The following is a 72,089-nucleotide window of genomic DNA, read 5'->3' on the forward strand; positions in this document are numbered from 1 at the left end:
TGGCAGGCAGAGGCAGTTAGGGGTGATCAGGCAGGCAGGCAGGCAGGCGTGTGGTTAGGAGCCAGCAGTCCCGGATTGCGAGAGGGATGTCCAACTGCCAGGTTAGGCACGATCCTGCAGGAATCAGGCCTAAACCAGCAGTCTGACATCCCCCAAGGTGTCCTGGATTGGAGAGGATGCAGGCCGGGCTGAGGGAAACCCCCCCAATGCACAAATTTTGTGCACCGGGCATCTAGTTTATAAATAATTGCCTAAAAAAGATTTCATGACGCATGGAAGTTATATGAAATTCAAATTTCACTGTCCACAATAATGTTTTATTGGAACCCAGCCATCCTCATTTGTTTACGTATTGTCTATGTGCTTTCAAGCTGTAATGGGCAAAATTGAGTAGTTGTGATAGACTCTTTATGACACTCTCATCACTTTGCACTGACATTTGGCACACTGCAAGTTGTAGCGATGCAGTTGTAATTCAACATTATTTCAAATGTCATATGATGACATCCCTTCCTTTCTCACTTTCTTCCTTTCTCCCTCCCCTATTTACTTACTTTAATTTACAATAAATGCCCATCAAGTCCAAAGAAGAAAGGAAAAGTGGACTTTTAATATCATGCTTTAAAGAGTGTGGATGATTTGTTATAGAATTTAATGGCAAAGCAATATTACTGCCTGTACAATGGCATTACAGTTGTACTAAAAAAATACAATATATGTCAATATCACCAACTAAACAATTGTCAAAATATTCCCAGCTCCCAGGAAAGCAATGGTTAGAAATTAGAAAAATTAAAACAATTTCTTCACAAAACGAAGGTTCTAGGTGGCTCATTTGTTAGTCAAGCAAGGAAAGTTGTTTACCAGTGGTGAAGGAACTAAATTGTGACTGATTGCAGCAGCCAAAAAATATGACCAGAGAAAGAAACTTGTTTGAGACTTTCAATCTTCCAATGAGAAAATTTGCTCAGTGAATTGAAGATACTGGAAGCATCACTAGTCAATTAACAATTAAGACAACTAATTTGGAGTGGTTTTTCTTGTTTCTTGATCAGCCCATAGATATTACTGATACTGCACTGATGATGTTATTTATTCAAGGAGTCATGCTGAGCTTGAAGTGACTGAAGAATTAAACTTGATAAATTATCTGCAGGTGAGAATATTTTCAATAAATCTAAGAAAACTATTCCAGTACAATTTGAGATAGAATCTGCTAAAATGTGTTGCAGTTGATAGCAGTAAAAGTAGATGTGGAGCAGTAAAGTCTCATTTAGACAAATTTACAAAGCTTGAGAACATGTAAGCTGTTTATAGCCTGTGGTTATAAGTCATATTATTCATTAGCAGGTACTTTGCATAGAATATTTGCATCTATCGTGTGTCACTGGTCCAGTAGTTCCATTGGTGAACTCCTTTGCTATTGTGGACATAACCATAGTTAGTTGCATGAATTTTTGTCACAAAAAGAAGCTGAATATCCTGATTTGTGGCACACAGCAGTTCAAAGAAGTAGTAAAGTTTTATTGCAATTTTTTGAGATTGGGTCTACGATTGAAATTTTTTTAAATGAGAACTGTCTTCAGCCACTACTGTTGAATACTGAATGGCCTTGGAAATAAGTTTCTGCTGATGTTTCTTAATGAATTCAACCTAAAATTAAAGGCCAAACAGTGCTCATATGAGAAGCTTACACTGTTATAAAGTCATTTTGACAACTAACATCATTTAAATGTCAAGCTGCCTTATACACTTCCAGTGGTATTAAAAGGTAAAATAAGAAGGGAGATCTCTATTTCCCTGCAGATTTTCAATGGACATATTTTCTGAGTTCAAACTTCAGTTCCAGCAGCATTTTTTAGACCTCAATGCAAATCTAAAGAAAATTTCCATATTTTCAAATCCACTTAACTGAGCAATTGGGGAGTTTCCACCTAGCCTTCAATGGGAAGTGATTAATCTGCAGTGTAATAATATGCTAAAAGACAAATATCAATAGAAAAATGTAATAGAGCTATAAATGCCTTGCAAGCAATCAATATGCTCAATTAAAATCATATGCTCATGAGTTGGTATCAGTCTTTGGCAGCACTTTTTCAAAGATGTAATATTTGTCTTTGAATTGAAATACTCAGTGAGGTAATATCTTATTACAGGCCAGGATTTACAGATGAGCTTTAGCAATCAGTGTTGATGATAGGTTGATTACATTTGAACCCCAGTTAAGTGAAATATTATCACCCCCAAAAGAATTTTATTATTCTTATTATAGACCTATATTATAAAAAATTATACTAAATTATTATTATAGTTTGAATTTTATCAGTAAAAACTGTGTGGAAATTAGTTTTCTTTTTCATTATACAGGTGCCTATATAGTATAAAACCCCCGACTTATACTGCTCTTGTCTTCCTGTGTGCCAGAAGACAGTTTGAGGTCCTCAAATGGGGAAGTCCCAGGCACAGAGCCAACACTCTCAAAGATCCTTGTACATTACAAATGGAACAAAGAAAGCTTTGAGAGTTTGGTCAGCTGACCTGTCAGTCAAACTGTCTCTGAGTAAAACCTGGCATGCGAACAAAATAGGCCTCTTTCCCATCATATCCGTGTTAGTTTTTTAGGGCTGCCACAAGGTATCACAAACTGGGGAGGTTAAAAACAACAGAAATTTATTCTCCCACAGTTTTGGAGACAGAAGTCTGAAATCACAGTATCTGCAGGTCCATGCTTCCTCTGAAGCCTCTCGAAAAGAATCCTGTTTTACTTCTTTCTAATTTCTGGTGGTTGCCAGAAATTCTCAGCGTTCCTTGGCTTGTAGCTTCCTCACTCCAGTTTCCACCTCCATCATTGTACAGCCTTCTTCCCTGTGTGTCTCTGTGTCCAAATCTTTCTTTCTTAAAGGGATACCAGTCATGTTGGATTAGGGCCCACTCTAACCCAGTATGACCTCATCTATATTTAATTAATTTATTCTTCAAAGACCCTATTTCCAAAAAAGATCACATTCTGAGGTTCGAGGTAGACATGAATTTGGCATGAGTGAGGTGTGTGTGTGTGTGGGCGGGGGGGGGGGCGGGGGGGGAGATAATTCAACTCAGTATATTTTAGCAGTGAAAGGAGAAAGTGATCAAAATGGTGGCTGGCTAGAAAGCTTCAGATGGACAGATACCCCTCCCCCAAATCATTCACATCTGAATCCCTGCAGTGTATGAATATTTTGCGTTCTATGTCAAAAAAGAGCTTTGTTGATGTAATTAAACTAGGGCTTTTGAGATGGGGAGATTATCCTGTATTATCTAGAGGTGCCCAATGTAATCACAAGTGTTCTTATAACAGGGAGGCAGGAGAGTCCATGGAAAAGAAGATGTTATTATAGAAGCAGAAGTCAGAATGCTGGGCTTTGGAGATGGAAGAAGGGGCAAGGAGCCAAGGAATGCCAGTAGCCTCCAAAAGCTGGACGAGAAAAGGAAATAGATTCCTCCAAGGCTTCCAGAAGGAACATGGTCCTACTGACACTTGGATTTTAGTCTCATAAGGGTCATTTCAGACTTCTGACCTCCAGAAATGTAAGATAATAAATTGGTATTGTTTGAAGCCACTAGTTTGCAGCAATTTGTTACAGTAAGTAGTCAAAGAAAGCTGATTCAAGGAAGAGAGCTAGTTAAGCTGGTTGCTATAGCTTGGCAGAGTGAGTCCTGACTGTGTACACAGGAAAGGAAACAGGAATGGAGGGTAACGTTTGAGGGGAATGGGGAAACTGGAGAAATGGAGGAAAGGGTTGATGCAAGAAAGATGATGCAGGAATGGCTGCGTGTGCATATGGGGCAAGTGAGAAATCAGAGGTATGCATTCTTTAGGAGATGATTTAAAAAGACAGGTAAATTCTGGTTTGGGCCTGAAGTTTTAAATAAAAGTGATTTCAGTTTGTAGAAAAGAGATGTGGGTAGTTGTTGTTGTTGTCTTTAATTAATGACAGAACTTAGAATGTACATGCAGTTTTCCAGATTCAAAACATGCTCAAGTGATCTTCATAATCATTGTTCCATCCAGCAGGTCTCTCTCTGATGCCCTGGTTCACTTTACAAAACACAAAAATGTTGACAGGACCTCTCAAAGGTTTGTATCTAGGGCTGTGAAAGGCTCCACTTTAGCCTGAGAAGCTAAGAAATATTTGTTGTAGCCACGCACACATTTCGTACCTGGAATATTCCCTGAAAAGGACAATTTGCCCACAAGCATAGGAGAGTGTCAGTGCAGGACAAAGAAGCCGAGTGTTAGCCACTGGCTATGGAGCTTGGATCAGAATCCCTTAGCTAAAAATAAACTCTCTGCTAGCTGGCTCCGTCTGTCATGACCCCAAACTTCTTAGGAAACAGTAATGCTGGAATTATTTTTCAAAGACATAGTAAATTAAGAGAACAGCATGCCAAGCAGAGGATAAAAGATCAGATACCCAGAAAAGGACTTCAAGACTGTTTTAAAAAAATATAAAAACCATCTTTTATTTTAAAAATAAATTATGGTAGATACAGGTTTCTTTTAACACTTCATTTTATTTACTTATGTTAAAGAGGAACGCTATAAGGCAAAAGAGACTCTAGAACTGTGTCCCCAGAGATTCTAAAGGAAGAATAATAAAAAATTGAAAAATCAATAAGATGTGTATCTTCCTGGGATAGATATAGGAAGTTGCTGCCTACTTGTAGACAAATAAATGAGATCAGAGCATTATAAACTTCGCTGACAAAGGTTTTAAAGTCCTTTCCTCCAATTAGAGAGCTTCAAAAAAATACTGATGCCCAGGCCTCAAATCCTGATATACTGATATAATTGTCTGAAAAATGGGACTACATGGGGTCTGCAGTTCCTTGGAAATGTAAAAATTCCTTGATTGACAAATTTTATAATTATGGTTATGTTGATATATAATCATGGGATAAACTGATTACATTTATGATCACTTTAATTTTAATAAAAATATGATCTAATTGTATAATTATGGTTGAAATCTTATAATCGTGACGCCTCTAGTGGACTGAATTCTTTAACAGATTTTATTTAGCAAACATTTATCACATGCTAACCATGCAGCCTTACTCTTAAGAAACTCCAGTTCAGTAGGGAATGACACGTACAAAAAGTAAGAACTCTCATGCCGTGTGACATGTACCAGCATAGAATTACGTTTAAGTTAAAGAGATAGTACAAAGGGAGGAGAGGTTAGAGTTCTTCAGGATGGGATGGGGGGTGATGTAGAGATAAGAGGAGGCTCTGGTCTTAGCTGAGTAGGGAAAGCTAACTAGAGTTTGTCAGGTTGTCCGGCAGAGAGGGCCTTTCTAGATCAGGAAAAGCATGTGAAAAATCCCAGACATGAGACAGCATGCTCAGAGGATGATCATGAATACTGCTCGAGGGTAACATTTGGGAGATACAGCAGGAGTTGGGAACTGGCAGAAGGCAGGAGGTGAGGCTAGAGAGCCAGGCTGCCCCCAAGAATAATGGGGGACCTTGCAACCTTTCAAGTCTCAGAAGGCACATCCTAGAGGGGAGGACAACCATTGGAGGGTTCTCAGAGCTGGGACAGGGTCAGGCTTGCTTTACTTCAGGATCCTTGGCAGCCCAGGGGAAAGATGAATCTAGGAGGAGTGGAACTAGAAGCAGGGAGATGAGGAAGAAGGCTGTGGGAGACTTGAAATAATAAGAGTCAGAAATAAATGTAAACTAGATCAGGGAAGCAGAATAAACAAGGCCTGGCCAGTGGGTGATAGACACAAAAGGAGACCAGGAGTTTAATTTTCCTATCCAGATGGCTTATGACACCCATTAGGCACTAAATATTAAAGCACAATTTATTTTGATAGAATCAGTCATACAGGAACAGATATCTTCATGTGTAGCTTGGCAGCATAAAAAATGAATTGTGAGCCCAGCCAGTGTGGCTCAGTGGTTGAGCATCAACCTATGAACTAGTTAGATTCCTGGTCAGGGCACATGCCCTGGTTGCGGGCTCGATCACCATTGTGGGGCATGCAAGGAGGCAGCTGATCAATGATTCTCTCTCATCATTGATGATTCTCTCTTTCTCTCCCACTCGCTTCCTCTGAAATCAATAATATATATATATATATATATATATATATATATATATATATATATATATATATTTTTTAAGTGAATTGTGGCCCTGGCCAGTGATGTTCAGTGGCTAGGCGCAGGGGTCCTCAAACTTTTTAAACAGGGGGCCAGTTCACTGTCCCTGAGACCGTTGGAGGGCCGGACTATAGTTTAAAAAAAAAACTATGAACAAATTTCTATGCGCACTGCGGGCCCGGGATGAGTCGGCTGCTAAGCAGGACAGGCAGCGGCACCTGGCGGGCCGGATAAATGTCCTCGGTGGGCCGCATGTGGCCCGCGGGCTGTAGTTTGAGGACCCCTGGTAGGGCATTGGCCTCGCACTGAAGGGTCTCAGGTTTGATTTCCAATCAAGGGCAGGTACCTGATTCCAAGTTCTATCCCGGGCCCCGGGCCCGGGCTTGTGTGGGAGGCAACCAATATATGTGTCTGTCTTACGTTGATGTCTCTCTCTCTTTTCTCCCTCCCTCCCTTCCACTCTCTCTAAAAAATATTGGAAAAAATACCCTTGGGTGAGGATTAACAACAACAACAACAAAAGTGAACTGTGTTTAACCCCAGCCTCAAAGGTATGAATGTGGGGATAGGGGTATATAGTGTGCGTACAGGTATATAGGGTAGAATGTGGGAATGAAGTAACAGCTTTTGCTTTGTTTTGTTTTAATCATGGTAAAATACAACATAAAATTCACATCCTAACCATTTTTAAATGTACAATTCAGTGGTATTAACTTTGCTTACATTGTTGTGCAACTATCACCACCATCCATCTCCAGAACCCTTTTCATCTCGCACAACTGAAACTTTGTGCTCATTGAATAAAAATTCCTCCTTCCCCTTGTCCCCAAATCCTGGCAAACACCATAATTCTACTTTCTGCCTCTATAAAGTTGACTGCTTAAGGTACCTCATATAAGTGGAATCATACAGTATTTGTCTTTTTGTAAAAAGCTTATTTCACTTAGCATAATGTTCTCATGAGTCATCACGTTATAGCATATGCCAGAATTTCCTTCCTTTTTTTAAAAAATAAATCTTTATTGTTCAGATTATTACAATTGTTTCTCTTTTTTCCCCCAGAGCTCCCCTCCACCCGGTTCCCACCCCACCCTCTGCCCTTACCTCCCCCCACTGTCCTCATCCATAGGTGTACGATTTTTGTCCAGTCTCTTCCTGCATCCCCCACACCCCTTTCCCCCTGAGAATTGTCAGTCCACTCCCTTTCTATGCTCCTGATTCTATTATATTCACCAGTTTATTCTGTTCATCAGATTTTTTGATTTTTAGATTCACTTATTGATAGATATGTATTTGCTGTTCATAATTTTTATCTTTACCTTTTTCTTCTTCTTCCTCTTCTTAAAGAATACCTTTCAGCATTCCATATAATACTGGTTTGGCGGTGATGAACTCCTTTAGCTTTTTCTTATCTGTGAAGCTCTTTATCTGCCCTTCAATTCTGAATGATAGCTTTGCTGGGTAGAGTAGTCTTGGTTGTAGGTTCTTGTTATTCATCACTTTGAATATTTCTTGCCACTCCTGTGTGGCCTGCATAGTTACTGTTGAGAAGTCAGCTGACAATCATATGGGTGCTCCCTTGTAGATAACTGTTTTTCTCTTGCTGCTTTTAATACTCTCTCTTTGTCTTTTGCTCTTGGCATTTTAATTATGATGTGTCTTGGTGTGGTCCTCTTTGGATTCCTTTTGTTTGGGGTTCTCTGCACTTTCTGGACTTGTAAGTCTATTTCTTTCACCAGGTGGGGGAAGTTTTCTGTCATTATTTCTTCCAATAGGTTTTCAGTATCTTGCTCTCTCTCTTCTTCTGGCACCCCCATAATTCTGATGTTGGTACGCTTGAAGTTGTCCCAGAGGCTCCTTACACTATCTTCAACTTTTTGGATTTTTTTTTCTTTTTGCTTTTCTGGTTGGGTGTTTTTTGCTTCTTTGTTTTTCAAATCTTTGACTTGATTCTTGCAATCCTCTAGTCTGCTGTTGGATCTCTGTATATTATTTTTTATTTCAGTCAGTGTATGCTTAATTTCTAGTTCGTCCTTTTTCATATCCTCGAGGGTCTCGCTAAATTTATCGGCCTTTTCTAGAAAATTCTTGAAATACCTTATAACCGTGGTTTTGAACTCTATATCCAGTCATTTGCTTTCCTCTATTTCTTTCATTTGTGATCTGTTTCTTTGTTTTCACATTTTGGCTGCTTCCCTGAGTTGATAGAATGGCTTTGTGTGCTAGGTGTCCTATAAGGCCCAGTGGCTCAGCCTCCCCAGTTACCTGAGGTGGACACTCTTGGTGCACCCCTTTGTGGGCTGTTTGCACAGTCTTGTTGTAGTTAAGCCTTGATTGTTGTTGGTATCACTGGGTGGAATTGACCTCCAAGCCAACTGGCTGTGAGGATCAGCTGTGACTACGATGGGAGAACTTCTGTGCTGGAGACACCCTTATGAGGCAAGACTTGCTTCAGTGAGGCTTTGGTGCTCACTGAGTCTGCCCCCTGAGTGTTTCCCTTATGGATCTGAGGAGTTGTAATCTGGATGGTCCCACTCTGACCTATGGGTACACTGGCTCTTGGATCTCCAAGGAGGTGCTAATTTAGCCTCTGCCTGAGGCCACCCAGCAGGAGCTATGGAGAGATCTGCAGATTCCTCTTATTTGTTTGGGATTTGGAGGTGCCCAGATGAGGCCCAGCTGTGAAGCAATGCAAGCTGCTGTGGGGCCTTGGGCCTTCTCTTGGATGTTCTGGGTCTCACTGACTCAGCTGCAGTTTGTTAGGTAAGTTTAGAATTCAAAGAACCAGGCCATTCATATGCAAAAGCCTCTGCACTCAGCTTGGATGGGGCGGAGTCTCAGGGCAGAGCAAACAGCAATGGCTTCCTGTCAGCCCTGCCCTAAGAGGCCCCTGGGTCTCAGTGTCCCGTGGTAATCACTGCAAGCACCTCTGAGAGAAAGCCACCCTCGAGTTTCACCCGCTGCCAGACAGTCCAGTTTCTTCCTGTATGAGTCTGGGTCCCCAGAGTCTTGCCCTGAACTGGAGTTCAGAGCAGTCGGGAACTTTTGTCTCCCTCCCAATTGAGAAAGCTAGCCGTGTACTCAGTTGCCAGCCCTCTCTGCGCACTCGCACGCGCACGCGCCTCTGTACCTCTGCCTTCCGCAGTTCCTGTGAGTCTCAGTGTACTTTTCTCTTTCCTTCTAGTTGTAGAATTTCTACTCAGCCAGCCTTCCTGTGGTTCTGGATGATGTTCGTTTTGTCTTTTAGTTGTAGTTTTGAAATTGTTGTGCGAGGCAGCAGTTCAGGTGTTTACCTATGCCGCCATCTTGGTTTCTCCCTTCCTTCCTTTTTATGACTAGATTATATTCTGTTGTACTATATACTACATTTTGTTTATCCACTCATTCATTGATGAACATTTGGGTTGCTTCCACCTTTGGACTATTGTGACTAATGCTGCTATGAACATGGGTGTACAAATAGCTCTTTAATACCTTGCTTTTAATTCTTTTGAATATATACCTAGAACTATTGCTGGATAATATGGTAGTTCTACTTTTAATTTTTTGAAGAACTGCCATAATATTTTCTACAGTGCCTGCACCATTTTATGTCTCAGCAAGGGGTTCCAATTTCTCCACATCCTCACCAATACTTGTTATTTTCTGTGTTTGTTTTTTATAGTAGGCATCCTAGTGGGTGTGAAGTGGGATCTCATTGTGGTTTAGCAATGGCCTTTTGCTCCAGCTTTTATTAGCTGTTAAAGCAGCTACAGCCTCAACCTTCAAATCATCCCTTATAATTCAGGGGTCCATGGCATTTTCTGATGTGGCTTATACCATTGCTCTTACCCTTGCTTTTTCCTGGTCACTATTGTGATTCCCTCCTAGACATGGATATCATACTATTGCTGAGGCAATATCCAAAATGGCCACTCCTGCCAACCCTCATGAGGTCCCCACATTGGCAGGTGGCTTCTTCTTTTTCTGTTCCAACAGCCATCAAGTGGGCTGGGCAACCACCCTCTTCCCACTGCCCATCAGTTCCCAACAGAGCCTGGATTCACAGCCCATTTTCCATGGGTGCTCTGAACCAATCATTTGACTTGCATATTGGTCCATTGCTGCCCCATCTCTAACTATCTGACACAGAAGAAGAGCCAGAAAATAAGGGATAAGATACAAAACTGGGCTTCACTCCAACACTGCCCCACTTTGCAAGCTAAGCCTGTTCCCCGCCACTCCCTCCTCCTCCCCTGGCGCAAGTCCCTTCCCCAGCTTGGATATTGTCCTAGAGAAGAAGAGCATCCCAGTTTCTACCCACTTGGGGCTTTAGACCTACAGGTTGGCTGCCAGCCCCATAGAACCCACCCATGTCTACATGAGATTTATGGAGCTTTCCTTCAAATAAAACCCTGATGGGCCTACTTGGGAATCCTACTTCAACAAGGGTATGAGCATGGGTCTTCCTGCAGCCCTCTTGCTTTAATATCATAGAGATTTTAGGTAAGAGCTCTAGAATTTAAACATATTGTTATGTCTAATACAGAAATTACTCATGTTTGAGTATTGTAAAGGCTATTGAATTAGGTCAAAGTAATATTTTCTGGCCTTCCTCTTGTGTCAGGGTGATCTCATCTCAAGAGCCTTAATTAATTATGTCTACAAAGGTCACATTCATAGGTATAGGGGATTGGGGCTTGGATATATCATGTAGGGGTCACTAATTAACCTATTTACAGGGCCCAATGTTATTTCTGCACCAGTTGTTTTACCAAGGTGGTGACCTAGAAAAAAATGTATCTGATAATTTGCTGTTTGGAATAAACTGGGAGATGCTCCCATCTGCCTTCATGGTTAAGAGGATCATTTTGGTGCTCTGAAGAGTATTTATTATTAATGGGGTTTAGAGTCACACAGACACTCTCTCTCTCTCTCTCTCCCTCTCTCTCTCTCTCTCTCTCTCTCTCTCTCTCTCTCTCTCTCTGAAACCTATTTTATTGTAATTTTCTACGTTAAATAATCCTCCCTTTTTCTGAGATGAATTCTGCACTCAGTTTTCCACAGGACATTCCATCCTCTGCCTCCACCCAGAATTAGACACTCATTTTCAAAGAGTGTTTCCTACCTCTGTTCCTTAAGGTGCAGGCAAATTAGACATCTCAACATCTTCCTTCCTTGAATTTGGTGGTGGAAGGAGCCCTGACTACTCCCACTGAGCCCGGCGGTGGCCACTGCTCCTCCTGCTCAGAGCCACCAGGAAGCAGCAGCGGGAGGCTGCAGCTAGAGTGGTGTGTGCGGTTAGTTCTCATGCCGCTTGCCCCACAGGCTTTGTCATTTGATAAACTTACAGCAGTGGTTCAAATACCAATTTCCACTAAGTAATAACTAAGAAGAACTATTACTTACATACACCATGCCAGATTGATGACTTGGAAGCTTTCTTTTTTAAAAAAAATATATATTTTTATTGATTTCAGAGAGGAAGGGAAGAGGGAGAAAGAGAGAAACATCAATGATGAGAGAGAACCATTGATCGGCTGCCTCCTGCACAGGTCACACTGGGGATTGATCCCGCAACCCAGGCATATACTCTTGGCCAGAATCAAACCTGGGACCCTTCAGTCTGCAACCCATGCTCTATTCACTGAGCCAAACCGGCTAGGGCAGCTTGGAAGCTTTAAACAAGAAGAAGCTCAGAGATGAGATTTATTGCCATCCTCAAGCTCTTCCCGAGCAGAATCCAATACTCACTCCTGGAAAAGACTGAAGTAGGGTGTCCTGGCCAAGAGAGAATAATCTAAAGTCTACAGAGACCAGACACAATACCCAGCAAGGAAGCAAAGTCTCCTCAGTGAGCCCTGGCTAGTCTTTCTCAATGGTTAGAGCATCGGCCCACAGACCAAAGGGTCTCCAGTTTGATTCCTGGTCAAAGGCTCATACCTTGGTTGCAGGTTTGATCCCCAGCCCCAGTTGGGGTGCAAACAAGAGGGCAACCAATCAATGTCTCTCTCTCTCTCTCTCCTCCCTCCCTTACACTCTGTCTAAAAATCAATAGAAAAAATGTCTTCGGTTGACGATTACAACAAAACAAAAAACAACAAAAAAACCCACAATGTCTCCTGGGTGAACAAAGGATGACAAGATGTGGAAGTTGATGCCAGTCTGTTCCTAGTAACACCTGCCCTGCTTACCACAAGGGAGCTGAGGCTAATACAAAGATGAAACTTTCCTAATGATTGCCTTAGTTTCTGTTCCTCTTACCCAGCACTTGTACCCACTCTGTGTTAGACAATGCCAAAGACAAAGACTAGGAAAAAAATAGCAGCTGAGTATCATTGAAGGCTCCCGTGGCCTCAGTTGTGAGTATATGAAGCACTGAGTTTATTCTTGCATTATTTATTTATTAATTATTGTGTTATTTTCCATACGAACAGCTGTAAACCTACTTTGCCATACCCCATAAATAAAACTCCTTCATACAGTAGTTCTCTTTTTCTTAGTTCTTACAGGAAGCTCTTTTCCTTTAATAGAAATGTGGTATTTCTCTCTAAAATAGTCTGTGTTGTTTAAAACTCTGCTTTAAGGGCCACAAAGAAAGGAATTTAACTGTATACCCCAAGTCAGGATTACCTGGCAGGTCTCCTAGTTTTTTCCACAACAACTCCCTTCCAGGATTTTTTTTTTACCATGTCCAAGTTTGAAGAAGTTTTAAAGCTTTCAAGCACTCTCCTGCTTCATGCCAAGTCCTCTTGGATTTCTCTCCCTAACAATGCTGCATCTTGAATAGTTATGGTTTCAGTGCTTGCTAGTACGTTGAGAATTTCCAAAGGAAACATCATTGCCCTTACACATGCTTAAATAATTTGCTCACCCAGCCTACAGACTCCCTGACACATACCAGGGAGGCCCATATTTCCCAAGTATGTGGGTCAAAGGCTATTTTTTTTATCATTTGGATCACACACATAGTATTTATAAACACCTTCATTTGATTTTAGTTTTATTTTCAATCCTACAGTCTCTCTAACCAAACTTTGGCACCAGAAAACATTCATTTCTGAATGATATTGTTTATTATTCAAAAGAAAGAAGTTCTTAAGAACTTATGGCTCTTAAGAAAAATAAAATGAGCATTGGTAAATAATCATTTCAACAAATATGGGAAATAATAATAGAGGTAGAAAATCCACAATGGTTTGCTAATTTCACAGATTATATTGTGTAATTGTGGATTTTTTTTATCCTCACTCGAGGATATGTTTATTGATTTTAGAGAGGAAGGGAGGGAGAGAGAAACATTGATGTGTGGGAGAAATGTCGATAGATTGCCTCCTGTACATGCCCTAACTGGGAATCCAACCCCCAACCTTTTAGTGTACAGGATGACACTCCAACCAACTGAGCCACCTGGCCCAGGCTGATTGTGGATTTTTAAAATAATTTATTCAATCAGTCCCTCCTGCCAACTAGCTCTGTAATTGTGGGCACATCATCTCTCATTTGTAAATAGGGCTCTAATACCCATGCTCAGGATAGTTGTAAGATTACAGATAGTACCTGTGAAAGGTGTGGCAGGAAGCCTGGCACATCACACTCAATAAACACTGCCATGTTATTATGATTTCCTCATACTTCCCACCACGTCCATACACACTGTATCTCAAGGGTGGGGCCTTTTGTAGGTCAAATGGTCATATGAGGCTATTCAAAATGCAAAATTTTTCTTCTATGCTTGTGGGATATAACTTTTCCCTTGTTCATATATGAATAGGGACTACTTACAGTAATCAATCAAATGAGTTGCAAAATGTGGTGGTAGAGAATATTGAGGATTTGAGTCAATATTGTAGTGTGGCACACAGGGAGGTAGTTGAAATTCCCTCCATTTTATGCTTTGTAGATATATTTATTATTTACTTTTTAAAAATGTATTTTTATTAAAAGTATTACAGATGTCCCCCTTTTTCCCTATTGACCCCTTCTAGCCTGCACCCAACCCCCACCCCAGGCCTTCACCACACTATTGTCTGTGTCCATGGGTTATGCATATAAGCATATAAATTCTTTGGTTAATCTCTTCCCACTCCCCCTTCCCTCTGAGATTTGACAGTCTGTTCCATGTTTCTATGTCTCTGGATCTATTTTGTTCATCAGTTTATTTTGTTCTTTAGATTCCACTTAGAGTGAGATCATGCAATACTTGTCTTTTGCTTTGTAGATATATTTATTGCAATGCTTAGATGTCAGGGTGTGAGGCTCAGATACACAGTGATGAATCAAACACATATGGTCCATATTTTCATGATGCTTCAAGCCTTAAACAAATACAAATTTACATGTACAGGGGTGGGCAACAATCCTATCTAATAAAAGAGTAATATGCAAATTGACCATCACTCCAACACACAAGATGGCCTCCCCCATGTAGTCAAAGATGGCTGCCCCCATGTGGACACAAGATGGCCGCCACAAGATGGCTGGCAGGGGAGAGGAGTTGGGGGTAACCAGGCCTACAGGGAAGGACAGTTGCGGGGGACCCAGGCCTGCAGGGGAGGGCAGTTGGAGGGGGACCAGGCCTAGAGGGGGACCAGGCCTTCAGGGGAGGGCAGTTGGGGGCAACCAGGCCTACAGTGGAGGGCAGTTGGGGGGGGGACCAGGCCTGCAAGGGGGGGCAGTTGGAGGGGACCAGGCCTTCAAGGGAGGGCAGTTGGGGGCGACCAGGCCTTCAGGGGAGGGCAGTTAGGGGCAACCAGTCCAGCAGGGGAGGGCAGTTAGGGGCAAACAGGCTGGCAGGGGAGGGCAGTTAGGGGCAACCAAGCTGTCAGGGGAGTGGTTAGGGGGTGATCAGGCTGGCAGGCAGAAGTAGTTAGGGGCAATCAGGCAGGCAGGCAGGCAAGCAGTTGGGAGCCAGCAGTCCTGGATTGTGAGAGGGATGCCCGACTGCCCATTTAGGCCCGATTCCATGGGATCGGGCCTAAATGGGCAGCCGGGCATCCCTCGAGGGGTCCCAGATTGGAGAGGGTGCAGGCTGGGCTGAGGGACACACACCCCCATGCATGAATTTTGTGCACCGGGTCTCTAGTAGTTTAATAATAATAATAAATGCAATAATTAATACATAAATAATAATATAAGAATAATTTCTGTTTTGCATACTAACAGCTACTAATCTACTTTTGCCTACCATGGTACAAATACAAATTTTAATAAGTGCCATGAAATAAAAGACTAAAGGTTATGAGAGAGAATGACACAAGGGACAAAATTTAGATTGGGGGACTGGTCAAAGTAGGCCTCTGTGAGGAAATAACCTTTAAGCTTTGACCCAGGATAGAAGCTATTCAGGAAAAGAAGAAACACAAAGTGCTTCTAAGTGGAGGCTGAAAAAAGCAGATCTAGTTTGAGGAATCAGGAGAAGAAAGTGTGTCCCACTTAGCTAGCAAAGGGGAACATGAAGAAAGATGGCATTGGAGTATGGACAGGGTGGGACCCTTCAGGGTCTGGTGGTCATGTTATCCTATGTACAATGGGGACCAGAGAAGTGATTTAAGAAGGGGAATGACCTTTTGTTTTGTTTTGTTTTGTTAAGCCTCACCTAAAGATATTTTTCCATTAATTAGGGAGAGTGGAAGAGAGCGGGAAAGACAGAGAGAAACATCAATGCAAGAGAAACACATCGATTGGTTGCCTCCTGCACAAGCCCTGACCAGGGCCCAGGCTGGGGAGAAGCCTGCAACCAAGGTACGTGCCCTTGACCAGAATCAAACCCGGGACCCTTTGGTCCTCAGGCCGAACCTCTATCTACTGAGCCAAACGGGCTAGGGCAGCAGGGGAATGATCTTGATGAGTTTCAAGATTTTTTAGATGACATTCTAGCTGCTGTGTAAACCATCAATTGGGCTCAGGTTGGGAAGAATAAAGGGGCACAGAGGTTAAGCAGGAGGACCAGTTGGGAGATGGTGAGATACCAGCTGGCTTGGTGTAGGGTGGAGGTAGAGCTGAAAGCACCTCCAGCTGGATGGGTCACAGAAAGGAGGTTGATGAGGGAGGGATAAAAGATGCATTTCATCTAGTTTTCCTGCTTGAACTGCTGGGAAGAATATTAACAGAGCATCAAACGAGTGGTCTTAAGTTGGTCATAGATTTCAGTTGCTGCTATTTGGGGCATTAAAGCATACATTTTGGAAAACTTGCTTAGGATTGTTTTGCTTCTGTCCAGTTGCTCAGCTGTTACTATTGGTGGTGAAAAAGGCACCTAGGTGTTTGAGCAGTGAAGTCAGACCAGACCTTGGTTTAGCAACCTTGGTACTTGAGTTCTGGCTAAGAAAGAATTCAGAGTGAAGACTCAAACTATAAGAGAAAGTTTATTTAGAAAGCCACAGAGATAGAAGAAGCGAGCCATAGAAGAAATGGGCTCAGGAAACAAGTTACAGAGGCAAAAGAAGAGCCCTTGGAGCTTAGGAGAGAGAGAGAGGCAAGAAAAATGTACCTGGGGGAAGGGGGTAGGGAGAGGAGCAGGCATGCTCCCTAGAGAGAGCCGCACTGGGTCCTCTGTCTTGCGGGCATTGAGGTCTCAGGGGAGGATCCCAATAAAATATTCATCAGCTTTCCAGGTGTGTACTTTCTGGGTTCTGGTCTCTACTGATTGGTCAGTTCCAGAGCAGTCATTAATCAGTGCAGCTGGTCCTGATGTCAGCCATGGCGTCACTTGTCTAATTTTGCTGCTTTTCTGGGCCTGGAGCTGAAATGCAACTGAGGCCTAGATGTATTTGGTGCGAGTCAGAACCTCATTGTCCTGGGGGCTTAATGCTTAAGGGCTATTCTCTGGCCCCACTCTTTCCCCCTCTGAGGGGGTCTAATCTGCATGACTAGCAACGTGCCAGGAGAGGAAAGGTCAGGGGGTCTTAATGACCATCAATATGCTATGGGAGGAAAGGTTACCCTGGGGGTGAGGTCCTTGTTTTCCCAGTTTTGCCCATTGCTAGGCCCCTGGGGCTTTCTGCCCTGGTGACCTTCTGTACCAGGTCCATAGTCCTTGCTCTACTCATGTCTGTCTAACTGCCTACCACATTACCATCTTGCTTGTCTAGTTGATTGTTCCCAATTCTTTGCTTTCAGCACAGCAATGGAGAACCGATGGGTTATGTATATACACCATCTTCTGTTCTGCCTCAGTCACAGTCACAGTCTTTAATAGCCAGTGCTTTCGATCTTCAACTCCAACAGGGCTGTTCTCATTGTTCTCCAAATATCTGCCCCTTTCTTTCCCTACACCTTTGCTCCTATCTGAAATGTACTCTTCTTTCCTGCCTGACAACCAGCAGTCTGATTCAGTTCATGCCTGTTGCCTCACCCCAAAGAATGTAAGTTCTTTGAAGGCAGGAATGGGGTCTTTATATGAATCCTGGCATGTGATCAAAGTGCAAATAATGTTTCTTGGTTGAGTTCATGTCAACTTATGCTGGTGAAGGGGTTATCCAGGGTGGGGTGGGACCTTAAAACAACTCACACTACAAAGTGAAGGCATTCAACTACCTGACTAAACATAAGCAATATTCTGTTTTAACATATTCCATGCACATTACAAAATAATTGAATTTATGGCCTTGTTCTTTCCTATCTGCCAGTGCATATTAGAGATTGAGTCTTGTGATTTTCAATGCTATCTGTTGCTGTACTTTCTAGAGCCACATGTTCATTTTTGTTGTTCATTCTCTGAAGTACATTCAAGATAGCTCCCGGGCATGGGTCCAAAAAACAGTTTTTAAAAAAAACAGCAGGGAGTTAAAAGCACCAACCAAATTTTCAGTTGCAATAATAATTATTAAGCAGATTTCATTTAATTTCAGGCTCTGATCTGGACCACTGAAAATTAACTCTTGCCTTTTTGAATATTTATGGAGCCAGAACACCAAACTAGTGTCTGTCTAAAATTTTGATAATCCAATTCCCCACCCAAAGTGTGCCAAATCATGACACATGTATCTTCTTTTTACTCCCAGATTTTTAAAAACCCTTGCCCGAAGATATACTTATTGATTTGAGAGAGAGAGGAAGGGAAAGAGAAAGAGAAACATAGTTGTGAGAAAGAACATCGATCAGTTGCCTCCCGTATGCACCCCAACTGGGCATCGAACCTGCAACCTAAGTATGTGCCCTGACCAGGTATCAAACCTTTTTGGTGTACAGGACGATGCTCCAACCAACTGAGCCATCTTTAAAACATGTCTACAGTAACTTTGCTTTGAGAATTTGGGGAATTTTCAAAATAATATGAAGGCCACTACAGTGTTATAAAGCTGTACATGAAGACTTTTGGTTTAGGAGCCTGAAGTAAAACATGGAAAATCATAGTCAGTGTGGACACAACCTAAGCTTTACATTGCATTTTATTGTCCTCTTTCTGGGAATAATTCATTCAGAATTCTCTGACCTAGTAGAGTCCTCTCTTCCTTTTGTCTGGGCGTTTCAACATCTAGCTCAGTGGTTCTTAAACCCAGCTCAGATTAAATTGCTTGTGGAACTGGCACTCAGGCACCAGGGTGATTCTAATCAAGGTTTAAGACGCAGGCAGCTAACTAAACATTAACACGCTTAACAGCTATGCTTCCATCTAAGCACAATGGAACTGGAATGTTCATAGCAGCCTTCACTATAGCAGCTTCAGTCTGGAAACAACCCAAATGTCTATCAGAAGTAGAATGGAGCCCTGGTAGGTGTGGCTAAGTTGGTTGGGCATCGTCCCGTGCACTGGAAAGTTGCTGATTTGATCCTAGTAAGGCACATGCCTGGTGGGGGGCGTACAGGTGGCAGTCCATCTATGTTTCACTCTCACGCCAATGTTTCTCTCTCTTACTCCCTCTCCCTTCCTCTCTCTCTGAAAACCAATAAAAAAAAGTAGAATGGATAACTAAATCATAGGATACTAATGCAAGAGAGTATAACACAGCGAGGAAAATAACAGAGTTACAGCTACACAAAATAGCATAGATGAGCCTCACAATGTGAATGAAAGAAGCCAGACATAAAAAAATACATATTGTTTCGTTCTATTTTTATAAACTTCAAACAAATCTAATCTATGGTGTGCAGAGTCAGGATGTTGGTTAAGTTTGGGGAGGGAGACAGGTAGTGACTGGGAGTAATCACAGGGAAAGAAACCAGGGCACTGGTAATGTCCTATATTTTGAACTTTGTGGAAGTTAGAGGCCTAAGGTTATACAACATAAAATATGTTTTTGCTTTATCACTTCAGTATGTTCTAAAATCTATACACTGAAATAATCAAAGAGGTTCACCTCTATTATCAAATAGTATAACCTTTGGAAGAACGTGTTTGGTCAAAAAAAAATAGTAATGAGATTTTACAGTGATATTAGTGGGTCTTGATTTTCTACTAGTTCTTGTTGTTTTTTTTTAAATATAATATAATCTTTGTGACAGACCTACTTCAGACAGTGTTTTGGAAGTTAATATATTAATTGCAATAAAGAGGGGTCCAAAAGAATCTATTCACTTAATTCTGTTCTAAAGCAAATAGCTTATGGTATAAAGGCAATGATAGGATTTTCAAATAAATGTGAATCTTATAGACTCACATGGTATTATAAATCCTATCAGTGTTAACACTGGGCAATTTTAAATCACCCTAATACTTTGAGGGTAACTAATAAATTTATGAGTTGAAATATTTTATTGATTCAAATGATACTGGACTGAATTATTTAATTTACTTTTACATGTTAAGATTTTCTGATGATGGCAGTAATATAAGTTTATTGTAGAAAAGTTAGAAAATAATAAGAAATAAAACACTCATAATTCTACCACCTAGAGATAAGCACTTTTAACATTGTGGTATAATTATCTGGGAAGGATGTACATATGCAGGCATTTAAGCAAAACAGCTCTGTAGCTTGGAGTCCCATGTTTTTCATCTAGTGATATAAGCATTTTCATAACTCATAAATGTTCTGCAGAGCTCTGAATTTTAAAGGTCACATAGCATGTCGTAATTTATTTAAACTCTGTTGTTGAACATTTAGGTTTTGCCATATTCTTGCTTCCATTAGATGCTAAAAATGGAATGAACATTGTATGGTGGAGAAAACAGGTTAAAGTACATAAATTATATCTCAGTTGAAAAAGAGGAAAAGAATTACAGCAGGTAATATGAGAGATAGGAGCTGACAGTCAAATTTTGCTATGCCTTATCTATTGCTGACAATATTTGCATCATTCTCTCCCTCTTCTTTTTTCTCTCCTCCCCTGGTCTCCACTTCCCCGCTCCCCATCCCCTACTCCTCCTCCCACTCTTTCTCCAGCAACCCACATGGGCCTCCTTGCTGTCCATCAATGCAAATTACTCTCCTGCCTTCAGGTGTTTGTGGCTCCTTCTGCCTGGATCACTTTTCTCTTCAGTCACCACGTGTTTCCCTGACTTCCTTTAAGTCTTTAAACAAACGTCATTTTTCAATGAGACCTTCTCTGGTCATCCTATCTAGCATTTCACACATGTAACCCATTTCTATTATCTCTCAAGATTTATTTACTTTTGCCTTCTAGCATTTATCATCTACCATGGTTTCTATTTCAGTTCTTTGTCCTGTTGGTCTCCCCCAATGGACTGCAAGCACCACTGCTTCTTTTACTCACTGCTGAATCCACAGAGTCTGCACTGTGCCTGTCTCTCATTCTAAATGCTCAAAAAATACTTGTTGGATGAATCAGTGTCACTGTCATCATCATCATCGTCGTCAACAGCCTTTCTCCATAACAGCTAGACAACAAAAAGCTGGAAAAACTGCTCTAAGTATATAATTAACCAGATTAAAATGATCCAAAGAAGATTGGTGAAGCAAAAAGAAATTCAGGATTAAGAAACCTCTTAATCTTCCCAATTCTTGCAAAATATAAAGAGTAATTTATTAAGATGACTGGCTTATCCTCCTTATCTAGAAGAACAAGACAGCCTGACCTCATCCACTACAGCATCTCAGCCAAACCCCAGCAGTGGATCAACAACACATTTTCTTTGTTTCTCCTGTTGCTCCAAGACCAATAGTCACCGTTGAAGAAAACTGAGTAACCAGCTCCATTGCAAATATGCCATACCCAACCTCAGGCAGGCCCACAACTCTGCTTAGCAGTACTGGAATGGGGTGATTCTCAAATTTTTTGGTCTCAGCACCCCTTTTTTACTAAATTACTGAGGACCACAAAGAGCTTTTGTTCATGTACATCATACCTATTAATGTTTATTGTATTAGAAATGAAAACCAGGGCATTTCAAAAATATGTTAATATTTAAATCATTTTAAAAAGTAGTAATAAGCGCCCTGGTTGGTTTGGCTCAGTGGATAGAGCGTCAGCCTGCGGACTGAAGGGTCCCGGGTTCGATTCCGGCCAAGGGCACATGCCCGGGTTGTGGGCTCAATCCCCAGTGGGGGGCGTGCAGGAGGCAGCCAATCAATTGTTCTCTCTCGTCATTGATGTTTCTATCTCTCTATCCCTCTCCCTTCCTCTCTGAAATCAATAAAGAAATATATTTAAAAAAAAGTAGTAATAAGCAATACATGTTAACACAAATAATGCATTTTAATGAAAATACAATATTTACCAAAAAATCAGTGAAAAGAGGAGCATTGTTTTACACTTTTGGCAATCTTTTTTTTTTTTTTTTTTTTTTTTTAAGCCTCACCTGAGAATATGAGAAACATCAATATGAAAGAGGAACATTGATCGGTTGCCTCTAGTCTGAGCCTTGACTGGGGATCAAACCCACAACCTAGGTATGTGCCCTGACTGGGAATTGAACCTGAAACCTTTTGGTGTATGGGACAATGCTCCAACCAACTGAGCTACCTGGCTAGAACACATTTTTGGCAATCTATTTAATAATTGGTTTAATAAAAGGCAGGTGGATTCTCATATCTGCTTCTGCATTCAAGTTGTTGAGATACAGCATTCCATGTAGCCACTGGAAAACTCTACTATTCACTCATGAGAGACTGAGTAAATAATGTATTGTTACTAGTATTAATTTACCCTTCGCTCTGCTTCAATTTGTCATGTACACTAAATCTGTCTTCCTTAAGGTCCCTGAAGGTTTTTGTTTATGCTACCTATAACCTCCTAATTATTGACAAACTAGAGGCCCAGTGCACGAATTCATGTACCAGTGGGGTCCCTTGGCCTGACCTGCAGAATTGGGCTGAAACTTGCTCTCTGACATCCCCCAAGGGGTCCCAGATTGCAAGAGGGTGCAGGCCAGGCTGAGGGACCCCACTGGTGCACAATTGGGGCCAGGGAGGGATGCAGGAGTTTGGCCACCTGGGGAGGGACCACGGGAGGGCTCCAGGGCATGTCTGGCCCATCTCACTCAGTCCTGATCGGCCAGACCCTAGCAGCACGCTAACCTACTGGTTGATGTCTCTTCCTGGTGGTCAGTGCATGTCATAGCGAGTGGTTGAGTGGCCTTAGCATATCATTAGCATATTACACTTTGATTGGTTAAATGGACAACTGGATACTTACCATATTAGGCTTTTATTATATAGGATCCAATGATAAGTTTCATTGGTTGGAGGACTAGGGGAAGGCTTCATGGGCATTGAGGTAGCTATTGAAGACTGACTGAATTTGCCAAGTTAAAGCAAAGGAAATGGCAGAGACAGGTGAGATGGCAGGACAAAAGTCCCTGTCACAGGGGAGAGGGGAACTGAGGCTGGAAATGTCCTGATAAGGAGCATGTACTCTTCCCAGGGCATTAGGAAAGCATGGAAGGTGAGAGGGAGTCTAGCTTGGGAGGGAGGAATATTGAGCAACACTTCATTGGGAAAGGGAGAAAGGAGAAAAGGGAGCAAGGGATGTAGATACTGATATTGGTCATAGTAAAGTGCAGGAGAATGGAGAATGGTCATCCACCTATTCAATACATATTTATTGAGCTCCTACTAAGTGCCAGATAATGGATAGTTTCTACTTACTTTGTGTTATAAGATGAATGTCATTTGTTAAGCATGAAGGGAAGAGGGGTGTGGTTATAGCTTAGATAAGCAGCAAAGTTTTGGAACAACTTCTGGAACTAGGAATTGTTGAGGGCTGCCATGGAACCACCAGGGGTTAGTCAGTGGCTGGATAATCTGTGGTTGGTAATTGTCAGAAAGAGTGGAGCAGAAAGCCAAAAGGGTAAGTGAACTATGGGTTGCTCATGAGAATGGTTAAAATGATTGGTCCTGGATTCCAGGCTTTAAAAAATTACTGAGGTAATTATTCACATGACATAAAACTAATCATTAATTATTTTTAAGTTTCTGAATCAGTGGCATTTTATACATTCACAGTGTTGTGCAGCCATCGCTTCTGTCTGTCTAGATCCAAGAGCTAGTTTGATCACCTAAAAGGAAATCCTGTACCCATTAGGCAGTCATTCCCATTTGCCTTTCCTCCCAGCTCTAGGCAACCACTCATTTGCTCTTGTATCTATGGATTTTTCTATTCTGGATATTTCATATAAACAGAATCATGTAATACAAGAGGCCTGGTGCATGAAAATTCATGCAGGGGGGCCTGCTCCCTCTTAAAGTCTGGGAGCCCTCAGGGGATGTCCTCTGTGGGAGGTGACTGGCCGATCAGGGGAAGGCACCACCCTCATTACCCCCTTGCTGCTGCTGCCTCTGGCCTCCCTCTGCCCGGCAATCAGGGGAAGGTGACGCCCCCATCACACCTCTGCTGCTGCCACTGCCAGCTGCGAGGCTACCTGAGCCTCGGCCCTCGCAGCCACTGCAGCTTGCCTGAGCCTCGGGCCCTTGCAGCGGCAGCCGCCAGACATGGCTTGCCTGAGCCTTGGGCCAGCCCCGGGCAGTGGCAGCTGCCATCCATGGTTTGCCTGAGCCTCGGGCCGGCCCTGGGCAGCGGCAGCCGCCATCCGCTCCTCCAATGCATTTCCTGGTCAAGTCCCCACTGGGAACACAGTGTCAAGTCCCTGCCCACCCACATGCACCTTGCAGCTCATGCAACTACGCTCACCTGCGTGCGCCTCCTGGTGGTCTTTCGTTGCGGCGTGAGGGCATTATGACGTGAGGGTGTGATGACAACATAGGCTTTTATTAGTATAGAGGTGACTGACTTCTTTCCTTTAGCATAATTATTTCAAGGTTCTTCCCTGTTGTAGCATGTGTCAGTACTTTATTTCTTTTTGTTGTCAAATAATATTTTATCTTATGATATATTGTATTTATCCATTCATCAGTGATGGATATTTAGATTGTTTCTACTTTTTGACTATTATGAATAATGCTGCTATGACCATCTATGTAAAGTTTTTATGTGGACATATATTGTCATTTCTCTGGTGTTTTCCTCTCTGAGAAACAGAGATGATAAATTCCTAAGCTTTGCCTTTGTTGGTCTGCTGTGAGAACCAGTAAAAATTAGTAAAACTCACTGACAGATTAAAGTTTCCAAGTTGAAGAGAATACCTTGCGTCCTTCTTCAACCACATATAGGTCTGTTAAAGTGAGGTTTGGGAATTTCAAATGGCTTTGATAATCTCCATTAGTTTCTTTCTTCAGGATTTGACTGCTTGTTCTCATTTCACTCCTAATTATTTTTTCTTATAACTAAATTCCCATCTGTCAGCTCATTTCCTCTAATTTCTCCCCACGTCTAGCAATTGTCATTTCCCATATGTCCACATTAAATCTACCATCTAAGAAGAAAAAAAAAATCAGAAAACAAAACTGGAGAAGTAAGGCTTAACATCAAAATGTAGTTTAGAGTTAACACTTCCACTTCCAGCCAAAATGTAATAACAGAGACTAAATTTTTACTCCTTCTTGAAACAACTAAAAAAAGTGGATAAAATATATGAAACAACTGTTTTCAAGACATCAGATATCAGTCAGTGAAGGACAATGATCCCTGAGAATGAGGAATAAGTGAAGTGACCCCTAAAGTGCCCTAGCTTACTGATGAGACAGAGTTTCAAGGCTGTGGTATAGAGAGAAGGAAACCAGGCAGAGCCCAGCAGTGTTCCTGAATTGTGGAGGTGGAGTTACTAACTCAGGGAGGCTTCTAGACCTCACAGGACTGAGTGTCAGGAAGGAGAAAGTTGCACAGAGAGAGAACTCCAGAGATCAACAGTATCTGCCTTCAGTATTCAATGGAATATGAAGAAACTATCTGAGATCAGGGGAAGAAACACTCAAAAGGATTATAGGGAACAATATACAGGTTCACACAGAGTCAAGAATAATGCCTGTTCTTAATAGCCAGTGTGGAAGACCTCAAAATGTACATGCCATTTAGAAGAGTACTTAGAGAGTCTTGCATCAGTACTGGGAACAATTATCCCTCAACTAAATGCTGCTCTTGTTCTGCCTAAAAAGTATCTTAAAAGGAGGATCTGAAGGGATCGAATATTTACAAGTAACTTTTTTCTCACAATCAAGACCAAGCATATTTATAAGAATATAAAGATATATTCTTATAAATATGCCAATTAGGTAAAATTCACAATGTTTGGCATCCAATAAAAAATTACTGGACATGCAAAAAGGCAGGAAAATAAAATCCACAATGAGAAGGAAAATCAATCAGTTGAAACTGACCCAAAAATTATATAGATGATACAATCTATAACAATAAAAGTGTATGCTAATTAGACCGGACAGCTGAATGACCTTCTGAATGTCCTTCCAAATGACCTTCCAGACGAAGCCAGGGCTGCGAGGGCCCTGAGGCAAGCCGCTGCAGCTGCGAGGGCCGAGCCCCTTGCATGAATTTCATGCATTGGGCCTCTAGTTAATAAAGACATTAAAATAATTATAACTATTATGTTCAAGAAATTATAGGACAGATTGAGTATGTTAAATAGAGATATGCAAGTAATAAATAAGATCCAAATCAAACTTCTAGAAATTAAAACCATAATGACTAAAATGAAAAATCCAGTTTATGATTACTGAATGAGATTACTATCATATAGGCATTGCAAAAGAAAAAATTAGTGCACTTGAAGATAGCATTGGGAACCATCTAAAATGAAACACACAGATAAAAGAAGACTTTAAATAGTCTAATACTCATGCAGTTTGATTCGTAAAGGGAAGAACAGGAAAGAAAACTAATAGAATAAATAAAGGACAAAAAATTTACAAGTTGCTGAAAACTATAAATGCATAAATAGATCTAAGAAGCTCAATGAACCCCAAGTGTAGGAAACAAGGGGAACCGCACCAGCACATTCCATAATGAAATTGCTTCAATCCATAGAGAAAGAGAAAATCTTGAGGACCCAGAGGAAAAAGATATAAATGAAAACAGATTTATCATCAGCACCAATGCAATCTATAGTATAGTAGAACAGGAGTTTTAAAGTACCTAAAGAAAAAGTTGTTATGATCTTGGATTAGGAAAAGATTTCTTAGCTACAACACCAGAAACATGATTTATTAAAAGAAAAAAATTGTACTTTGTCAATAAGAATTTTTGTTTTTAAAATAACTATTTTGCTTTTCATAAAACTGTTAAGAGACAGAGACTGGGAGAAAATATTTGCAAATCATATATGTGACATAGGACTTATATCTAGACCATATAAAAACTCTTATGACTCAGTATTATAAAGATAAACAATCCAATAAAAAATGGGCAAAAGATTTAAAAAGACACATTACCAAAGAAGATATATGAATAGCAAATAAGTACACAAAAATCTCTTCAACATCATACGGGGTAATGCAAATAAAAACTACAATGAGATAACACTATACACCTGCTAAAATGTCTCAAATTAAAAGACTAGCCTACCAAGTGTTAGCTAGGATATGGAACAACTGGAATTCTCACACATTGCTGATGGAAATGAAAGAAAAGTGGTGCAACCACTTTAGGAAAAAATTTGACAGTGTCTTAAAAAGTTAAACATTTACCTACCATATGACTCAGTCAATCTACTCTCAGATATTTTCCCCAAAGAGGTCAAAGTATATGTCCATACAAAGAATTTTACCTGAATGTTCATAGAAACTTTGTTTATAATAGGCTAAGTGGAACTACCCAGGTGTCCACTGAGATATTAATGGATAAACAAAAAAGTAATGAACTTTTGATACACAACAATATGGATAAAATTCAAAATAATTATGCTGAGTGAAAGAAGCCAGACCTCCCTTAATCTCCTCAAAGAGAGTATTACCTATATGATTTAATTTGTATAATCCTATCTAATAAAAGAGTAATATGCAAATTGACCATACCTCCGCTACACCCACAAGCCATGTCCACCAGCCAATCAGGAGCAAGTATGCAAATTAACCCAACTAAGATGGCTGAGGCCACCGAGAGAGCAGGAGGCTTGGGTTTCCCCGGCAATGGAGGAAGCCAAGCTTTCCACCTGCCCTGGCCTGCCTTGGCCTCCACTTAAGGCTACAAAGTTTTAATTATAGAAGATAAATAAATCCCAGATCCCAGGGCCTCCACTTGGGCCACTGGGGGGCATGGCCAGCCTGCAAACCACCACAAGCCCCTTGCCCAGACCACCCCATGCCCCAGACCGCCCCATGCCCCACCCTGATCTGGGACACCTTTTAAGGCAAACCAGCCGGCCCCCACCTGTGCACCAGGCCTCTATCCTATCTAATAAAAGAATAATATGGAAATTGACTGTCACTCCAACACACAAGATGGCTGCCCCCATGTGGTCAAAGATGACTGCCCCCATGTGGACACAAGATGGCCACCACAAGATGGCTAGCAGGTAAGGGCAGTTGGGAGGGACCGGGTCTGCAAGGGAGGGCAGTTGGGGGCAATCAAGCCTGCAGGGGATGGCAGTTAGGGGTGACCAGGCCTGCAGGGGAGGGCAGTTAGGGGCAAACAGGTTGGCAGGGGAGCAGTTAGGCATCAATCAGGCTGTCAGGGGAGTGGTTAGGGGTTTATCAGGCTGGCAGGCAGAAGTGGTTAGGGGCAATCAGGAAGGCAGGCAGGCGAGCAGTTGGGGGCCAGCAGTCCTGGATTGTGAGATGGATGTCCGACTGCCCATTTAGGCCCGATCCTAGTAGGATCGGGCCTAAACGGGCAGTCGGACATCCCTCGAGGGGTTTTATATTGGAAAGGGTGCAGGCTGGGCTGAGGGACACACACCCCCGTGCACAAATTTTGTGCACCGGCCTCTAGTATTATAGAAAAAGCAAGACTATCTATGTGTCAGAAAACAGACCAGTGATTGCCTGGGAATAGAAGTTGGGGAGGTGTGGGATAGAGGGATAACTAAGGGACACAAGGAAATTTTTAGAGGTGACAGATAGGTTCTTTGCATTGATATGGTTATGTATACATGGGTATATACATACATCAAAATGAATCAAATTATATAACTTAAATATATATTTTATTGTATATCAGTTATACCTCAATAAAGCTGTTTATAAAGAAAATGTGATTAGATATCCTGCCTCTGGATCCCCAGGGCTGCTATTTCAAACTTGGTCCTTTGGCATCCACTGATTCTCTGAGTCTTCAGTTTCATTCAGTAAATAACACCATTTCTTTAAAATAAGTGTAATTGAGAGAAAGGGGAAACACACTGGCAGCTATAATGTGTAGCAATTAGAGATGTGTCACAGATCTTGGAACTATGGTTCATAGATGAGATGGTCAATGTCATGTGTGTTTGCTTTAGGCACCTTGGGGCTGGCTGTATGTCCCAGATGCTGAGTCCCAGCATACTGTCTTTCTTGATCATTCCTTAATTACTTGTTTACCAGTGAGTTGTCCTCTTCCTCCTCCTACTATATAATGAGCAGGGAGGTGATCTGTTTTGATCACTTCTGTGTTTATAGCAGAGCTATAAATATCACATGGTAGATGCTCATTAAATCTTTATTGAATGAATAATTGAGTTTTATTGTTTCTGGTTAGAACATATATCCAGATATTTGACAATCCTAATGTTAAAAGCCCCCAAACCATTGCAATTTTGCTGGTTTCAACATTTTCTAGTCTTTAAGCAATATTTAGGTTTTGTTACAGGCATTGCAAGCCAGCCATAAAACTCCACTTCCTGGATATACAATGCCCATATTTCCATTCACACTCTTGAACAACTGAACTATATAATATGATCCTTGTTTAAGGATTTCAAATTCCTAATTTTTTTCTCAATCAGACAATTAAATCTTACTGTGTGAAATTCTGCCATTGTTGTGGCAACAGAGAGAAAGGATCAATTCAAGTTGAACTCTCTGGGCTGATCCTTATAAACTTCCTAGGAAATGAATACAGTTAAATGGAAATGCTGCACTCCTTACCAAGTAACAAAAATCAAGTGAGTCATTTAGCTGGAGAGTTTTGCAAGAGAGATTGAGCATTTCAAAATGGATGAATTCTTCTTTAGGATTTTTCCTAGTGCAGAGTTCACCATCGTGGGGAGGAAGCTGTGCAACAAAAATGTGAAACTCAAGTAGTTGTTGAAAGGGCATGGTTGTCTGAGTAATAACATTCTCTAAATTGTGCCTTACACATTGGCATAATAATCCAAGGGAGTCATTAAGTGCTTATGGCACAAAAGTTGACACTTATGAAATGAAGCTTATTGGCACAGAAGTTGACAATTTCTACATGCTTCAACACCTATTTATAATATTTAGTCATGTCTGCATTTTCACATGAATAGCCCTTTGATATTCATTTTTTCCCTTGAATAATGGGTCCCATATATTACAATGTTTTTATAGTGTGGTGTATATCAATAGTTCATTACTTTTTTGTTTATCCATTAATATGTCCGTGGACATCTGGGTTGTTCTATTTAGCTTATTATAAACAAAGTTTCTATGAACATTCAAGTAAAATTCTTTGTATGGACATGTACAGCCCTGGAAATCCAGGAGCAGGATATCTAATCATGAAGGTCTGATTCAGAAGGTGGATTTGCAAATTAAGCCTTTCTCGATGGGGGATGGAGACAGAAAAAGAACATTCCTTGATGTCCATTGTTTGATTTTATTGAATAGTCATGGATCTGTAAAAGGATTCAGATTTTTTTTCAGTCTTTCTTCAGATTTAATTGAAAACCCATTGTCTATATTCAATTCAACTTAACAAACATGGTATTGCATGTCAGACATTGTGAGACATATAACTGAAGAATAATTGCTTCCCAAAGATCACTTGTGATGAATACAATAGATCGACCCTCAAAATCAGTTAACCTTCCTAATGATGCCTTATTTTTTTGAAGGTCATAAAACCGTTTAGTGGATCAAGATCAGCATGGTTTAAAAACAAATAGAACCATAAAGAAAATATCAGAGTACCTCACAGTTAGTAAAGATAAGTAATGTTTCATGAAATTTTGTTCTGTTTATGTGTGTATGCTTACACTAGATTGTGATGCAATATTTGTTTCTTATACTAGTAAATGGGGTGAAAATGTTTAAAAGACACTATTCTAATGTACCTTCCTGAACTGCCTGACTCCTCTGCAGCTGGAGTTCTAGACAGAACTTATGTTCAGCCAATCGGATGTTCTTGCATGAGTTTCAGAAGGTGTCATGGTTAATTTTATGTGTCAACTTGACTGGGCTATAGGATGCCCAGATATTTGGTTAAATATTATATTGGATGTTCTGTGAAGGTGTTTTGGATGAGATTAACATTTGAATCAGTAGATTACTTTCCCTGAGGTAGGTGGGCCTCATCCAATCAGGAGAGAATCCCTCATACCTGGCTGCCTTCGAGCTGGGACATATGTTTCTTTCTGCCTTCAGACTCAGACTGAAGCATCATCTCTATCTGGGATTCTTGCCTGCGGGCCTTCAGACTAGAACTGCTCCAGAAGCTCTTCTGGGTCTGCAGCTTGCCAGCTCACCCTGCAGATCTTGGAACTTGTCAGCCTCTCCAATCATGTGAGCCAATTCCTTATAATATATCTCTTTCTATGTGGATATACATTTGTTTCTCTGGAGAATCTTAACCAATTCATAAGGTAAAAGGTGTGTCTATTGGTTATACTGCTTTTTCTGGTAAGCACAATGTGATAGAATTCTAAAAATAGCCCCCAAGGTTACATATTCTAATTCTGGGAATCTGGGAATACGATGAGGTACCACTCCCCTGATTATGTTATATTATATGGTACAGTTGATCTTAAAATAGAGAGTTGATCTGGGTGGGTCTAAGCTCATCACTTAAGTCCATCTAAAAGCAGAGTTTTCTCTGGCTGGAGGCAGTAATGGAGGTCAAAGGAAATAGTGTAAAGGGGGTTCCACATGGGGGATCTTGTACCGGCTGTGGTGCTGTGAGAGGACCTGCAAGAAGGCCAGTGAAAAGAACTGTAAATAGCCTCCTGAAATTGAGAGTGATTCCTAGCCAAAAGTCAGGTCACTAAGCACTTAGTCCTACAACTGCAAGAAGTTGAATTCTGCCAAACCTGAATGAACTTGGAAGTAACTTCTTCCCCAGAGCCTCCAGATAAGAACCCAGCCTGCTGACATCTTGACTTCCACCTGGTGAGACCCTAAGCAGAGAACCCAGTAGAGCCTACCTGGACTTTGGACCTACAGAATTGGGATAGTAAGTGGGTATTGTTTTAAGAGTTTGTGGTAATCTGTTACACAGCAAAGAAAACTCATGCACATGATTATGGAGATATGTTTTCATGTGGCAGCATTAGCAGAGATTCAGGGACTAGTAATTGGTGTCAAAAGGCAGGTTGTATGGAATGTGTTTGGGCTGGTGCAGACCTAGCAAGTAGAGTGGCTGTGGAGCCAACATTTCTAGTGGTGGCCTTCTTGTTTCCAGCTTTCCCACAGTGGCAAAGGCTGGGATTACTCTGCAGGACAATTCTGAAGTGTTTTCTTAGGATTCCAGGAGTGCAGCCTACACCCCACTTCTTCAACCATTCTAATGCTGCTTTGAGCACCAATTCCTCATATTAGATCACTATTTAAATATAAGATAATTTCTATTTATGCTACCAAACTGTTCCAATTATGCCCCCAATTAATTAATTATTTGTCTAGACTTAGTGGGACAAATGCAGGTGACCAGGAGTCAGCAATAACGGCCTATCCCCTGGTACTTCAATGTCTAGACAGCTGAGCTGAACCGGAACACATGACACACAAGACAGAATTAGTATGCAATCACACAGGGTTTGTTTACCTATTCCTAGTGGGTCCTAGGCTCCAGCAAAGGCCACTCAATGATGCACACTGAAGGACGGACGACAAAAACAGAGACAGGCAGGCGGCCGCAGTTGGTTCAGGCTCACACAGCAGTGCAGTCAGTCAGGGACTCCTCTCACGGAGTGACACGGGGTCCTCCTCTATCAAGAAGGAGACGTCTACTGAAGAAGGGTTCCAAGGTTATATAGACCGTAGTAAACAGCTTGTATCCTTATAGGTGTGGGCCAGACGGTGTGCCTTATGCTAGGAGCAGGGCGTTTACCCTTTAAGGGCTCAGGGCTTTTACATCAAGATAGTGGGGTGTTCATCAATTTTAGAAGTTACATAGTATTGGGGTTTCCACACAGCAAACATTTCACACAATAATTATTTCATACATTGGAGGGGTTTCCTTATGACTATAACATTATTATAATACAAACCTTGACCATTTTATCTCCAAATCTCTCCTACTCATTAAATACAATGACATCTATCAACTTACTTAAATCCCGGAATTACCAACCACTTTTTACTCCATGAAAATTCCTCTTTTTTTTTTGTTTTGACGACATCTCACTTGTTTGGTTTCTCTTATACATTTCCTCTACTAATTTTAATTCTATTTTGCTGCTTCCTTTTCAGTTGACAAACATGTGTTGAGTATCTGTGTTGAAGAAATTGTGTGTGCAAAGTACAGGAGCGTCATCAAAAAATGATTATGGGTCCTGTCTTCCTAGGACTTGCCAATATGTCAATAAATATCTACAGTGATATGGTAATATCTATAATAGAGGTAGGTAAAATTTACTCTGGAAGCCCCAAAAAGAAAACACATAACTCTCTGAGGCAGTCAGGGAGTGCTTAACAAAGATAATGGCACTTGAGGTGAGCCAGGAAGGATGAGTAGACATCCTTTGTTTCAGATAGACAAAGTAAGGATGGGCATTCCAGGCAGAAGGAACAGAGAGGGCAAAGGCATGGAAGTTTAGAAATATGAAATATTAAAGGAGCAGCAAGGAGTTTGCTGTGGCTGGATTTCTGGATGAAGATGGAGAATTGGTAGATAAATCAAGTTAGGATTTGTATAGAAGGTCACATATGGGTTGAATGCTAGAAATAGGAATTATTGAAAAAGTTATCTTTTTAAGATTCTTAACCTTTGATGACTACCCATTATATTAAAATAAAATCTGAACTCCGTAGCTTGGTTTAAAAGGTTGTTCAGCCCTAACTGGTTTGGCTCAGTGGATAGAGCATCGGCAGCAGACCAAAGGGTCCTGGGATTGACTTTGGTCAAGGGCATATGCCCAGGTTGCAGGCTCAGTCCCCAGTAGGGAGCGTGCAAGAGGCAGCCAGTCAATGATTCTCTCTCATCATTGATGTTTCTATCTCTCTCTCCCTCTCTCTGAAATCAATATATATATATATATATATATATATATATATATATATATATATATATATATTTTAAAAAGGTTGTTCATCACCTAACTCTTCAGTGCCACACATCCCAGTTTTATCTCCCCTTCAATTCATTCACTCATTATCTCATTAGTTTATTTAGTCAGAGAGGTGTGAAGGAATGTATCATGTATTATGTAGCATAACTCTGACTTTTATTTTGTTAAGGTAGAAAGTTATTTGAGTGGCATGATATAACTTACATTTTAAAAGAATCATCCCACCTATTGTCTGAAGGGTAGAATGGGAAAGGAAATAAGAGTATAAGCAAAGAGACAAATAATGAAGTTATTTTTAATAGTCCAGAAATGACTGTGGCTTGGACCAGGATGGAAGTGGTGAAGATGGTAAGGATTATGATTATGCATATATTTTAAAGGTGGAGATAATAATAGGATTTGCTGGTCCATTGAATGTGAGGTATGAGAAAAAAGAAGAAGCAATCATAACATCAAGATATTTTACCTGAGCTACAGGACAAAGGTAGTTTCAATTTGTGTGTTAGAGATCATGGAAAGAATGGGTTTCAGGGGAAATATCTGGAGTCCCTCCCCCCACACACACACCAGTTGTTGTTGGGTGTGTTTTTTTGTATTTTTGTTTTTAACACAGTGATTTTGAGATGCCTATCAGACTTTCACACTGTATTTTGAGTATGTAGTCAGATATAGACATTTGGATTTAGAGGGGAGATTCAGGTGGGACTCAGGTATGGTTTACTTATATTCAAAGCTATAAGATTGGATGAGCTCACCTAGAGAGTGAGAATAAATGTGGAAGAGAAGAAGTGTAAGCACCAAGCCCTAATGGCACCAGATCTTAAAGTTCTGGCAGATGTAGAGGAACCAGCAAAGGAAACTGGAGGGAGTGGCCACTGAAGGAGGAGGAGAGATATTAGGAGGCATCGAGTACTGGAAGCCTAGTGGAAAACATGTTTTGCAAAGGGGGAGATCAAATGGATCAAGTGTTGATGGCAGGTTAAGTAGAATGAGGTAAATGAAATGAGCACTGGATTTTGAAATGTGGAGGTCATTGACACATGATGAGAGCAGTTTTAGTAGCATTGGGAGAAAGCCTATTGGAGTGGGTTCAACAGGTAATCAGAGGAGAAGAACTGTAGACAGTGGGTAATTTTTTCAAGTTTTGTTACAAAATGAAGAAGAAAAATGAGGCAGTGGTGGGGAGGGAAGGAAGTGGGATCAAGAAAGGGCTTTTATAAGATTTGAGAAATTATATCATTTTTGTATTTTCCATTTTGCAGATAGAAATGATGTTATGGGAGACTCAGAGAAAATTATTTGCAGCAATGTCCTTGAGAAGGCAAGATTGCCTGAAGTCTAGTGTCCAATGAAGAGTTGGCTCAGGGAGGGATTAACAGATCTTCTAACACTGGTGAGAGCAGAGGACATGGCAGTAGATGTAGGTGTGATGGTAGATATGGTGGCAGGTGGTTTTGCAAGTTCTCTTCTCACTGATTAAATTTGCTCAGTATAATAATAAAGGAGGTTATAAGATAAGAGTGAAGAAGGAGTTGGCAGCATTTGGAGGTTTGCAGAGAAAGAAGTTGTGAAGTACTAAAGTAAGGGTATGTGTGAGTAGCCTTTGACCTCACTTGAGGACAGTGGCTTTGATGAATCTGTGTGTGTTTTGCTCCAATCAAATTAGATATTGATATGGATGAGAGGTGAATTAAATTGACCTTCTTGCAGTTCTCCATTCCTTTATCTTTGCATGGGCTGTTGCATCTGGGGTGCCCTCTCTATCCTGTCTACCCATCTTTTTAACTTTTGGCCTAACTGGCACTTAGTTAATTAAGGTTATCAGGCAGAGTTAATTACTCTCTTCTTGGAACTATCATGGTACCATGTGCATCTTTCTATTGTCATAGTTACCATACTATAATAATTTGCTTCCCTGTTTCCATAGTTAGCCTAGCCACTCTTTGAAGGTGCCGATTTAGTCATCTCAGTTTCTAGTATGGTGTTTTTGGCCCATGGTTGGTATTCAGTAATTGCCTATTGAATTGTACAGAGAGAGTTGGTGGGTAGGAGAGGTAGGATCTACAGAAAGAAATATGGTGGCATTTAGAACCAGGTGTGGCTGCTCTACAAGGAAGGGGCAGATCCTGCCCATGAGGATGGGTAAAATCACTGCTAACTCAGCTGTAGTGATGGAGCGAAATGGGGCGTGAGGCTGAAATGAAGCCCATGTACATTGGGTCAATAATACTCGCTTCTATAGAGTTTGCTTTGAGGATCAAAAAATTTCATACATGTGGAAGAATTTTATAAAAGAAAATGTCCTACAAGTGAAAGATATTATTATTTCTTACAATATTCTATAGCAAGATCATAGAAAGGTGAATTTGTGTATTTTACTAGAGTATAGGCTATATAACAAAGGAATAGAAGGATGGGTTAAAGATAAAAATAATAATTATAACTATAATCTTCTTGTTGGTCTTTCTACTCTTAAAAGTCTCTGTGGAAGGTATCATCATGATCTCTTTCAGTTACAATGTGTTCCAGTGCCTCTCATTGTCTCTGAGCCAAGAGCCCTGATGTGACCTACTTTGCTTAGCCGGGTGGTGATGTAGACAGACCGAAGAGCCAGCACATTCTGCAGGAAGCAGAGGATGAGGAGCCTGCTGATCTGACTGGCCGATGTCACAATGCACAGAAAAGGCCAACCTTTCACAGAATTTCAGCATTCGAGGGAACTTTCTAACACATTGCCAATGTTAACAATCCAAAGCAATAAAGTGTTTGATCCTTGATGCTGACAGGAAGTAGTATTACTTGAACAAAAGTTCTGACTTTGTTAGTTAATTGTTCTTGTCTACTTGTCTTAGCTTTCCTTTAAGTTTTAAGTTTCTTAAGGGCAGGGATCATGTTTTAGACTTCATATCCTCTGCCCACACATGCCTACCACAGTGTTTTATAGGTACTTAATTACCATCTGTTACTGATTGGGTTGTTTTAGTAGGTGTCAGGCAGCTTTCATGGTGACCAGGTACAGAGAGAGAGCATAAAGGAGAAAGTTAAGGATGGAGATTTTTCTACTGCATAAATCACACGTTGCTCAACCTAAAATCCTGGGAACATAGGATGTCCTGCATAAATGACCTAAACAGTGGGTTTAGGACACTGTTATTCTACCCTTCTTCCCAACAATTTAAAGTATCATTCTGGCAGTTTATCTTCCTTTCATGTTCTAACTTCAAATAATTTAAAGCATTGCCTTTGTACTACTTGGTCATGTGAGATTTAAATTCATAAAAGAAGAAACTCTAGAAAACACATAGCTCTTGTGTTTTGAGGTACACCAAGAAGGCTGCTTATCTGCTGATTTTGTAGGCTTGGATGGGTTATGACATTTTATTTCTGGGAGGATCTTCCAAGATGCAAATATATTTCTTGGGTAGAGTAGTATGTTAGTCCATTATCATCTAACGGGAAGCTCAGCTTACTTCTAGTGGATCATATTAGTCACACTAAGGAATTAAAAACAGGACAGATTAGTTTTGATGAGAAAAGGAATCAGAACATTCTGGGAACATGGAGTGATGCCCATGGAAAAACAAAATAAGATCACAAAACTGGAAACTGAAATTAAGAGTCATCCCAGAAAGCAGAATCAAACATAGAACAAAGATAAAGACTGTCTTATCTGTAGAGGTTGGAGAGTTTGCTCCAGTAAGGAGAAAACTCTTCAAGTTAAGGGAGAGACTGGTCAGTATTCTACAGGCCCCTCATCACCACCACCAGACCATTACCTTTCAACTCTCATGCGGAAATCCTCTTCATCCTTCCTTGAAATTTCTGCTTCAACCCTCTTCACTCCATCTATTCAATTCTTGAGCACTACTCACTTTTCATTGAACTCTCTGAAACCCTATTCCTACTCTTCTTCTTACCTTGATCCTGCTACTATTATGGACAATTTCAGAGTCTTAGTATAATTGGTCCAACAACATAGTGTTGGGAGGAAGAAATTTTTGTCTACCCTTCTAGGTTCTTTTGGCTGGTCTAAAAATTAAATTACCACATCACAGATGAACAGAAGAAAATCTAATTTAATTTCATACAAATGCACATTTCACAAGAATATGGGGGGCCCAAGAACAAATTGGGCAGGTGAGGCTTATATGACATCTTGTGCTAAGGAGAAAGGGTAGTGGTTTGGGACTTTAAATGTGATGAAGGCAATTCACATGGAGATGGAAAAGCAAATGTTTGGTAAACAAATGTTTGCTTGGCCATTCAGAGACAAGAGGACACCAAGCAAACTGATCTAGGCCCTGCTGAATATCCCCTACTACATCTAGCCCATATTCTTTGTAGATATCTCTGGTGATAGCTATATTCTGGGATCAGATCCTTTCAAATATTTTAGACAGTTAAGAGTATGGTCAGAAGTTTTTCCTGAGTGTTTAGTCTCTTAAAAATAATCAACCTAATATAGTCCTTATGCCAAAGAGACACACTTTCGTGTAGCAAATTTTTGCTCCTCAATGGTAGCTTCCATGTTCTCTAATGTCATGGCTCCTAAACGTTGACTATAGGCAACTAACTCCCAGGTGGCTTGTTAGTTATTATCATAATTAGAGGCTCGGTGCCTGAAAATTCATGCACTGGAGAGGGGGTCCCTCAGCCCGGCATGCCCCCTCTCACAGTCTGGGAGCCCTCAGGGGCAGGAGGTGACCTGGTGATCAGGGGAAGGCAATGCCCCCATCACACCTCTGCTGCTGCCACTGCCAGCAGCATAAGCCTCGGCCCGGCCCTGGTTACCTGAGCCTCGGGCTGGCCCTGGGCGGCTGGGCAGCCACCATCCAAGGCTTGCCTGCACCTTGGGCTGGCCTTGGGTGCCAGGCAGCCACCATTCAAGGCTTACCTGTGCCTCGGGCAGGCCCTGGATGGCTGGGGGGCTGAGGGGATTGGGGGACCCCGGAGGCAGGTGCCGTGTGCCTGCCACCCTGGTGGGGCTGAGGGGACTGGGCACTGCCATCTTGTGGCTGTGGGCACTGCCATCTTTGAGGGCATGGCAGTCAATTAGCATATTCCCTCCTTATTGGCTACGGGTGCCACCATCTTTGTGAGGGTGTGATGGTCAATTAGCATATTCCCTCTTTAGTAGATAGGATTGTTGAGAACACAAGCTCTAGGTTAAAACTATTTGTGTATTTCCACTCTACCACCTTGAGCTGTGGGTCAAAAGCCAAATTTACTTCACCTTTTTGTGTTTTCATTTTTCCTCTGTCAAATGGGGATTATAACATAGTATGCAGATTAAATAAATAAATATATTATGTAAAGAGCTTACAAAAGGAGCCCCAGAACATCGCTCCCCAATTGGCGCAAACACACGGGTTCAGAGGAGCTTTACACTCCACCACGGAAAGGTCAGATTTTGCCTGGGATAAGGAGAGAGAGAACTACATAACCAGACACCCAGAGAAGAGAGACAATGGGGAGACAAAGACACAGCCCGCATATGAAAGAAAAGCAGGTATCACCAGAAAAGGAAGTAAACGAAATGGAGGCAAGCAACCTGCCAGAAAAAGAATTCAGAGAAATGGTCGTAAGGTGGCTGAAAAGAATGGAAGACAAATTCGACAATATGAGCAAGAACCAAGAGGAAATGAAGAAGAACCAAGAAGAAATGAAAAATGACATCGCTGCTGCAAAGAACTCAATAGAAAGCATCAAGAGTAGACTAGAAGAAGCAGAGGACCGCATCAGTGAGCTAGAAGACAGATGGGAAAAAATACCCAAGTAGAGCAACTTCTAGAAAAAAATATTAAAAGGCAGGAGGAGAGCCTAAGGGAACTTTGGGACAACACGAAACAAAACAACATCTGCATAATAGGGGTTCAAGAAGGAAAGGAAGCTGAGCAAGGAATAGAAAACCTCTTTGAAGAAATAATGACAGAAAATTTCTTTGATATAGGGAAGAAAAAACCCACACAAATCCAAGAAGCTCACAGAGTCCCAAGCAAAATGAACCCCAAAAGACCAACACCAAGGCACATTATAATTAAATTGGCAAACACCAACGACAAAGTAAGAATCTTAAAAGCAGCAAGAGAGAGACAGAAAGTTACATACAAAGGAACCCCCATCAGACTAGCAACTGATTTCTCAACAGAAACTCATCAGGCCAGAAGGGAATGGAATGAAATATACAAAGTCAAGCAAAGGAAGGATCTGAATCCAAGAATACTGTACCCTGCAAGGCTATCAATCAAAATTGAAGGTGAAATCAGGAGATCACAGACAAATAAGGACTAAGGGAATTTATTACCACCAAACCAGCAATGCAAGAAATGCTAAAGGGTCTGCTGTAAAAAAAAAAAAAAAAAAGGAAGCGAAGAAGGAACACAGGGGTAAAGAATAGGAATGGCGACAAATAAGTACCTATCAATAATAACTTTAAATGTAAATGGATTAAATGCCCCAATCAAAAGACATAGGGTAATGGATTGGATAAGAAAACACGACCCATATATCTGCTGTCTACAAGAAACCCACCTCAGAAAAAAAGATGCACACAGACTGAGGGTGAAGGGATGGAAAAAGGTTTTCCAGGCAAATGGAACTGAAAAAAAAGCTGGGTAGCAATACTTATATCTGACAAATTAGATCTCAAAGTGAAGGACATAACAGGAGATAAGGAAGGCCACTTCATAATACTAAAGGGAGCAATCCAACAAGAAGAAATAACTCTGGTAAACATATATGCACCCAATACAGGAGCACCCAAATACATAAAAAAAAACTCCTGGAGGATATCAAGGGAGAGATTGACAGCAATACAATCATAGTAGGAGACTTTAATACCCCACTATCACCATTGGACAAATCCTCTAAACAAAAAATCAGCAAAGAAACATCAATCCTAAATGACTCACTAGACCAGATGGAATTAATTGACATCTTCAGAACATTTCACCCCAAAGCCACAGAATATACATTCTTCTCAAGTGCACATGGGTCATTTTCAAAGATAGACCATATGTTGAGACATAGGCAAAGTCTCTTCAAATTCAAGAAGATAGAAATCATATCAAGCATCTTCTCAGACCACAGCGGCATAAAACTGGAAATCAACTACAATAAAAACAATCCAAAGAAATCAAACACATGGAGACTAAACAGCATGCTATTAAACCATGACTGGGTTACCAGAGAGATCAAAGAAGAAATAAAAAACATCATGGCAACAAATGACAATGAAAACACTACAATCCAAAATCTATGGGACACAGCGAAAGCAGTCTTGAGAGGGAAGTTCATAGCTCTACAAGCCTACTGCAAAAAACAAGAAACAATGGTAATAAATTACCTAACCCAACAAGTCAAAGAATTAGAAAAAGAGCAACAAGAAAAGCCCAGTGTAAGCAGAAGGAAGGAAATAATAAAGATCAGAGCAGAGATAAACGACATAGAGACCAAAGAAACAATACAAAAGATCAACAAAACCAAGAGCTGGTTCTTTGAAAGGATAAACAAGATTGATGAACCTCTAGCCAGGCTCACCAAGAAGCAAAGAGAGAGGACCCAAATAAACAAAATCAGAAATGAAAGAGGTGAAATAACAACAGATCCCGCCGAAATACAAAGGATTGTTAAAAAATACTACGAACAACTCTATTCCAACAAACTGGACAACCTGGAGGAAATGGACATATTCCTAGAAAAATATAACCTTCCAAAACTCAATCAGGAAGAATCTAAACAGCTCAACATGACAGTAACTATGGAAGAAATCGAAGCAGTCATCAAAGAGCTTCCAGCAAACAAAAGCCCGGGGCCAGGCGGCTTCACAGGAGAGTTTTACCAAACATTCAAGGAAGAACTAAAACCTATCCTCCTCAGACTATTCCAAAAAATTCAAGAGGAAGGAACACTTCTAAGCTCCTTCTATGAAGCCAGCATCACCCTAATACCAAAACCAGATAAAGACAAAACACTGAAGGAGAATTACAGGCCAATATCCCTCATGAATGTAGATGCCAAAATCCTCAACAAAATTCTAGCAAATCGAATCCAGCAGTACATCAGAAAGATCATACACCATGACCAAGTAGGGTTTATCCCAGGAATGCAAGGATGGTACAATATCCGCAAATCAATAAATGTGATACATCACATAAACAAATTGAGAGATAAAAATCACATAGTCATATCAATTGATGCAGAAAAAGCATTTGATAAAATCCAACACACTTTCTTGATAAAAACACTCAACAAGGTGGGAATAGAAGGATCATACCTCAACATAATAAAAGCTATATATGATAAACCCACAGCTAACATCATACTCAATGGGCAAAAACTAAAACCATTTCCCCTAAGAACAGGAACAAGACAGGGATGCCCACTCTCACCGCTCCTGTTTGACATAGTACTGGAAGTATTAGCCATTGCAATTAGACAAGAAGAAGAAATAAAAGGCATCCAAATTGGAAAAGAAGAAGTAAAACTGTCCTTATTTGCAGATGACATGATATTGTACATAAAAAACCCGAAAGACTCCATCAAAAAACTAACAGAATTAATAAATGAATTCGGCAATGTAGCAGGATACAAAATTAATGCCAAGAAATCTATGGCATTTCTATACACCAACAGTGAACTTACAGAAAGAGAGACTAAAAAAGCAATCCCATTTTCCATCACACCAAAAAAATTAAGATATTTAGGAATAAACCTAACCAAGGAGGTAAAAGACCTATACGTGGAAAACTACAGGACACTGAAAAAAGAGATAGAGGAAGATGTAAACAGATGGAAGAACATACCATGTTCATGGATTGGTAGAATCAACATCATTAAAATGTCCATACTACCCAAAGCAATCTATAGATTCAATGCACTCCCCATTAAAATACCAACAGCATATTTCACAGACCTAGAAAGAACTCTCCAAAAATTCATCTGGAATAAAAAAAGACCCCGAATAGCCACAGCAATCCCGAGAAAGAAGAATAAAGTAGGAGGGATCTCAATACCAGATTTCAAGCTGTATTACAAAGCCACTGTCCTCAAAACAGCCTGGTACTGGCACAAGAACAGACATATAGATCAATGGAATAGAATAGAGAATCCAGATATCGACCAAAACCAATATGCACAATTAATATTTGACAAAGGAGGCATGAGCATACAATGGAGTCAAGACAGTCTCTTCAATAAATGGTGTTGGGAAAATTGGACAGATACATGCAAAAAAATGAAACTAGATCACCAACTTACACCATACACAAAAATAAACTCAAAATGGGTACAGGACTTAAATATAAGACGGGAAACCATAAAAACACTAGAGGAATCCACAGGCAGCAAAATCTCAGACATATACCAAAAGAACTTTTTCACTGATACTGCCCCTAGGGCAATGGAAGCCAAAGAGAAAATAAACAAATGGGACTACATCAAAATAAAAAGCTTTTGCACAGCAAAAGAAACCATCAACAAAACAACAAGAAACCCCACTGTGTGGGAGAATATATTTGCAAATGTTATCACTGATAAAGGTTTAATCTCCAACATCTACAGGCAGCTTATACAACTTAATAAAAAGAAGATAAATGATCCAATAAAAAAATGGGCAACGGACTTAAATAGAATCTTTTCTAAAGAAGACAGAAGGAAGGCCAAGAGACACATGAAAACATGCTCAAAGTCACTAATTATTCGAGAGATGCAAATCAAAATGACAATGCGATACCATCTCACACCTGTCAGAATGGCTATCATCAACAAATCAACAAACGACAAGTGTTGGCGAGGATGCAGAGAAAAAGGAACCCTCGTGCACTGCTGGTGGGAATGCAGACTGGTGCAGCCACTGTGGAGAACAGTATGGAGTTTCCTCAAAAAACTGAAAATGGAACTCCCATTTGACCCAGTAATCCCACTCCTAGGAATATATCCTAAGAAACTAGAAACACCAATCAGAAAGGATATATGCACCCCTATGTTCATAGCAGCACAATTTACAATAGCTAAGATTTGGAAACAGCCTAAGTGCCCGTCAGCAGATGACTGGATCAGAAAACTATGGTACATCTACACAATGGAATACTATGCTGCCATAAAAAAGAAGGAATTACTACCATTTGTAGGCACCTGGATGGAATTAGAGAACATTATGCTAAGTGAAATAAGCCAGTCAATGAAAGAAAAATACCACATGATCTCACTCATTTGTGGATAATGAAAAACATTATAAACTGATGAACATAAAGATAGATACAGAGGCAGTAAAGCATCAAACAGACTGTCAAATTACAGCGGGAAGGTTAGGGAGAGGTGGGGGAAATAAGAGATCAACTGAAGGACTTATATGCATGCATATAAGAGTAACCAACGGATGCAAAACATTGGGGGGTGAGGGCATGTATGGGAGTGGGGTGGGCATGTATGGGAGTGGGGTGGGGGGGTGCAATGGTAAGATATGTACACATATAATACCTTAATAAAAAAAATAAAAAAATAAATAAAAATAAATAAATAAACAAAGTCATTATTTTTGGACTGCAAAAAAAAAAAAGAGCTTACAAAATTCTTGCAATGGATATTCAGTAAATATTAAAAAGGCCTTAAAATATAAAAATAACTCCCTGTTTTCTCCTAGGACTTTAAAATTTTATTTTATTTTTTCATTATATAAAAAATGTATAACATTCATAACAAATGTTACAACATATAAAAAGTATAAAATATTATAACAATAATTAAAACATTTATGAGAAAAAGATGTTATAACTTCTTAAATAGTATCATTATTACTATTATTTGAACAATGCATTTGCTTGGAAATGCCACCTTTGTCATATACTAAATTTGCATATGCATTTGAGTCTAGCTCTGGATTTTCTATCCTGATTTACTCACTGAGCTTAATCACATTTGCTTTATAATATATTGTACTTTATTATCTGATAGAACTTGCTTAATTCATATGCTTCCTTTTCAGACATTATTTCCTAGTTAAGTTTGACTTTGATATTTATAGAAAAATCTTAGAACCAGCTGCTCTGATGTTTGAAAATCAGTTATTTTACTGAGGTTGCAACAAATTTACATATTTAGAGAAAATTAACATTTTTACAATATTAGCTTTTCCTATTCCAATATAAGAAATAACTCTGTTTATATTTAAGCTGTTTTTCTTTATAAATATATCTCATAAGAGTTTTAAAGTTTTCTGAAAGTCTTACTTATATAGTTTTTGCATATTTCTTGTTAAGTTTAGTTCTATTTTCCTTCCTACCTTTCTTCTTCCTTTCTTCCTTCTTTTCCTCTTCCTCCTTCTGTTAGGCCTCCTCTTTCTTTTCTTTCTTCTGTTGTGATAAATGGCCAATTCTTTGATCATATTTTCTAATTACTTCTTGTTTTTATAGCAAAACTATCAATGGACCCTTTGTGAGCATGAATCATGTAACTGGGTCAGAAAAACAATGATAATATTTTAATCTCCTCTCATTGAAACTATGTATAATCACCATATGTTGGGAAAAGATAAACTGAGTCAGAAGAATACCTGTTTTAGAGGAGAGGTACCAAAAGAGAGTAGCCTGAGACAGCAAGTGAAGGAAAAATAAATATGACTGAGAAAAGAGCTGACTGTGAGCAAAGATTAAAGTAATACCTGAAAGCAGGTTAATTTGAAACAGCACAAATAAACAATAGTTGGATATATCAAAGCTGTACACAGGCAAATTTATGATTTTTTAAAAAAGTAATTACATTAAAACTAGATAAATGATGCCTTTTACTCAAGAGACAGACATAAAAATCAGAAGTTAATTATTTATAAAGCAGAAAATTAATAGCATTAAGAGATAAATAACAAGGACTTCTTTAAAAAATAAGCAAAATAAAATCATTAAAATCAAAACTAACTTTTTTTAAAAAACAGAAGATTCAAGCAAAGAAAATTAGAAAAGTAAAAGGTGGTAACAGTATAAAGCTTGTTATTATTAAAAAATTCTATATACCTATGCCAATAAAATAGAAAATGAATGATTTGGGAAAAAATATAAATGACTAAAATTGATTTTTAGAAAAAGTATTAAAAGAATGAGAGCTACTGAAGCCATTTTTTAAAACTAGCATACCTTGATACCAAAGAGGTGATAGATATGCCCCAGGAACCAAATTGCCTGGCTAGGCTCTATTTAACCAACTCTTCTTTAGTTCTTACTCCATTCCAGGTATGGTTCTGAGCATTTTATAGGTAGTAATTCATGTAATTCTCCTAGCAACTTTATGAGGAAGAGTTATCTATTATCTCCATTTCACAGAGGAGCAAACTGAAGTTAAGGAACTGATCTGCTACCCAAGGTCACATAGGTAGCACTTGATGGCAGTGAGAGGCGACATGAAAAAGTGCCCCAAAGCATGTCCTCTAGTGCCAACCTACTCAAGTTGAAATCCTGACTCTCCCATGTCCTAGCTCTATTAGGAATAGCACAAATAAAAAATAGTTGGGCATGATTTTTAATCCTTTTGTGCTTCAGTCTCTATATGTGTAAAAATGAGAAATAAATAAAATAATGCTATAAAGAATTTACAATATATAAGTAAAAGAATCAAATGAAATAATCATATAAGTAATTCAGAGCTCCTTTTCCTTTTCCAACACACTACGCCACTTCTTAGGATGTAGGAAATAGTAATGGCACTTGAAATAAGTTAATGATTGTGTAAATGTTCATGACTCATTAAAATACTGATGGGAATGTTGATGTTGGGGGGCATGGAAAATGAAATGAAAGGAACATGGCAAACATCCTTAAACATAAGGTCATTATTATGATTACCATTATTAATATTATTACTAAAACAGGAAAGAGTATACATAAGAAGACATCAGTCATATATACACACAAAATCTAATTTCCTTATACCCAAAATATTTTTAAAAATCCATGAATTTAAGTATACTAAAAACTTTGGTTTTTCCTTTAATGATCTAAACAGTGTTTGAAGTCCGAAATATAAACATAAAACGAATTCAAAGCAATAAAGAAATTATGCCACATGGCCAAGGTGAGTTTAATTTAGGAATACAAGGAAGTTTTGTTCCTTACTTTAATATATTCAATAAGATTATATGTGTAATGCAACCATCTCAATTGATAGCTGCAATACTATTTCTAAACTTAAAAACAAGCCAACCAACCTCAGACATCTAAAAATAGCAAGTTTGCCCTTGCCGGGTAGCTCAGTTGGTTGGAGCAGCATTCTGTACACCAGAAACGTTGCAGGTTTCCTTCTCGGTCAGGGCACATCCCCAGGTTGCAGGTTTGATTCCTGGTTCAGGGTGTACATGGGAGGCAGCCAGTTGAGGTTTCTCTATCATATTGATGTTTCTCTCTCTCAAATTAATTAAAACACACCCTCAGATGAGGATTTAAAAAAAAAGAATAGCAAATCTTTCCTAACCATGATAAGGAATATCTATATTAAAATAAGCAGCTGAAGACCTCCATAAGAATCACTTATGGGGAGTTTGTAAGACCTACTGTTTGTTGACTGACAAATTAAATGAGAATCTCAATGGGTTGGGACTGTGGCACCAAAACAGAATAGCCAGTCTAGAAAAAAAGCTAATTAAAATCAAGGGCTACACTAGGATGCATACCACTTTTATATGACATTATTTTGGAGGTTCTGGTGCATACACTAAAGCATGAAACAAATCTTAAATAAAAATATTGGCCAGGAGAAGATAAAATAATAATTTGCAACCAATGTGATTATATAGTACTTGGAAAACTCCAGGAGAATCAAGTGAAATACTTAAAGAATTTTTAAGAGAATGTACTTATCTACAAAGGCAGATTTCCTATGTATCAACCACACAAGTTAGAGGATATGATAAATATTTCGTTTAGATTATAAACACAAAGAAAATAGAACTAACAAAAAATATGTGGAACCTAGTCCTGGCCAGTGTGGCTCAGTTTGTTGGGCATCATCTTGTGCACCAAAAGGTCGCTGGTTCGATTCCCCACCAGGGTACATGCTGGGGTTTTGAGCTCGATCCCCAGTAGGGAGTGTGCAGGAGGCAGCTGATCAATGTTCTGCTCTCAGATCGATGTTTCTCACTCTTTCTCTTGCTCTAAAAACCCAATAAATTTTTTTTAAATGTGGAACCTAAATAAGGGTATAATAACATTCATATATCCTGGATCTGTGGTTTTCAAACTATGCTTTTTAGACTCTCAGGTCAGAATTGACAAAAAAGGACAAATGGGTCTGAGTAAGAGGACCACAGGACCCTGCTCCTGCTCTAACTGAAGCAGCTCCATTTTTCTTGTTTGCATTGTTGGCCTTCTGCATAAGATTTTACTTGAAGAAAGGTTTTTTGGTGTGTGTGTGTGTGTGTGTGTGTGTGTGTGTGTGTGTGTGTGTGTGTGTTTGCCACTAACAACTACTTCTAGGGCAGATAAAATGTTCCTTAAAAACATTCAGTTCCTTTTGATCTCCAAGGAAAATTGCTCATTTATTGACTCATTCAGTCGCTTGTTCTGTGTTTACTGAATACCCACAATATACAAAAATTACCAACAATTGTTGTGCACCTACTATATACCTTATGTAATTTCATTTAATCTCTGCAAACATCATGTGAGGAAGGTATTATCCCCATTATTTACAGATGAGGAAAAACATTCAAGTTAAGGAACTTGCCCAGGCTCTCACAAGTGGTGAGAGCTATAGCTGTAATTTGAAGTGTTTCAGATCGATTTCACACCCCCCCCCCCCCCCGGCAACATACCATACTACGTTTTGGCATGTGGGAAATAGCGATGACATTTGGAATAATGATAATGATTGTGAAGCTGTTCCTGACCCAATGAAATACTGGTGGGGATATTGATATTGCAGGGTACAGAAAAGGAAGTGAAGGAGATGTTGATATTGGAGAGGGTGATATGTATGGGATGCATATGATTTGGGTGGGAGCTGTTCTCAATGGTAACTCAGTCTTCTGTCAGTTAAGATGGAATGACAGGCACCAGAATTTGCCTGAATCAAATACCTCCTGTCAAGAAGAGAAAAAGACCTAGGCTATTGGGTCTGGAGAGTAGAGAACATATTTGAAGTAACCTAGGGAGTGTTGTTAAAGACAGGAAATATGGGGTGAAGGACTCAGGTTGAAATGGAGTCACCAGCAAAGATGGCCTGGGCAGAGCAGGGAGCTTGCGTAGAAACACGCTCTCACCTATGGCAGTGCTCACAATTACTTTGCTCTTATATCTACTGCACGTGTGCCAATAGACCCTGTCCCTGGGCATAAATGGAAGGAATGGGGATGGTATAAAAGGCCATTCTGATCACTGATTGTATTAGTCTGAAATATTGAAATCAGTTAAGACATGCTTTGCATTATAAACACAAAGGCTCTTGCCACTTGAATAATGTCTTTTATAGTAAATAGTTACTGGCATGCACTTTGTGTGCCAGGGCCTGATCATTTTAAAATAAGCTGCCCACTTAAATTCTATATTCATAGAACTCAGCAATTAAACTCCAGTTCGTAGTCGCTCTATCAATGCAGAGCACCCACAAGTATCCTAAGATCCTGCTTAAAGCAACAAGACCTCTCTGTCTTTACTACAATACAACACAGGGAAATTATGGAACACATTTTCTGATGAAGCAACAATAAGAAACAGAAAACATGATGTCAAAAGTTCTTATTGCTAAGATCAATCACCATTTCTGACTTGCATGAAGATGAAATAAACACTATGAATAACTATAAGTAAGGATTAACACTCAGGGTAGAAGCAATCAGAGGTGATTAGATGATTTAGTTGGGTCCTAAGCAAGATGTCCTAATTTCAAAATTACTCATGTATTCCAAGCAACAGAATACATGCTCATTCTATTTAAGAGGTAGTGGTTCTTTCTACCCAAGTAATAAAGCACATACACCCAAATTCTGGACTGAAAATAGAAGATTATTAGCATTATAATTTATGTAAATGGCTGCTCCAGTCATGTGAACGTAATTGGTATCTCTGTCATGTGCTAATTATAACATAAATGGATTATAAACATGTGAGAGGACTTCATTTTTTTTTAGCTGAAATCTTGTTTAAACAGTCTACTATTTTATAATATAAAATGTGAAAGGAATGACTCATATGTTCAAACACTTTTAAAATAAAAATTGTTTAGTGTTCTAAAAATTATATTTGTTAGGATTTGGTAGACATAAGTTATATTTAAGACCTAGAGCAATAACTCCCAATCTTATTGGCACTTATTGAGTATGTTTGTCTTGGGGCAGTCTTTGGGAGGGAGAACAGGTATAAAGTTCTCAAATTGAGTGCATCGAATCACCTGGACTACATGGTGCAGTATATGGATCTTGTAACATAGAAACCCACACCTAAAACCTATATGTTCATGTTGACCACTGTCACCCCCAATAAATTTAATAAAATAAAAGGCTTTAAAAAATCATCTGGAGGGCCTGGCTAGTGTGGCTCAGTGGTTGAGTATCGACCTATGAACTGGGAGGTCGATTCCCCGTCAGGGCACCTGCCTGTGTTGCCTGCTCAGTCCCCAGTAGGGGGGCATGCAGGAAGCAGCCAATTCTATCTCTCTCTCCCTCTCCCTTTCTCTCTAAAATCAATAAAAAATAAAATAAATCACGTGGAGGGCTTGTTGAACACAGAGTACAGTGCTGGACGCCAGGAGGTCCTGATCTGCTGGCCTGAGCTGGGTCCAATGATTGGCATTTCTAACAAGGACCAGGTGATGCTGATGCAATTAGCTCCAGCGCCACACTTTTTAAAAAGGATGGATGCCGCCTCAGACGCTGGGGACTGGAGGAATGACTGCAGCTTTTCAGGCCTCTCTTCGATGGTGAGTGGATGCAGCCTGTGCGGCGGTTATGTCCTGTGTCAGGGCCCTTGCCAAGCAAGGACTCCTTTTGTGCTTGTTTATTCGCTGGTTGCTTGCCTACTTCAGCCTGAGCCAGCACAGGCCCACGTTTACACATTCTAAGAGCTTTTTGCTTTTCAGTCCAGAACCAGGCCAACATGGGCAAGTTTCTTTAGAGTTCCCCTTTAGCAGTGGACAGACGTTTCTCTAGCCCCCGCTCTCCACTGAAGTTGTATCCTCAGGGCCTCTATCTTTAGGTGGCTTGCATGTGTTTTGTGTGCATTCTGCTCTTTATTACTACTTTCACTGGATTTCATTTGTAGTTCTTCACCTAATTTTCAGCATGGATGCTTCCATAATTGATTTTTAGCTTTGCTTTTTCTTAATACAAGCATTCAAGGCCCAACTTTCTACCTGGAGTGAGCTCAAGACAGTCTTCCTTTCCGAAGTGGCTATTAAAGTCCAAATTCCTTGTTTGGGAAGGTCAAGCAACACCCTAGGACAGTCAAGGCCGTTTAAGGCTTGCTGACAGCCCGGCCTTTGGCTCTTCTCCGTTGTTGTTTTCCCCTTAGGGAATTCCTTCTCTTTCTCACCAACTCAGATTTGCATTTACAGGTCTGCTTGTCATATTTTATGAATCATTTACAGGTGTTTTGCAGTAAGTGGCTTTTCAGGATCTCGATTCTGTCATATCACTAAAATGAGAATACCTATAATGTCTTTAGCTCAGTGCCTGCCAGATAAGTTCTTAGTAAATATTTGCTGTTATTATTGTTAGCATAATCCAGGTCCTAGAGTGGCAGCGGTGAGAAATGGAGTGCTATAGGAAGAAAATCCTGCCAGAAATCATGATAGAAACAGGAGAGATACAGCAAATTCTAACTTTAACAAGATTGTGATAACTGATATACTGTATATCGCATGCTTTCTGAATAGATCAAGAAAACTGATCACATCAAGAGAAAATTCTCGAACAGAAGGAGAAGTCCCAGAATCAAATTCAGGACTACCCTATAGAGCTGCTAGGGCCCAGTGGGCACAATGCTAGCGACACCATTGATGGACCAAGATGTCACAGTGACTGTGACCAGACTAAAGATACACTCCTCCAAGGTTTGCATTTTGGCAAAGTGAAAAACAAAGCAAGAATGTATAAACGAGCTAGACACTTTTCAAGGCAGTAATTAGGAGTGTCCTTGCTGCCTCACAGGTGCACACCCTGTTAAAAACAAATGAATAGCTGAGAAGGAATGCTTGAGTGCAGCTTTCTGTTTGTTTCCTACTGGCGTTGTTCTCAGAGGCCAGGGCACAGGCAAAGGGCGAGGGCGAGGGTGGAGGGGCACGGGTGGAGGGGCACGGGTGGAGGGGCAAGGGGGGAGAGGGGAGAGGGGACCCCAGTGAATCAGGTGAGTAAAATCAAGTTATATTCAGTCTCAGACTGTTTGAGAAGGAAAGTTAAGTACTAGATTCCCAACAGCTGTGCCACTTGGTTCCTTGCTGGCTCTTCTCTTTCCGCCCTGGATGTTCTTTTCTACTCTCTCTTTCCTCTTCTGTGTCTTTCCTCTCCTCTCTTGTCCCTTCTCTATTCCCATGCTTTCTCCTGCCACCAGCCGCACCACATCACATCATGCAGCAGAGAGTTCTCTTCAGTTCTGGCTGGGTTTTAAGATGGAGGCCATGGTGTTCAGAAGGGCTGGTGGGAGGTAGGCAGGCCCTCACCTCTAGAAATGAAGTGTCATGTCACGAGAATGCTAGTGGGGACAGTTCACCTCGTATGAAAGCTAGTTATCAGGATGAGAACCCAAACCAGGTTGGAGCAGCAAGAATGAGGAAGCTAATTGCTCCAGCTGCTGTGCACAGGCTCCTTGGGTTTACCTTCCCAGGCACAGAATTGTCCCCTAGTGGAGAGCAGCGATGGCCAGGAAGGAGGGGTGCAGAGCTGGGGACTGGTAGGCCATTCCCAGAGCTCGGTGGCTGTGGCCCCAGTGACACAAGGTTGCAGAGGCCTCGGTTCTTTCCCGCTGGAGCACCCCCTCTAACCCAGAGTCAGAGGAAGCTCTGGAGGGGAGGGCGAGTTCAGTGTTGCTGGCACTGTGGATCACCTTGGGAAATATGTGTCTTTCGTTCCAGGGAACATTAATGTAAAGTCTTTCAGAAAGACACAGCTTTTTCTCAAAATCAGAGAAGAGCTGGCAATCACAGGACCATTTCTGAAGTAGGTTAGAGGAGAGAGGCATGTGTTCCAAATCCAATGGGCATTTGCTGAAGGGCCAGCAAAGGGGGACAGAAAAAAATAGTACCTTGTTTATTGCACTTCATGATAAATGTTGCATTTTTTTACAAATTGAAGGCAAGACTGTCCACCAGCAGAAAGATTACAACTTGCTTTATTGTGATACTTGCTTATTGTGGTGGTCTGGAACCAAACTGCAATCTCTCTGAGGCATGCCTTGCAAAATGTGCATTAAATGGGTGGGCCTTAAGATGCCGGACCTGGCCTGAGCAGGCCAGATTGCTCCGTGGTATCTTTCTTTGTGGAGTTGATATCTTGCTCTGTGGAGTACTGAGCAGAGCCAGTGGATGAGGCAGTTAGGAAACCCAGGCTTGGGGCTCCTTGTGACCTTATAAACACAGAGGCCAAGCCAGGAGACATCCCACAGAGGAGCATGGTCATCTTACATCTCACATCTTAAGATAAGGGGTGGTTTCACAGTTGCCTTGCAAGTAAAATAGCCTCTTCATATGCCTGTACAAGCACTGCTTCTTTTTTTTAAAATATATGTTTTATTGATTTCAGAGAGGAAGGGGGAGAGAGATAGAAACATCAATGATGAGAGGGAGTCATTGATCGGCTGTCTCCTGCATGCCCCACCCCCTCCCCATTGGTGATCGACCCCACAACCCGGACATGTGCCCTGACCAGGAATTGAACCAGGACCTCCTGGTTCATAGGTCGGTGCTCAACCACTGAGCCATGTAGGTTGAGCCAAGCACTGCTTCTTGATACTTTCTTGTCTTTTTCAGGAGTTAATGGGAGCCTGAGAAAAGGGCTGGGCAGGTGCTGGGGTTCCTAGTAATTCTGTTCCAACCTTTTGAAGTTGTAAGGTGGCACATGGACTCTACATACATGAAGTAGAAAGAAAAGGAAACATGTAGACATGCCCACCAAGGATTCTGATCAATATAAATGGAAATGGAGGCTTTTACTAGGTGTACCAGTTAATAATGCGGATTTTATAATCAAAGAAAACACTATAATTTCAAGAGAAACATCAAAAGTGCCTTATTCAAAGTAATGTCCATTGCTAGCTACACATTTCCTCTATCTTTCAGGTAATTTGTGGATACTATCTCAATAGAACTTTTCTTGTTTTGAGGCAAACCATTCAGAGACCCAATTTTCCACTTCTTCGTATGTTTTGAAGTGCTGCTCAGAAAGTACGTGTGCTATTGATCAGAACAAGTGGTAATCTGAAGGAGCAAGGTCTGGTGAATACAGTGGGTGGGTTAATACTTCCCAGGCAAGATCTTTTAACGTGTCTTTAACTGGTTTTGAAGTGTATGATGTGTGTTATCATGAAGCAAAATTACCTTGCCATGTCTTCTGGCACATTCTGTTTGTTTCACGATCAAAGCGAGGTTCAAATTGATTATTTGTTGTCGGTAGCAATCAGTATTAACGGTTTCACCTGGTATTAGAAGCTCATAATACACCACACCTTCCTGATCCCACCAAACGCAGAGCATTATCTTCTTTCCGAAGCAATTTGGCCTTGCAGTCGATGTTGATGGTTGACCTGGATCAACCCATGATTTTGTGCATTTGGGATTCTCAAAATAAATCCACTTTTTATTGCCAGTCACAATTCAATGTAAAAAAGACTTTCTTTCGTGCCGTTGAAGCAACATTTTCCTGATGACTTTTCGGTTTTCCATTTGTCTTTCGTTCAGTTGGTGTGGCACCCATTTTCCTTCCTTTAAAATCTTTCCCATTCCTTGTAAATGATCAGAAATTGTTTGCTGAGCAACGTTTAATCTTTCTGCAAGTTGTTTTTTAGTTTGACAAGCATCTTCATCCAATAATGCTTGTAATTGTTGGTCTTCAAACTTTTTTTGGATGACCTGGACGTTCTTTGTTTTTCACATCAAAATCATCACTTTTAAAGCTTTTAAACCAGCGTTCACAAATATCTTGAGTTGGAGCATGTTCACCACAGGCTTCCTTCAGCAGCACTTTTCTTCAAAATAAAGTAATGAATTGAAACTTCCCAAAAATGATCTTTTTTTGGCATGAAATTTGACATTTTTAAGCATAAAAATATCTATGATGTTAACACCTTCAGAAAATTTGACATATGAAGTTTTGAAGTTTGTTGTCAATACAACAAAATAGCATACATATCAAATCGCATATATATCAACATATGTGTAACTCCATCTATTGAAAAAAATCTTCATTATTAACTGCTACACCTAGTAAAGGATGAGGAGGTTATTCAGGCTCTAAAAATAATACTCATCAACAAAGCAATCAGATTACAAATTGGTTTGTTGTTAAGCTATACACAGAACAATGGAAATTAGAGCATTTTACAGTGAGCCATATATATCATTGTTTTTGCCCACCATAACTGCCATTTAGAGAGTTTACTGTGAATGCAGCCTCTTATGCAAACGATTTAATTCTCACTTTTCTATGAACAAAGCATTGCTATTATCCCCAATTTTATAAATGAGGAAACTGAGGTCCAAAATGGTGAAATAACTTGTGCAAGGTCATACACAGTTTATATTCAGAGCTAACCCAGTTCTAAATTTGCCACCCAAGTTTTAACCTCAATGCTAAACCATCTCACAGCAGACTTGGCAGGTGGAGACTAATAGCTACATTTCACAGGGCAGGAGATTTTAATTTATAGTAAATTTATATGAAATTGCTGATTTTATTATTTTTTACTTATAAAAATGACAATGTTATATGCTACAACCTAAGTGAATTAACCAAGATTACTTTATGTAATGTGTCCTCCTAAGACCCTAAACCAGCCGTGGGCAAACTACGGCCCGCGGGCCGGATCCGGCTGTTCTATCCGGTTCTCTTGCTCTCCCCTCCACTCCTTTACTTTGAATTTATATTAACACAAACACTCCATCCATGCTTTTGTTCCAGCCCTCCGGTCCAGTTTAAGAACCCATTGTGGCCCTCGAGTCAAAAAGTTTGCCCACCCCTGCCCTAAACCCACACTCTTTCAACTACTCCACTCAATCTGGGAGTAAATGTCTAATCTATATATATAAAAGCCTAAGTGACTGTTCAACCTTTTGACTGGTAGCTATGATGTGCATTGATACCAGGGGGCAGATGCTCAACGCACAGGCATAGAAACATGGAACAGACTAATGAATCTCAGAGGGAAGGAGGAAGGATTCATGCATCTGTGGGATCCCTCAGCCTGGCCAGCGCCCTCTTGCAATCCAGGACCCCTTGGAGGTTGTCAGACTGCTGGTTTTGGCCCAATCCCCACAGGCCAGGCCAAGGGACCCCACCAGTGCAGGAATCCGGGCCTCTAATTTACTCATAAATGACTAAAGGTTACCACCCTTTGGGGTCTCACCACTTTGTGGAAATGTTGTGTTGGGGCAAAGATACAGGGTGCAACTTATAAAAAGTACCTCAATAAAAGTGTTTAGGTGAGTTCTATGAGATTGTAGAGATCAAAGACCTGGAGAGATCAGAAAAGACTTCCAGCCCACATTCCTGATTGAGAGAGAGCAGCTTGTGCAGTTGGTGAAGTGAGGAAGAACTGTGCTTTCAGGGAACAAGTAGTTGGGCTTGGCTAGAGCTTTGGCCTTTGATTGGGCAGTGAGGGAATATTATAGGGACATATCACAAAGTGCCTGGGAATATTACAAAAAATTTTTTAATCCTACTGATGTAGGCCTTCTGGGATCTGGGACCTGAGGCTTTGGGACCCACTGTGGGTTCTTGGCTTTGGTCAGGAAAGAGTTTAAACTTGAGCAAGCATAGAGTTTAAAGTGAAAGTGAGTTTATTAGTGAAGGAGTGAGACAGAGAGTGGCTACTCTACCAGCAGAGCAGCACTTCCCTAGTGGGATTTAATTCTTTTATTAAGGCTCATTTAATTGAGGGGTAGGGCATTCAAAGGGAAAGGAATATTCAGGATACTTCCAAGAAAGGGGTGGAGGTTTCTCTGAAGAGCTCCAAGGCCATTTTGTGTCCTTACATGGGCTTTCCATTTATTTCCATTGGTGGTTTGGGGTGTTTGGTTTCATATGCTAATGTATTACAATGAATGTATATTGAGGCTAGGGGTTACCCAGAAGATGAAATTAGTTGCCATGTTGGATTGAGCTGGTCTCTGCTGGTTCTAAGACATAAATCCTCGGGGGTTGGTCTTACTATCTCCTTGACAGTTCCTGTAGCCCTTATTAGTTACAGCCCTTTTGCCACATACCCTAGCTCACTACAGAGCAGCATTTAATTATTTTAAGCACTGAAGTGACACAATCAGATTTGAGCTTAGAAGACCCTTCCTGTACGTGTGTGCAGGCTCCGTTGGAAGGGCATGCCTAAGGGACTAATTATGAGAAATTCAGACAAGACATGATGCATGCCTGCCCTCAGTCTCAGAGGGGACAAAAGGCAGGAGTGATTTGGACTATTTAGGTGGTAGAATTGACAAGCCTTGGTGACTGATTTGGAAGGAAGGGGCATTCTGCAAATGATGAATGTATTTGGAATCTACAGATAGATTCTCAGCCTTAACCAAGTTTTTAAAAGCTCACTCAAACTTTTAGATGGAAGAATGAATCTCCTACAAGAAAGAGTCCCAGGCAACAAAGAGCTATCCCCCCACCCCCTTGTTTAAAAAAGATGGAAACAAGAGATGAGTATTCTAAACTAGAGACTGGTCACCAGGGGAAGTCTCCCCACTCATGACAGGGCTGACATTCTGGGGTATGTATTGCTCTGACATAGTGCCCACATCCATTTGGATTGATGACTGCCATGCTTTGTGTTGTCAAATATTATGAGCATCACCCCTGCTTTTTCCAAGGAGACAAACTGACTCACCTATATTATTGGTGTGAGAAATACTACTCAGAATGTTACTCAATGGAGAACATATTTTTGAACGAATGTCCCTATATCCTTGGGATAAAAGGAAGATTAGGCACCAGAATCTAAGGGCAGGGCTTTTGGCTAGTATTTAATGCCAAGGGAAAAAGAGGGAAGTTAAGAAATATCTTATTTGGTTACTGAAGAAGAAGGCAGGTCTAACTCTGCTGGAAGCAGCCTGGATCTTACACCGTGTATCTCAGTTGCTATGAGCCCTCTGTGTAGCTTAGTCATCCTGGATCTATGCAAATTGTTCCCATTCTTGAACCTTGTGGTAGTGTCTATAGTATTACAGCCTCCCACAGGAAGTGGCAGGAGAGGTTATGAACATATTTGTCCTGCTGACCATGACTTCAGTAATACTCAATAGAAAAAGTAATTTTGTTCATAGCCAAAGGAAAGTTCTGGGACCTTCTTGTGATTGAAATCGAGTCAAAATTCAACCTCTTAAAAGAAACTTAGTCTACTTACGATATTAAAAAAAAGGCTACCGAGCCCTTGCCTGTTGGAAAGTGAGTTAAAAGGAGGCTATGTTATCATTAGGCATGCCCTTTGGCCAGTTGGCAAAGCAAATTTCTAAAGAGTTGACTAAAAAAGAAGTTAAGCCCATTTAAAACTAGTCCTTGAAAACCTTGATTTCTCTTCCCCATGTGGTCTATATAGCCTAACATGGATTTTCAGAGGGCTTGAAAATATGAAGGAGGCTTGTTAATCAACTCTCCCAAGCAGCTGAGTGAAAATGTTTCTAAGGCTGGGAAGATGGAAGCATTAATTAATAGCTTTCAAAGTAGCAAGGCTCCCAGTGATAATCAGCAAAGACATCTGTCAACAGTGGTGAATTGTTTGATGGGAGCAGGAAACAACATAAACTGCCAAATTAAATCATGCTGGAGATCTGTGTGTTGGAAATCTTCATGGTCTGTGTCCTCCAAAATTTAGAATGTCTATGATATGACCGAACTCAACTGCTGTGAATTTTCAAATTTTACTCTGTCACTGTCTCTTTCTCTTGCCCTGTTCTCTACTTCTTGGTCTCTGTGTCTGGAAGTATGAAGGGGTTTATCACATACACACAGTTGGGGGTTTTTCAGATGAGGCCAGTTACGGACTTGGTGAAAGACTGGACTGCATGGGAAACTGAATGTCTTTCTAGTTCCATTTGGTGAAACCTGGAACTGGGGCAGAGTGAAGGCAAAGGACTGCCTTAGGCTCTGGGATAGCTCAACACTGCACCCATCTTCATGTATCTTATAAGCATGTCTAGGGCCATGTGGACTCTAAGAACACAGTTTCTTCTCCAAAAGAAAAGGATGAATAGGTTAAAATGAGACTGTGTCATTCCCCATTGGTCTCTGTGTTCCACATCAGAACCTTAGTGTATGCCTAATGCCCTAAACAGGAATATTTATATTCTCTGATGCAAATGTAGGGTACCCTCCTGACCCAGAGGTCCTCTTTCCCTTGAGCCTTTACTGGTTCATGAGGTCTCTTTCTGTTTTTTAGATAGATAATCTGCAGTCATTAGGAATGTATTTTTCCTCTTGAAATTATAAAATAAGGGGTTATTGAGCATAGATTTAAAAAACACATTTCAAACACATTGTAGGCTAAAAAAAGTTTTGTTTATTGGTTAAGGAACATAACCATCAGAAATAACATTCTTTCTGTGAGAAATTGCTTTCTGGTTTACAAACACTGAGATATAAACAAAATTGGGAACGCAAGTCATCTGAGAGCCCTTAGTAGAAATTTATAATGTGATGATATTAAGCATTCTGCAGCAGAGACTATTAGTTGACTTCCAATTCCATGGTAATCCAATTTTTAATTAAGTACATGGCCTTTCAAAGTAAAGATTCCCTTCTGAGCCTTCCTTTCAGCTAGTGTGCCTGGTGACTAATAGGCTAATAAGATGCTGGCCTTCGTGGTCCGTGATTGTATCTGTGTGCTTAATTATGGGGGACTTGGATACGAGGCCCTTCCCTTCCTTAATCTTGCTGCGTAGAGTACACATGCTGCCACATTGGTTCATGGAGTCAAGGCCACCCATAGCAGTGCAACCAAATAGAAGTCTGAGCCTCTGGCACCTTGAAGCATCAAATCCTAATCTTCCATTCTGGATTTTTATTTAAGATAAATAATCTGCAATCCTGTTTAAACTATAGTCATTTGGGTCTTTCTGTCACAGCTGAACCTAATTCTAACTAATAAACATTTATTACCATAACTCTTAATAGTGACACACTTGATTCTGCCATTTTGGTATTAGCTCAGCACCTAGATTAAGTTGCTTTTGTAAATGAGCCTCACAAGCATGCATATTCTCTCTTCAGTATAACACATTTCAGGCTAGTAACGTCAATATTTCTATTATCCGTTGCTTCCAATTGCCAGGAAACCTGGAAAGAATCAGTTTTGCAAGTGAATCAGTTCTTTTGAACTTAACCCCAAGGTCTCTGTCAAGAAAAATATGAGAATTTGATCATTTTCCCCTTGACTCTTCTAAAATATTAAAATAATTGAAGATACAGTCTGAGTAAAGATAGAAAGTAACTAGCAAAGTTATTGGCCAGAGTGAAAAACAGCTTTTAAACATTCTACATGTATCAGTTGGCTATTTCTTGAGTTCCTGGTCTAGAATGGCCTCACACATCTGGCTGTCAGCTAAGTCAACTGGTGACCAGGCCACATGTCTTTCATTATCTAGCAGGCTAGCCTGAATTTGTTTACATAGTAGTGGCATGATTGCAAGAGAGAGTGGGAATGTGCAAAGTCTCTAGAGACCTAAGCTCAGACCTGGCACACCATTACTTCCATCACGTTCTATGCCAAAGCAAGTCGCAAGGCCAGATTCAAGGGGTAGGGAAAATAGACTCCACTTCTTGATAGGAGGAGCCACAGAGTCCACTGCAACAGATGCATATGAACAACTATAAACCTATTTTTGCCCCACCCTGTAGTTTATTAGCAACAGAAATTTATCTCTCTCAGTTTTGGAGGCTGAAAGTTCATGATCAAGGCACCAGCAGGTTTGGTGTCTGGTGAGAGCCCATTTTCTGGTTCATAGATGACATCTTTTCACTGTAACCTCACATGATGGAAAGGGCAAGAGAGCTCTTTGGGTCTTTTTTTTTTTTGTAAAGACACTAGTCTTATGAAAGATCTACCTCCTAATACCATCACCTTGAGGGTTAGTATTTCAACATATGAACATTGAAGGAATACAAACATTTAGTCCATAGCAGTAATGTGGTTGTGATTTCTTAGTTGCGTATCAGGGAATTATAGCTTTAGCTCTCAGGTTCTCAACCAAATCACCATAATAATTTTGTAACTGAGTTTCTAATTTAGTCTTTTTACCCAGATCTTTCCTTCATTGGTGTTCTAGTTGCATGCTAATTAGAGTCCTTAGCTGAAAACTACACCAGCAAGGTGATGACAGTCAAGGGGTCTGTATATTAGTGAAAGTGATAAAGTGGCCTTTGCTGCTGAACCCCACTGAAATTTCTAATATTCTAGTCTCTTTGATAGGGAGCAGGGATGCAAAATTAGTAAGACTCAATATTCAGTCCAACTCCTCATAGAGTCTTAGTCTAGTCAAAGAAAGAAACATGGAAACAACCTAGAGTAATTCAGTGTGGTAGGTATAGGTAGCAGAGGCACACTCAAGGACCAAAGATGACACAGGAGGTTTCTCTCTGGGGACAGATCAGTGTTGACATTCCTAAGGACCCCCTACCCCTATACTTCCTTTCCTATTAGTCCCCGGCCCCGTCTCCCCCCAGTAATTTGCTTACCACATTCTGCTCCTGAGTTGCTATTGAGACCAAACCATCAGGCACCTTTGTCTGGGCCACTCTTGGAGCTCCTGTTGCTGTTCACTCTCAGAGGATGGCAGGTCCTCTCTAATCAAAGTTATTTACAAGGCTTTTATCAGAATGGGCTTGTTACAGCAGCCATGAGGTTTCACGTCTTTTAGACCCTCAGTACTTTCATATCATCCTTCTCTCTAGAAACATGAGGGGACATAAAGCTCCTCTAAGGAAGACATGAGAGACACTAAAAAATGCCACTCCCCAAAGTAATTGTTAACATGCACTGGTGGCTCAGGATGAAGACTGAGAGCCTTGGGATGAGATCTCTCCAGAACAGCAGTGTCCTTCATCATTCTCCTTTTCAAGAGCTCTTATTGGCCTAACAGTCTTCTCTAAATCCCTTATTCCCATCTCTTCCTGAGAGCCCAGACTCTTGTGCAGTGCAACATGTGACTATACCTCCTGTTTGGGAATACTGATGAGGTGGTCCCTTGGGGACCTCACCACACTTCTCACTTCTTAGATTTCTAGTTGTTTATGTAATTGCAATTTTTAAAAATGCAGTCTCTTTGAGCCAGAAACACTCCCATGCCTAATGAATGGCAACAGCTGAATACACTTGGTTATCTGCTTGGAGTCTGTGTCCTCAGATTCTACAGACTGAGGTTAAAGCCAGTATTGAGATCCCAAGAACTGGTCATTCAATTTTCTCTTATGTACAAAGCTTTTTAGGAGAATATTCAAGAACAGAATTAATTAGACATTTTTCTTTATAGGTTTGAAAGCATTTATTATGTGGACCACAGTTTCCTACCCATACCATGTTTGATGCTTGGCAGGGAGCCATAGTTTTGCTATAAAAATACAGAGAACTGAACCTGAAAAATAGGCAAGGAAGCCTTAAACCAAATGAAAATCAGATAGGTGACACTTCATTCCCCTTCTGACAGACAGGTTACAAATGGCAGGAATCAGACATCAGCACTGAGGCTTACCTTTTCTGAGTAAATGTTTCCTCCTCTTGTCTGCTGGAGAAAATGACTGGGAAGGAGCACAAAAGACCTGAGAAGCAGGCAGGGTAAAGGGGTGGGGGGGATGGGAGGTTATCTAGGTGAAGTTACTTTGGAGCTTTAGAGATGTTATCCAGGCTAGAAAGGTAAATGCTATAAAGAACAATTTTCTGGAACAATGCTCAAATTCATATATGTAAACAAATCACAGGATTCTGATTGAGTACGTTTGTGTTGAGTTTTGAAATTCTGCAATTCTAGAAAGCTCTCACGTGCTATTTTGCTGGTCTTGGCACCACACTCTGCCTAGAAAGATTTGAATCTAGACTCTGGTCTTTCTGCCTTTCACCATCATCCCCCTGGAGAAGAGGCTAGCTGAATGGCAGACCAGTGAGTTGGTATTAGAAAAGTGAAATACTCAGTGTCAAGAAATGTGCCAAGGGTTTTCTGTGCACCATCTCTGATTCTGGTTACATCTCTGTAAGATAGGCAATGTTATCCCTATTTGAGAGATGAAGAAATTGCAGGACAGAGGGTTTAAGTTGCCTATCTACTATGTTCCTGTGTAAAAGACATTTACAATGCTGGGTATGATGTCATGAATGTAATAAATACTTAATAAATATGTTTACTTGCCTCAGGGCTGGTCAGGCTCATATTTTTCCAAGGTGAAATCTTCTCAAACCTGTTCAAGCCCACTTCTGTTAAAGCTCATACCCTGAGTTTATGAATTGGTTCAGCCAATACACTATTCATATTAGAGCAAAGAAGATAGTCTTTTGGACTATCTAAACTTCCCTTGAGATAACCACCCAAAAAGAGAGTCTTTGAACTCTAGAAGTATTGATACTGTTGAATTATATATGTGTACCATGTGCAATCTATACAAATATACATGTTGGTCCTGTTAATAATGATAAAAACTTCAAGTCCACAAATGCCAAACCCAAATTACAGAGAAGGAAGTCAACCAACTTCTGGTGCTCTTCATTCCTTTGTAAAGATCCATTTATCAATTATTTCTTTCGTGGATCATGCCTTTGGTGTTGTATCTAAAAAGTCATTGCAATACCTGAGATCATCCAGGTTTTCTTCCTATGTTATCGTCCAGGTATTTTATAGCTTTACATTTTACACTTAGGTCTATGGTAATTTTAAGTTAATTTTGTGATGCATGTAAAGTCTGTGTCTAGATTCATTATTTTGTATGTGGGTATCCAGTTGTTCTAGCACCATCCTATATAGTAAAAGGGTAATATACAAATTGTCCCCTTGACTGGAGTTCCACCAGAGTTCGACCAGGGGGCTGGGCCGGCCCACCAACTGCCCGGGGATCCTCCCCCGCCCCCGGCTGGCCCCCCACACCCCAATACAGAGTGGGGTGGCCCACCAACCTCCCACATCCTGTCCTTCGGGCTGGCCCAGCCTTATTGGCCCTGATCAGGGCCAGCCAGCCAGACCCCACTTGTGCACGAATTCATGCGTGGGGCCTCTAGTATGTTAATAAGACTATCCTTGCTCATTGGTGTTGAAATCAGAGGAATGCATGAATTGCCTTTCTCTGTTGCTAGTGGGAGTGGAGTTCTTGGGGTACTGCTGGAATAAGCATTTCTGAAGGCCCCTATGGAAGGATGAGATGTGGTAGAAAGCTTTTTTGTGTGGAATTACATCCCTCGGTTTGTAAAATCCCATTTGCCTTAATCCAGTCCTGGAAGATATGCAGCTGGGGATTCAGCAGAGCTAAAAGCAAAGCCAGTGTCCAGCATTTCTGTTCCATGGTGGAGCTGGGTCTGGTGTAGCATCAGGCTAGAGTCCATCAGACTATTGCATGTGGGGTCCACCTGGCTGTTGGCCATGTGGGTGGATGCAGGAGCATGAGAGTCCCACAGGTCAGGAATCAAGGGCAACATGCCAAGAGGCAAGAGAGAGAACTCCTTTGTGTAGAAGCTTAAGTATCTTAAATCTTCCTGCACTTGCAGTGGCCATGCCTACTCTAATCAATGACCTGTTCCCAGGTGTGACTGACAGGAAAATATCTTTCATATGTCATTCAGTCTTTTCTGGGCATGCATCTATTCTTCCTCTGTCTAGTCCCTTCCCCCAGTGAGGTGGGTGGCTTCCCTGAGGAGTGTTAATCTGCAACATCCTGGCAAAACTATAGAAGTGAATGCCTATAAAATTTGTCCTTCCCATTGCTCCTTTCCAGTTATTAATAACTGAGTTATTTACAATGGTATCAGCATCACCTCTGTTCCTTTGCCAAAGATCAGTTGACTGTATTTATGTGGGTCTATTTCTGGGTTCTCTATTCTGTTCCATTGATCTATTTGTCTTTCTTCCATCAACACCATACTGTCTTAATTACTGTAACTATAGTAAGTCTTAAAGTCAGATAATATCAGTATTCCAACTTCTTTTTTAATATTGTGTTGGCTATTCTGGGTTGTTTTGTGGGTTGTTTTTTTTTTGCCTCTGCATATAAACTTAAAAATCAGTTTTAAGTTTACTTGCTGAGATTTTGAACAAGATTGGATAGAACCTATAGATCAAATTGGGAAGAACTGACATTCTGACAATATCGAGTCTTTTATCTATGAGCAGGAAATATCTCCCCATTAATTTAATTCTTCTTTGATTTTGTTCTTTAGAGTTTTATAGTTTTCCTCATATAGATCTTATTTATATTTTGTTAGATTTATACTTATGTATTTCTTTTTGGGTGTGCTAATGTAATTGCTATTGTGTTTTTAATTTAAAATTCTACTTGTTTACTGCTGGCATATAGGAAAGTGATTGACATTTGTATATTAATCTATATCCTACAACCTTGCTATAATCACTTATTAGTTCCAGGGTCTTTCGTTGCTGTTGTTTGTTTTTTGTCAATTCTTTTAAATTTTCTACATAGACAATTATGTCATCTACAAACAAAGACAGTTTTATTCCTGCCTTCGTAATCTGTATACCTTTTACTACCTTTTCTTGTCTTATTGCATTTGCTAGAATTTCCAGTATGGTGTTGAAAAGGAGTGGTAAGAAGGTATATCCTTCCCCTGTAACTGATCTTCGTGGTAAAACTTCTAGTTTCTTACCATTAAGTATGATGTTTGCTGTAGTTTTTTTTGTAGATAGTCTTTATCAAGTTCAGAAAGTTTTCTTCTAGTCCTAGTTTGTAAGAATTTTTATTATAAATGGCTGTTAGACTTTTAAAAAATACTTTTTGTGCATCTTTTGATATGATTGTGTAAATTTTTCTTCTTTAGCCTATTCTGGAATAGATTACATTAATTGATTTCCAAATGTTTAACCAGGCTTGCATACCTGGAATAAATCCTACTGATATTACTTTTTCAATATTTTGTCCTTCTGTGTTTCATTTTGGATAATTTCTATTGTTGCATCTTCAAATTCATTACTCTTTCTACTGCAGTGCCTAAACTGCCATTAATCCCATCAAGTATTTTTTCTTACACATTGTAGTTTTCTTCTTCAGAAGTACAGTTTGAATCTTTTAAGAAATATCATCTATGTATTCACTTAACATATTCAAATTTTCCTCTAGGTTTTTGTACATACGGCACACAGTGATAACTATCTTAATGTTTCTGTCTGCTAATTTTAACATCTGTGACAATTCTGGGTTGTTTTTTATTGATATTTCTTCTCATCATGGGTCACATTTTCCTGTGCATTTACATGTCTGGTAATTTTTATTGGATAGCACACATTTTGAATTTCACCTTGTTGGTTGCTGGATATTTTTTTGTTTCTATAAATAGTTTTGATGTTTGTTCTGGGATGCAATGTTATTGGGGAACAGCTTTGTCCTTTCAGATCTTTCTTTTGAGCTCATTTTTTAGCTTTATTGAGGTATAAATGACAAATAAAACCATAAGATATGTAAAGTGTGCATCCTGGTGATTTGATATACATATACATCATCATAAAATAATTTCTATCATCTGGTTAATTAACATATCCATCACCTTGAAACCTGACAACCACTGGGTCTGGGTTGCCTGTCACTACTTGAGCCTAAGCAGAGACAGGGTTGAATCATATATGAGTGTTTATTCAAATAGTGGCGGCAGTATGGGAGATAAAATCTGCTCTGCACCCCTCCCTGTAAGCCAGCTGCTTATATGGGGTACAAGAACAAAAATTACATGGGGAAGTAGGCAAAAGGAATAAGAATGGGTATAATGGTTACAAGATTACAGGCAATGTGGGATGGGGGTTTGGAAAGGGCCAGCGCGGGAGTGGGGGGCGGAGAGAGAAGGGGATTCCATTGTTTCCACAACCAGGTTGTTAATCTTTCCATGATAATAGACAGTTCTTGAACTGTATTGCAAGGTTAACTTGGATCTCTGGGTATACAACTCCCAGCCAGGTTAGAATGTGCTTTCCTTAATCAGAACAAAACAGTCATGGTTAACAGAGCATGATTAATATTTCTTATAATCATAGCTAGTCGCTACTATTCTATTTCTGCTCGTAACACTTTCTCTGTTTTTTTGTTCTATTTAGGCCCTCAACAGATTGAATGATTCCTACTCACATTGGGGAGGGCAATCTATTTCACTCACTCCACTAATCTAATCTCTCCAGAAATACCCTCCACAGACAAACCAAGAAATAATGTTTAATCAGATATCTGGGCATCCCATGGCTTGATCAAGTTGACATGTAAAATTAACCATCACAGACCAGAAGCAAGACTCATTGCATTCTAGTTCTAAACACTTTTGAGTTCATGAAATCATCATACTCTATAGTCCTTAAAACATAGCCTAACAATCACCCTAACCTGAGCTGCCCCATAGTCAGTATGGAGAATTTTATATGACTCTACATTTCTTCCCTATAATTACTTCTCTTTGTTTTGTTCATCCAAGTACTCTATAGTGAGCATGTGCCAGACACTGTGACTCTGGGGATAGAGCAACAAATAGACTGACCAGAGGGTTGTGTTCTAGTGAATGCTTAATGAACACTTATTAGAGGTCTGCCAGACCCTATGCAAAGCACCTTACCTATGACATCTTACTTAATCTGAACAATAATTCTATGAGGTAGGAACAAAGAAACTAAGGTCATCGAACCACCAAGTGATTAAGCAGGAATATGAACCCAGGCAGTCTGTCTCCAGATCTCTTGCTTTTAATCTCTTTGCCAGAGATGCTGAAAGGTGGCCAGCAGACAAAGCTCAGCTTGCAGATATATTTGCTTTGGCTCACACTGATGTGTTACCAAAAAAATTAAATTAGAATTTCCTGAAACTTTACAGTTTGCAACAGTCCCCACTGTTTCCTATTTCTTCATAACCAGCCTGCGTCTCTCATTTACCTTTCTCACCCCTAAGGGCATTTGGAGTTTGACTTTTGCACATTTCTATCCTGCATTCTTCTTGGGGTGACTGCACATCTTCCTCATTTCTCAGCTCCATTAACTACATCTCAAGTGACCTCTTCATCATAAGTGCACCTTTTAGTCCTTTTCTCTTTCTCATTTCTAATTTCCTGCCAAGCTACCTTAGTTTCTCTCAAAATTTCCTCACTCTCCTGATTTTTAGCCTTACCTCCACTGCATATGATATCCCCTAAGATTATTGGCAAGAATGTAGGATTAAGAACAAAGAAGGAAGTGAAATTGGACATCATAAAAGAAGCTAATTTCCTAAACATCTGAAACCTTTGAAAAATCCAATATATCATTTCAGCTCTCTCAGGAAACTGACAAACATGACTGAAGCTACCACTTTCTTAGCTTCTTCTTTATTAAATAACTAGAGGCCCGGTGCATGAAATTTATGCACAGGTTGGGGGGGAGTCCCTCAGCCCAGCCTGCACCCTCTCCAATCCGGGACCCCTCGGGGGATGTCCCACTGCCTCTCTTAATCCAGGACCTCTGGCTTCTAACCACTCACCTTCCTGCCTGCCTGATAGCCCCTAACCACCTCTGCCTGCCTGATCTCCCCTAACTGCTCCCCTGCTGGCCTGATCACCCCTAACTGCCTCTGCCTTGCCCTGCACCTGGGACCTAGGATTCCCTTCTCCAGCTGGTTGCAGGCACCCAAGGACCCAGGCTTCCCTCTCTCTGGCTGGCCACAGGCACCCAGGACCCAGGTCAACTTTGCCTGGGCCGGCTGCAGCCACAGGGGACTATGGGCCAGCAGCTTCACCCAGGTCATAGCCACAGGTGCCCGGTACCGCGGTCCGGGTGGCTTGTTCCTCTCCCAGGCTGCAGGTACAGGTGCTGGTGCCCGGGACCATGGGGTGGGCGGCTTGTCCCTCTCCCAGGACGCAGCCCCAGCTGCTGGCGCCCGGGACCATGGGGCGTACGGTTCATCCCTCTCCTGGGCCGCAGGTGCAGCTGCTGGCACCTGGGACTGAGGGGCGGGCAGCTTGTCTCTCTCCCGGGCCGCAGCCTGGCTGGTCCCCATTCCTCTCTCGTGAGCTCATTTGTGCCTGGATGATCCCCATTCCTCTCTCATGAGCTCATTTGTGCCTGGCCGGTCCCCATTCCTCTCTCCCCAGTCTTGAGTGTCTGAGCCTTTACGGGGTGACAGCGTGAGGGTGTAACAACCATTTGCATGTTAGCTCTTTATTATATAAAATTATATAGGATAGCATTAAGAGAAATAAAAATTTTGATGATTTCCTGTTTTGTTTTAACCATAGTATCTGGACTTGCCTGGGAAATTTATAATGTTTTTAATTTAAAAAAAAAAAAGTCAATTTCCAAATAATTGACTGAACAGTGCAGTTCTGAAACAATCCATATGAAAATCTTTCTGTGCAGAGTACTTTAGAATTCAAATCTTGTCTCTGGCTGAACTATGAATTTCTTCATACTTTCCCCTTGATATTCTGAAATCTCTACATAAAATATAACCAAAGGCATCCCTGTTTGAACTTATTTTTACTTATTATACCCCTCTTTAATCCTTGTATTCCTGTAACAGGAGCCTTGCTGTGGTGACTGTACCAAGTAACTAATTTTATTTATCACCATGCTGGTTAAAGCACTATACTTTTTATATTAGACTAAAGGCCCGGTGCATGAAAGTTGTGCTCGGGTAGGGTCCCCAGGCCTGGCCGGCAGTCAGGGCTGATCAGGTTCCTTGCCTCTTGGCCTCCCCACCTCCTCCTTCCTGCGCATCATCAGTGCCCCACTGCCTCCACGGCTGCTGGTCACCCGCCATGTTCCATGCTGCCCCTTGATGGTCAGCATATGTCATAGCAAGCAATTGAACTCCCCGTCTCCCTGTTGAATTCCTGAGGGGACAATTTGCATATTAGCCTTTTATTATATAGGATTAAGCAAGGTAACACAAGATCAATTTCTCAAGTTGTCAGTGCTTAAAAAACATTTGAAGTAGCCATTGACTATATGTGGCCACTCCAGACTGATATGTGCCATAGAATACACACCAAATTGCAATGACTTACTACCAAAAAACAAAAAAAACTATAAAATATTTTATTAATAAATTTACATTGATTATATGTTGAAATAATATTTTTATACATTGGGTTAATTAAAACATTAAAATAGAAAAAAATTGAACATGATGAACAGATATTTGTATTTCAAGAGCAATGAAAGCAAATTCTTGAAACTAGAATTTTGGAGTTTGACAATGGAGATAAGGAGGGTTTCTTTTGGTTTGTTATACAGTAAAACAGTAAGATACAGGAGAGGAAGAATTTAGCTCTTTGAGCAAAAAACCTTAACCTTAGGATTGAATTCCCAAAAGAAGATAAGAAGGAGCATTTATTGAGTTCCTCTTTTGTATTCTTGGTGCTGGAAAGGGATGAGAAGCACTAAGAAGTTGTGTTCACAGGACACTCCCTTTTCTAGAGGCAAGAGTAGGCAACCTTCTCTGGGGTACCATAATAAAGAGTACCTAATGTGGCTAGGTAATATTTTAAGGTACTAATTTTTTCTCTCTGTATATTTTCTCCTACCTTCATTCAAGCTGACTGCTCCTTGCCTCATTTGGCAGACTGGGAAATAGAAGTGATTTACAATTCTTTCTATGTTTTGTTTTCCAAAAGTTGGACTCCTAGGTGTCTGGGAAGTGTTAAGGAGAACAAGATTTACTGATAAACACAGAATATCTTGAAGGAACCAAGGTTAGTTTGGAGCTTCATTCTCACACTGGAAAAGTTTTATCCCCTGCAGGGCCAGAAGGGAGAGGAGAGAGAACTGTGGGTCCAGACACAGCAGAGATGAGGCTCTGGGGAACACCTTGGGGTGAAGCAGGACCCCAGAGAAGTGGAGTGTGGTGCATCTAGGCAGAGGGACCATGAGCAGCCTGGTCAAAGCATTCTGTGGTTCAAGTATGGGACACAAGCAGCAGAGACCCACCAGAACATGCCCCCCTGTGGACCTGGACAGTAGATGTCTCAAGGGCCACCTGGACACTCTCAATCAAGACAGGTGGACACTTTGTAGTGTCTCAGAATGGAGGTAAAGGAAGAAACCCCAGTTCATTTCCTTCACATTTTCTCCTTGGAGACTCCCTTTTCAGTATATAAATATGTAGGGTTACAAGATAAGATTAGATTGTCCCTTCTTTAGAAGCTGTGAGTTACATCCTAGGAACTTACAATTCACATTTCTTCACAATCTCCTCTCAACAGAAAATCTGGTGACTCGGGTATGGGCTGAAGAGCTACATCCTGAAGGGATGTTGCCCACTGAAGTAGAACCTAACTAACTTTACCACCTGGCAAATTTTTCATGAGAATAAAGGGATTTTTAAAAAACTTTTTATAAGATATTTTTATGACTTTACAAATTGGAAAATCAAGGCCATTTTAAAAACTTCTTTATTGGGCAAGGCTCTTACTTGGGGGAGGGGGGGTGGTTCCCCCTCAGCCCAGCCTGCACCTTCTCCAACCTGGGACCTCTTGGAGAATATCTGATGGCCAGTTTAGGCCCAGCACAGCTGGTCAATCCACCACTCTCTCCCTAAAATGAAATTCCCCTCAGAGTAGGAAAATGTCAAGCTGGTGCCTTGAACTGAGTTTGGGAACATTCTTACCTACCTTTTCCACCACCTATTGCATTCTGTCTTCTGTTTTTCTTTCAACCTTCCTTCCCTGTTCTAAATCCAGTGGAGAAAAAAAGGTGGAAAAAAATGCTCGTTTTTAATACATACTGCTATTTCTTTTCTACTAGATGGAGGGAAAACATAAATAACACTTACAGGATCAATATCCATACCTTGGAACGTGTCAGCAAATAGGGGAGATTGAAAAGCCGAGGGGCAGACAATAGAAGGGTTTTCATTCCTTGTTTATAGAATTTGTTAGAATGATATCCTGGTCAATTATCAGTTGCCTTTTTTGTTGCTGTTGTTAATCCTCACCCAAGGATATTTTTTTCCATTGATTTTTAGACAGAGTGGAAGCGAGGGGGAGGAAGAGAAAG

Source organism: Plecotus auritus, assembly GCF_963455305.1.
Source record: "Plecotus auritus genome assembly, chromosome: 4".
Classification (NCBI taxonomy): Eukaryota; Metazoa; Chordata; class Mammalia; order Chiroptera; family Vespertilionidae; genus Plecotus; species Plecotus auritus.